Consider the following 72,089-nt stretch of genomic DNA (forward strand, 5'->3'; position numbering starts at 1 on the left):
TCTCAGTAAAAGAAGTGCTCTATGTCTGTGATCGTGAATGGTAAAAATACCTTGAAATCTCCTGACTTCAGATGACTATATACAAACTGGTGAGCTATTTTTATTGATCAACAAAAGACAAAATGCCCTTCCTGGCATTACAGATGACCACAGTTATAAAGCTGAGTTACACAAATAGCAACAAGAGAAATACATTTATATATTTCACTTTTTAACCTATTTCTTTATTAATGCAGTTCATCTATTCATGGCTGTTATACCTGAGTGACTGCAAATCGCCTACCTGAGAAGGTACATTTGCAAAATTATGTTTGTTATTACTATCTATTTTATTGTGTAAAGTGGCCTGCGAATTATTCCATCATGATTTTATATATTCTTCAAATAAATCTCCATATAAAATGCAAAGTGTTTAAAAAAATTTTCGCATTTTTTCTAGAATTATATTTTTAGAATTTTGATCCTTCCAGATTTTAGATTTTAGAGATTTTAGACTTAATTAATTTTGATCTTTCAGGATTTCAATATTTGGGATTATGTTGTTTGGTATTGTGTCTTTTAGTATTACGTCCAGAACCCTTGTACCGAGTAATTCTATCACCTTTGTCTTTTTCTCAGAACCCAGAATTCCTCCCCTCGGGGAGGCTGCAATAGGTTCCTCAGCGGATCTGCTCATTCATTTGAGGTTCTCTGGGAACTTTCCCTTCCCTTTGGAATCTAATAAAAAACAATGTCTATGGAATGACTTGTATTCTTTGTTTCATCAGAGAATGTACCTGTCCACCGGAGCATAGTCACAATTTGAGAGTCTTGTTTTTGGGCTTTTTATCTGTCTGACTATACTTAAGAAGTATTTTTCTGAGATGAGAGAACTGCTCAAAAGTTTCTTTATTTCACCTAGTGAGAATTATCTAGAAAGAATTATTCTATAAAGAATAAACTAGAAAATATGGTTCTTGAAAAGGAAAAATAGAGCAGAGTTGCTCTTTGGTGGGATATTAGTTATCTTTCTAGACACAGTCTGCGACAGCACCTGGTTGCTAAATTGAGGGAAGAATATTGCTTCCTCCAACTGAAGTGATTTTGCAACCTACCTATGGCCAAAGATATCTTCCTTCACAAGTATGGTTTCACATGAAATAAACTGTAACCCATCTCTTTGCTCTTTCCTTTAATGTACCTCTATTGAGACTGGTCTTGGGGAAAAAAAAATGTCCCATTGGTCAAACATACTGCCTCTATCCCCATCAATAGAGTATAAAGTAATAGTATAAGAATAAAGGTGAAAGTAGAACTTTTATTGTTTTCTAATGATACAATTGTTAATAAAATATAATCATGCACCTGAAAATTAAGTATAAAAGTAGTATTCAGCTGACATCCTTTTTCTGACAAGTATAATCAAAATTAAAAATTATAAAGTGAGGCATAACTCTTCTTTGGTTTCAGAGTAATTTTTTTCAAATTAATGTTGGATTTTGCTCTATCAGTCAAGTATGAGTGTGGAAATACTATGGATGTATGAATATTTCATGCCTATTTTTCAGGAAGACCTGGTTCTTCAATTTTGTCTGAAATAATTACTATACATTTAATTACAAAATGTCATAATCACATTCAAATCACTCATTTTTTAATTCAGTTCATGCAGTTTTTTTAGTTTGATGTATACTTATTATTTGAATGAGAATCATTTTATTTATTTTTTTTTCTATATAGCCTATACCCTGCCTTTGAAAAATATATAGAATTTGAGTAACTTTTAAATGACCATAAAATATGGCTAATGTAAGGAAATCCCATGAAAACACGCCGGACACGGGAAATCACATAAGGGAATTTATTAAGCAAACAGAGAGTCTCCCTGCAGGGTAAGAGAGAAAATGAGAGGAAAATAGAAAAGAAAAAAAAAAAAAGGGCACGCACTAGAGAGAGTAGAAAGCCAGGAGGATAGAGAAAAGTGAGTAGGACAGACAAAAGAATGGAAAAGATGGCGGGGAAGCTACAGTAAAACAGTTGAATTCCACCTGGCTAACAGGGGACCAATATCAGAGAAGGATACTTGCAAGCTGACTGATGAACCAATAGCTAGCTAGGATGTTCACAGATTGACAAGTGGTTGGGAGTCGGGGAAAAGGGTTGTACCTGATGGGCGGGAGAACAGTTTTATATATTACATTCCCCCATTTCTTTTTTTATAAGAAAATCTTTTGCTTTCCAGTTCTTTTTGAAGCCTTCTCTCTCCTTCCTGCCTAAGTGACTGGGGTTGGTTTTGCAGGTGAGATGTAAAAAGTCCATTCTCCTTCCAGACTTCCAAAGGCAGATGGTTTTCATGGACTTCATTTCCTCAATTTGACTGATCCCCTATTTCTACACTAACTGCCTGTGCCCAATTCTGACTTCATTTACCCCTGTAATTCTAGGAACTCCTTCACTGCTGTAGGGAAAGGGGGTGATGACCGATCTGGCTTCTTTGAGCTGGAAGGGGGCAGCGTGGGGCAAGCAGTTTGGAGTTCCCTTTTTAGAAATGGGTCAATTGAGGGGTTCATGGTAGAAGTCCAGTTGGGAAGAGCAGGTTGTAAAGGCATCTGGGGATGTGTGCTTCTATGAGAGAAGAACAAAAAGACATGAGTACTGAAATGAGATTGATACAATATAAATGTTGCAGATTCTGGAACATGCCAATGCATATCATAAAGATGACAGAAGTCAATAATTCCTCACCAGGGGGTGGAAGAACTGAGAAGTTGTTCCCATAACAAGGCCTAGCAAAGGCTAGAGAGGACAAGGCCTGTATTTGGGAACTTTAACATTGTCTAGGTTATCAGGAATGTAAACATAACATTTAGTAGAGATCTCTATACTTCTGTTAGTAGCAAACATAGATTAAGCCTATCTGTCTGTAGGCCTTAAACTGACTAAAACTTCTGACTCTGGCAGTTTCTCTTGATAGTTATCAGGCACATTTGCCTAGGAATCTCTCTTTTGTAGCTTTTAGTCTTTCTTCTAGTGGGCTAACACAAGTATACATCTTAAGTTACATTTAAGTATTATTTTTTTAAATGTCCAAGAATGGCTATATTTTGGTTTTAACTGTTTTGCTAGGTGTTTAAGATCAAGCTGGTCAAAGTGGCCTGTTCTGTCTGTTAAAGAGTCAGCTGAGTTCCCACAGGGGTCACTCATAGAGAATTTGAGAGCAGCTTCTTAGCTCCACCAGTGCCATTGGTTAGGCAGGGTCTCCTTCATGAGGTGGCTTTCCTTGAAAGCACCAGGGATGTCTCCCTTTTTCCATGACCTTCCTCTGCAGCAGATGCACTGAGTGATTTTTCATCCTCTAGTGGTCTCATCAATCTCCTTGGTCAGGAGGTTGTGTGACCCAGAGTTGCAAAGCTCCTTGGAGAAGTCCTCTTGTTCCCTGGGTTCAGGCTGACTTTGAGGGCAAGACCCAAATATGGACTTTTCTTGACCTCTGTATTTAATCTCAATCTCTAAGTTTGATCTTAACCATCAAGCAAGTCAGTGTCACCAGTCATAAAGTAAGAGTACTGGACTTTAGCTTCAATGTCTATAACTTTAGTTATTTACCCCCTTTTATCTAATTGGGGTTTACATTATCTGTCCTATAGCTGATGACTTACTATTCCAAGTTAATTTATGATGTTCGCTCTTGAAGCAATACTTATGCAAAATATTGATCAGGCAACAATTAGAGTTTACAAGGAAAATACAAAATGGAATCACCAACAGTAAAACATTCAGTTTGTGCAATACCTTGAGATTTGGCTGAGTTCCCATTTGAGATCACAGTAATCTTTACAATAAACATCAAACTTTTGAACACAACTTTAAATGAGTTAAAGTCAAGTTTACTTTGGAGCCATTGTAATGTGTAGCAGTGTTGTGAGGCAGAGCCTTATCTCAGGTAACGTGGGGCTTTTTAGTGAGGGGCAAAGGAGTATTAGAAAATAAAGGGTTATAAACACACATTTTGAAGATTAAGCTGAGATCAGATGGAGCTCTGTTCTCTGATGGAAACACGGATCTAAAGAGTTATGTCAGCAATCTTTATATATGTGCAATGTTAGGTTCCAAAGTTACTGTAAGGTGGGCAGGAACCAGAGAAGGGAGCTGATGAAACACTGGTTATCTAGCAAAAGAATTCCATACTGCCCAAGAGCTGTGTGCCTGAGATCAATGTACTGCCACAGCAGTTAGGCATCTTGTGCCCCTGCACAGGAGCACTCCCAGGCACCAGGCATGCCACAGCCATGAGGTTATCAGAGACCCCAATTTCAGTCACTGTTGTCCCGTTTTTGCTACTGCACATTACACTCTTTCTTAAATGTCATTTACATGTACCCTATTGATGACAGGTCCTATAACAGAACATTAAATGATAGGTTTACCATTACAGACAAGTTTAATTTGGAGAATAGCAGCTTGATAAATTTTCTGCTTTAAAGGCTTGTACACCTAGAAAATATGAACACATTTAATATATAAAGAATAATGTTTTTAAGTATGTTACTTCATGGAATAGCTTTGTAAATTAATTATCTAATTATCTAATTTGTCTCTAACAAACACATCTGAGTAGTCCCATACATGTCGACTTTAATTCACTCATCTTATTGTAGAAAAACCAAGATATCAGACAAGTGTACCAACAGTATTTGTCGTCTCTTTCCTGTTGAAGAAAAGTCCTAGAAAAATTGATGTTAGACATTTTATAAACATCAACATTTTATTAGTTTGACCACTTAGAGATTTGTGAGTTAATTTTAAGAACATTTTACTTCTATTAGTTTACCCCATTTAAATTGAACCTCTTTAAATCACATGAATTAAAAATATTTGGATCCATTTTTAAAATTTTAATTTTTATGCGCACTTATATTTAACACAAAAGCAAAGGTCTTGTAATATTTATCTCCCATTGCAATGTAAAGGATGTTCAAAATAACTCTAGAATTGGATAAAAAGAACTGATCAAAAATCATTAACCTAGGTATGTAGGATCAAAATTGTGAGCTCAAAAATATAGCATTTAAGAAAAACAAAAGTCCTAGAAGAAAAATGTTAATGGTCATTAATTAAAGCATGAGAAAATGAGAAGGAGAGAAAAGGTGAAAGGAAGAAAAGTATTCTGAGTTGTAGCCCAGGAAAAATTTAAAATGGACACTTTTTTCCCTTGGGCTTCAGACTGGTTTCCCACAGGCTTTCCTCCATTTACATTGCAATGTAAGCCTTGATTGAGATCTGAATCTGAAAGGGGCTAACGTGTTCTAGCAGAAGCTTGATGCTTAGGTCCTTTTAACTCTTTTACTGGTTAGTAATTAATTTAGGTTTGGACGCAGAAAATTATTAAACAATTATCTCCCACTACTTGGCCAATGGGGCTGCTTATATTACATGGGGGAGCAGGGGGAAGACGGAGAAGCAGGGTCTGGATGCACTTGAGCCTGCAGGAAGAGCCAAGAAGCGAGAAAGAAAAGACTTGAAAATAAGGAATCCCTTTCCATCTGCACGCTCGCTCACGGAAGCTGTGTGCCATTACACAAACGGATTTTGATGGCTTTAAGTAGTGGGGGTCGGGTGAAGGGTTCCCAGGGTGGAATCTGCCAGATTGGAGGACCCAGATTCCATGGTGGGGACTGATACAGCCCAGTCTGTGCCCCGGCTTTCCGAGGCCACGGAGTAGTCGACTGGAGACGAGAAGGTAGCACATACATGGTGTCGTCACACAAACATCCATGTGGGCTAGGCAAAAGCTGAGAAGAGTTGAGGACCTGATATCAGGGTTTTCGAGTGCGAATGGGAGTACAAGATGAGCCTCAACCCTAAGAGAGATCTCCACCATAAAATCAGGAATCTACCCGGCAGATAAGACCGACTATAGGGGCCAGCTGTAATTATAAATCAGCCTAGGGGAACCGGCCTACTCACCAACCTGAAGTCGGGTGATAAATGCAGAGCAGAGCAACCGGGCAGAATGGAAGGTGGAGCCGTGTCCGAGGGCACTGGGGCGTCAGATGGTGTTCCACTCGTGACAGTGGAAAGACCCATTCCAAGTCATGGCACCAGATGTAAGGAAATCCCACGAAACCATGCCGGACACGGGAAATCACATAAGGGAATTTATTAAGCAAACAGAGTGTCTCCCTGCAGGGTAAGAAAGAAAAATGAGAGGAAAATAGAAAGGAAAAGAAAGGGCCCATGCTAGAGAGAGTGTAAAGCCAGGAGAATAGAGAAAATTGAGGACAGACAAAAGAATGGAAAAGATGGCGGGGAAGCTACAGTAAAACAGTTGAATTCCGCCTGGCTAACAGGGGACCAATATCAGAGAAGGATACTTGCAAGCGGACTGATGAACCAATAGCTAGCTAGGATGTTCACAGATTGACAAGTGGTTGGGAGGCAGGGAAAATAGTTGTACCTGATGGGTGGGAGAGCAGCTTTATACATTACAGCTAAATTTATATTTCAAGAACCTTATACAGATTCTAATTATGGTATTACAGAATTACTATCTAACCTTATATGAATACTGCAAATAAACCCTGGCTTATTTATTTATTTTAGATTTCTTTTGCCTTTGGCATAGTTAGAAAATGATAGTATTATTTCAATAATTTTACACATTTTCCAGTTTATTCTCCAGATTTTGGCACTATTAAAGCAATAATATGTACATAATAATTGTGATTATATTTTATACAAATATAAATATATTTGTGGAGATTTTCACAACAGGATTTTGGAGAATAGCTTAAAGAGGGTAAAAATAAGGCATGAATTACCTGTATTAGATTATAATTTCAACAATTCAAAGGAAAAATGATAATAACCTCAGTTAAAGGAACAGCAATCAGAAAGGTAAAGAGGTCACTAATCTTTATTTTATTAAAAGCAATTTATATTTTAGACTCAGAAGTACATTTTATATGTTGTAAAGTCTTGGAGCATTTCTTTTAAAAGTACTTCTATTTAACCTAAATTTAAAATGAGTTGAACAATATTTTAATGTATAAAAAGAAAGTATGCCTTTAAGAGGTAACTGCTGTAGTTCTTCCATTTATGAAGTAAGAGGCAGAATTTCTGAAATGTAGTCTTCAAAGAATGGAAACCACTTTTGCAGATATGTGAAGTGCAGAATGGAAAGTAAAGGAGAAGGAGCCAATTGCTGATACATCCACTGGAGAACAAAATCTAGGAGGAGGATGAAGAAATCACCATCTTTATTTCTTCTGACCACAAGGACCACATAATGTTTTTCTAGCAAAAGAGTTGCCAAACCAGTTGGGAAGAAAAGTTTAAGCAGGAAATTCCCAAAGAGAAAATAGTGTGCTAACAAAGCACTTAATTTCTTTCAGATATTTACACAGAATATGAAAGTCTTCTCCTAATAGGGAAAGAGGGATAGAGCCAAGTATTTGTAAAGGTCTCTAATTGAAAAATCCTAAAATAATCTTGAACTAAATCTTAGGGTGTTAAATATTCCCGCCAGAGCTATAATTGTAGGGGAATATTTTCAAGTGAATTATTTATACTTGGCTTAGACCAGAGTTACATTTAGCAATGATTTATAACACATAGATTTGGTACTAGAAAGGGAACTTGGCATTTGTATTGTATCAAATCATCCTTTATCATGTATTGTTTCATAAAAATGTATGTAAAGTCAATGATTAGCAGTGATCAATGATCATTTCTACTAATAAAATATATTTCTTGGGGAATAAAGAAAAATGAGTCATGTTAAATATCTTCTGTCTTTTCCTTTTATACCAGCAGAAAAGCTGTTTGACCCAGAAAAAAAAAAATTCACTTTATTTCCCTTAATACTAGACATCCAAAATGACTTGAAGCAGATTAGAAATAAATAAGTTATGAATGAATCATCTACAGGAAAAACTTAAAATAATGGCAAATTCAAAAAGTGAAGATAATAATGGAAAAATATCCAATAGAAAATTAATATTCTAGGTTTTTAGTATTCTCAGGTCTGTGATAACCAAAGGTTGTCTCTTATGTTTTTAAATCTCAGAGATCTTGAGAAAACATCTAAATTTTAACTAAACTGAGATTCATTTTTCTCATCTTAAACACTGGGAGAAGAGTGAGAGCTATCTATTCCACTGTATTATGCATGAATAAGTTAGTATATACAAAGCGTTTAGAACAGGGTGCCACAAAGCAGATAACTGAAAGATGTGTGGAACATCAGAGGTGTTAACTGCTATATCTGATTCTTAATATATTTATTTCTGCACAAAAGTACATAGTGGAATATTTTTCAGTGAGATAAATATCCCTTTAGAACTAATAAATTAATAAAACTAACAATATCAACACTATCTTTAACAGAATTAATAATATAAAACAAACCCAATGACAGCACAGGAATCCAGAAACAAACAAACAAAAAACAAAATAACTACTTATGAAGAATCATGGGAGAGCAATTTTTTCCCGAGAGATAGTCTTTTAAATTTCCTTAATGCATAAAAGTAATGATTGCTCACATTAGAAGCAGGCAAAATAAAAGCTGTATCAGTCCTTGTGAGTTTTCTGATAAAATATATGATTTCAGTATTCAGATTATCACAATATAAGTGATAGTCACAATTTATCATATAAAGTAGTATTTGCTAATCTCAATTTCATTTTCAAAGACAATCCACATTAAATTTACATGTGCTCTGTTAAATGCAGGACTTGAGTGAGAGTAAGATATTCCTGTTAATTAAAATGTCATTTGTTTTGATGAACTAGCCTTTCTTTCTTTAAATTTAATTTATGTTCTTTGACTTTTAACACTGTGTTTGCCCATAAAAGGGGATTTTCTGGGGCTATTCATAATGATATTTCAGTAGCTCTTCTATAGATACAATTTCCTAAGTAATTTAACTTCTATTTTGATCCATGTTCTCTTCTCCTGAATCTTAATGTTCATTTTCCAAAACTTGGTTCTTGGGTAATCTCTTCCCTCCATTCCAGAATTACACATTCTCACTATGTAAGCAATTATCTTTACATTGATGCCTCCAGAGTCTAAATCTATACCTTTTGCTCCAAATGATTCAACTGCATTACTTGTTTTCTTCTGGTGATAAAAATCATCATTTAAAACTCAAAATGTTATAATCAGGAACTATTTCTCAAATGAACTTCTATTCCCTTTTCTACTTCTGTTGATTGCATGCTCATTCTTCACTCACCTCAGTTTGAAAGTACAAAGTTGTTTTCATTCTTTGTTTTCCTTGACAACATCTGAAATATATATCTTACATCCCTTTTTTCTTCATCTTCACCTCCTATTTTACTGTGGAATTTTATCTCCAATTTTGGAAAGGATTTCTTCCCCAGTGTATTTTTTCTATTCTCAGTTCTTTTATGTTTGGTATTTCCAGAATAATGTTCCTAAACTATTGATTTAGCTTTGCTAACTGCTTCTTCATAAAACTTTCCTTTCTATAAATCCTGAAACCTCACAGCATTTGGACAATGCCTGCTGTAGTCTCCCCACCACAGTCTTAGCTGCATCCACTCACTCCTGACTCTGTATCCACAGGGTATTGTTGAGTTGACCTGGAATTAGTGTTCATGGTCTTCTGTCCAGTTCTTCAATATCTTCCTTCTAATGCCTTCCTTTCAGCACTTAACAATTGCTGACTATATGGACGGGTTTGTCTCTAACCTGTACTTGTGAGTGTGAATTGTTCACTATTGCATAGTATATTGAAAAGAGTATTAAGTTGGGAAAACACATTGACAGAAATCAGTCTGGACATTTTACTTGACAGATATGAATCCTGAACTTTCCACATTTAACATTTGGAAGTTTCTTGAAAGAAGGATGAATACTTTGTCTCTTCTCCATATTCTGTCCCTATCCCTCACACACCCACAGTTTGGTACTGAGAATCAACCCTGACATCCAAGCCGATTATGTGACCTGCTATATACTACCTGAACAATTAAATCATAAGCTTCCTGATGGCAGAATTTTCCTGCTCTTATAATTGCTCTATACTCTTGAACATATCCATTTTAATATTAAGACTATATAAGGGTATATTTTTTTCTTATCTTCATTTAATTAATTCCTGTATTTGTAAAATACACATATATTTAATATCTTTCATATCTATGATGAACATAAATATTGTTACATGTATTGATGTGTAAACAGGTCATCTACAGGGTCAGTAGGAGATGAAGTCATATTTTAATATTAGTCAGATATTAGAGTTACCCAACTGATTTCCATGTTGTATCCCCCCTTATGTGTTTAGCAACAGTGGGATACTTCAGTTAAATTGATCATCTAGAAGTATTAAATTTGCTTGTCATTCCAAAATAATTTCCTTGGACAAATTCTATGATGGAATCCATTCCCACATGAATTTCAAGACATAAATCATTTATGGAGCAAATATGTTTAAGTGCCTTCCATGAGTCAGACACTGGGAAAGGATTCTCTGATGTTGGTTTTGCAGGCATGGTGGCATTTTCCCTCCTCTAACACAAGGTGCACAGAAGAGAGTTGACAGCTTGGTTCCTGAAGGCAGGTGCACTCACCAAGCAGATTCTGACACAAAAGTGTTGTAGGTGTATACAACTACATCAGCAGAATTTCAATGCCAATAGATAACTCCCTATGCTGTGAAAACATCAGGATGCTTCTCTACTAAAAAATAAAAGATCTTTAATTTTATATTTGATGATATAAATCTTAGAGACTCACATATTGTTTTTATGACTTAATTTAATGTATAAAACTTCTGGTATAATTTGCACATTAATTTATATCAGTCATAGCATCTGGTACCTGGTTCATTTCCACAGTTTTCATGAATGCCAGACTAGTATCCTCTTTGATGTATGTAGTTCACTTCACTAGATTGTACTGATTGAGAAATTAGAATATGTCACAGTTTCTACTGCTTTTCATTTTTGATGTTTTACTAAAATCCCATACCAAATGCCAACTGGATACATTGGTAATTTAAATAATAGCTGTCAGTTACATGGTGTTTACTCTGTGCCAGACATTGTTCTACAAAATCCATACCTAGGACTGTGGTTGTGGTTCAGTGGCAGAGTGTCTAGCATGTGTGAGGCACTGGGTTCGATTATCAGCACCACATAAGAAATAAATAAAATAAAGGTCCATTGCCAATTAAGAGAAAATATTTTTATAAAAATTCATACCTATAACCTCTTAAATGGCATTAAATCCTATGAAACATGCTAATATTACTTCTACTATATAGGTGGGATTAAGTAGTTGATTCAAGATCACAGAGTCATAAACTAGTAGTGCTAATATTTGAACATAATCATCATGTAATGCTCAATCTTAAGAGTATGTCAAAAGTGTGACTATGTATGTTTTGTCTATTCATGTTTTTTCTACAGTATGACTTTTGAAATTGATCCTAAATATACTGTGATTATTATGGTTCACTGAAGTTTGTATTTTTATGTTGGAAAAATAAATGATGTAAATTCTTTACAATGAACTTGTAGAAGGATCTCAGCAATTATAAATGAATGTCATACTAAAGATTTACCGTAAATATACATCTAAAAAAATAGGTTTCCTAACATTGCGTTATGAAGACAGAAAGAGAGAATGAGGGAAATCTGAGTATACATAAGACATATTTATCTTACACTTCTCCTTGTGGTCAGTTTGATTTCTCTGATCATATTCATTGCAAAATTTCTTATCTATTTCTATCCAGTTTCTCATGCAAAGATTCTATTTTCCCTCTGTTAAAAGTAGAAGATATATCACTGGCTTATTTTTTTACCATAAAAGACACAGGTGAGCTATAAACCAGAAATTAGAATTCAGATTATCAATGAGTAAATGTTTAATTTACAAATAAAAATTAATGGGATTTTCTAGATAAAGTACAGTGAAAAGAGTAGTAAGCATTTCTGGCTGGGAAACAATGTTTGAATATACACAGATGAGAAAATTTCTTGTATTTGGAGGGTAGTGTTTAAAGGAGCAGTAGAAATAGATGAGGCTCAAGACATAGGCAGGAACACTGGATCCTGAAAGTTTCTTTTTGAGGTTTGGTACTTAACCCTAAATACAATGAGAAGTTGTTGAAGAGACTCAAAAGGAGAGTGATCCAGGCATGCATACTATAATGATTACTCCAGGCTCATCATTGGAAATGTGAATTTAAAAGATTGAAATAGAGGTTTTGTAGAAATTTATGTTCAGTGATGATGAGATGGACAAGGCCATGCTTGGAATGAAGAGTGATGACAAATTTTAGATAATGCCAGAGGACAATAAAAGGATGTTATATCGTATCAGTAAGGGAGAGGAGGGAGTCATGGCATTTCTATGTGGTTACTAGGTATTAGGAGCACCATTCATGAAACAGGAAATACTGAATGGAAAGTAAGCTGAATTTTTTTTTTTTTTAAATTCAAGATGCTTGTGGAGATATCCAGCAGGTGACGTGGTGAACAGCGATGGAAGTGGTGGGTAGAGCTACAGGTTTTTGACAACTTCATGTATGGATTGCTAGGAAATACCATTACCAATCAAGAGTGTGAAAGATAAGGTGAAAACCCTGTAGAAGAGAGTTTCAAGACAAATGACAATAAATGGGGTATTTTCTAAAATGATCAAAAAGAAGCAGCTACCCGGACGGATTAAAACTAGATGTCCAGAAGAACAGCAACTAAGAAAAGTGTCATAGAAATCAAGTACATTTCCCTTAGAGAAAATAAAAACTAAGAAACTTGGTGGATTTAGTAAGGGTAACTAGATTTGTCTTTTCCAGTGCACATCGACTTACATAGGAGAAATTAAAATGAATTCTTGGTTATATTTTTTAAAAAAGAAGACGTGAGAGTGTGTTTTGGGTTTTCTTTCACTTGGCTCTTCTTTTGTATTTACTAACCACAAAGCTAAATCTAGCTTCCTTTTACAAAAGCAAATGTTTTTATAGGAGAATTTTGAAACATGCACCAAAATTCTGGTAAATTAAATGAGGAAATAGTTATGAAGAATATCTAAAGAAATGAATTTTCCCGTTTTCTTTGGATGCTTCAGTGTGTATCCTTTCTTGGGCTCAAAGATTGCACTTCATCAGCTGAGTGACATCACTTAAGGAAGCTTTCCTTGAACTCAGAGCTTGTCTAAATTTCCTTCCCACAGTAACCATTGCTACACTCCTTTAAAATTATCTCCATCTTTTTCTTTGAGCTTTTAAGTTAAAAATCAGGGAGCCTCGATAAATGTGGAATTCAATTTTCATTATAGGTATTTTAAAATTTAGACCAGCTATTTCTTTCCTCTGTTTTATAAGGAGTAATGTTTGTTTTTTTGCTGAATAGAATTTTGCTATGAACGTCAACAACAACAGCAACAAAATTGAATGAAAAAAATGAGAACTTTCTTCCCATGCGGGATTAGGGGGCAAAAAAGTCAGACCACATATGCACTGTCTGGTGATTGTCTGGTGTTCCTTGGGGTAGTGAGGAATTGGAGAATTGCTCCTCTTGGAGCTTATAAAATTATTCCCCTATCTGCAACTCATGAATTTTCTCCCTTTGATTCAAGAGTTCAGAATTATTCTTGCGAATTTCTCCTTAGAGAAAGAAGGATCTGACAGCTCTGAGTTATTTATCTCTTGCTCATCTGTATAAGAGATTTTCTTTGTAGTTGAAAGTTGTCAGAACTCAAGATAGAGACTACTACTGTTCTCTTTCTAAATTCTATTGTCTCCCCTTCTTCTAAAACACTCACATGTTCATTGATTTACTTTGTAACTGTTCTATGAATCCTCCATTTTTAATAAGGGCAAAAAGAAGTATTTTAAAGTTTCAGAGATTACAAATAATGTTTAATAAAATCTAATGAATATAATAATGTTTATTGCCAATCTTATAAATCATTTATCTGAGTTAAGTTCAAAGAGCATTTCTAGTTTGCTCCAGATATTCTTGTTATATTTTTAGCTTTTTGACCATGGTGGGGAAAATTACTTAATTAGAACTTCATTTGAAAAGTGTATAATTTTAACTGGGTCTAATGACCCATGCCTGTAGTCCAGTGGCTCAGGAAGTTGAGGCAAGAGTACTGCAATTTTAAAGCCAACTTTGGCAACTTAGCAAGGCCCTAAGCAACTTAGTGAGATCCTATCTCTAAATAAAAAATTAAAAAGAAGGGTTAGAAATGGGTTCTGTGGTTAAGCACCCCTGTTTTTAATCCCTGGTACAAAAAAGGAGAGTCTATAATTTTAGAATCATATCACACAATAGTATTTATGTTGATATTGAGGTTTGGATAATAAATATACACCATTTTAGAGTTATTATAGTAAAAGTTTTTTCAGTAAAACTTGTTATCAGGAACCCTATCCAGACGACTTGGAAAAATATCTGAAACTACTTTATATTTTTAATAAGAAGACTATGAGTCTTTTTTCTATTTTTTAAATTTGTTCTTTTTTGTTATACCCGTAGCAGTAGAATCTATTTTGATATATTTATACAACCGTGGAATGTATCTTATTCTAATTAGTTTTCCAATCTTTTTGAGGTAATTTTAGTTTCCGGTACAACCATAAGAAACAAAACAGAGATACCAAAACCCAGTCTTCCCATCTCCTAGCTGCCCACAACGATAACATCTTGTACAACTACAAAACAATATCATAATCAAGAAATCGATGCAATCCTATCAAAATTACTCAATTCCACCAGGTTTATGTTATTTCATTTGAGTGTTTACTTGTATATTGCACACATATAATTATGTGTAACTTCCTAGAAATTTTTCACATTTATAAATTGAGGGAATCAGTACCACAGTGAGGTACAGCATGATTCCATCCCAAGTGTTCCTTATGCCACCCTTTTATGGTCACAGTCACCTATCTTGTTCCTGACAGTCCCAGCCAGCTTTAAAATGGACTTGATTCCAAATTCCCCCGCTTCTGTCTTCTTTCTTTTCTTTTCTTTTCTCTCTCATTTTATTTTCCCTCCCTCCATTCCTCCTTCTCTTCCTTCAATCTAAAATTAAAAGGCTATACTCATATTAGTTATGAAGGAATAAAAGACTGTTGTTTCTCCTGTGTGTCCAATTTCACCTCTTTGTTTTTATCCACAATGGTCTTGATGAGTGCTGATATTTACAATTCATATTTCCTTGAACTAGGTTAAAATTATGACAGACTGAGGAATAATGGCATATTCTGTATGAATACTGGCTTGAGGAAATCTGCATTTCTTCTATCAAATTCCAAAATGAAGGCAGGAGAGAGTTGCTGATTGGGAAGTTAGGAACAATTCTAAGGTAGTCCAGGAACAGAATCATAGATGCCACAGTGAAACAAATACTCACACATTTCCTATGATAGCATATTAATTTAAACACTTTGGAAAACATTCTGGCCGTAAGTGTTCAAAGATTAAAATTTGATTCAGTATTTTCAACTTGAAAGGTATGAAAAAATTTGAAAAATGAAATACAATTTCATATTTTTTCTTGTCATTTCCAAATATATTTGACATGTGGAAACTAACTCCCGAGGGAATTAGTTGGAATATGTATTTGGAAACAATTATATTATAATAAAGTAGTGTTACTGTGGAATTTGTAATAATAAAACACTGTTTAGTTTTTAATGCTATGTGAAAAAACAAGTAGATTATATTATAGCTTTGTGTAATGTTTGTTATTCTTTTTGAAAAAGTTTAAAATAGTTTCCTCTTTAATTAGTGGTTATCAGGATGGTATGCACTTAAGAAGCACAGCAAATTGTGCTGAAAATATATGAGAAATAACAAAAAAATAAAAAAGCTCTCTCCTATATGTGGCTCTCCCCTTTTCATCAGTTTCCCACACCAAAGAAAAAATCAATTTTAACTGTTATATATTAATTCTAGGATTTTCTAGATGGTTTCTACTAAAAATGTTCACAAATCGTGCCTATTTGTCAACTTTAGATCAGCTTCCAATTATAGTATATGATAATCTTTACTCCTTTACATCACTCTCTTTTCTAGCCATTGGATTAATACTTGTTATAAATATAGTTTAAGTTAGGACTTAATTTTTGCCTAGACTTTCATGCCATCTTTATTTATTTATTTATTTTGATTCATTGTAAACAAATGGGGTAAAACTTATTTCTCTGGTTGTACATGAAGAAGAGTCATACCATTTTTGTAATCATACATGTACATATGGTAATGATGTTTGTCTCAATCTGTTATTTTTTCCTTCCCCTTACCCCTCCTACCCCTCTTTCCTCTATACAATCCATCCTTCCTTCATTCTTGCCTCCATCCCACCCCCCCATTATGTATCATCATCCACTTATCAGAGAGATCATTCATCCTTTGGCTTTTTGGGATTGGCTTATCTCACTTAGTATGACATTCTCCAACTTCATCCATTTGTCTGCAAATGACATAATTTTATTATTCTTTATGGCTGTGTAATATTCCATTGTGAATATATACCACAGTTTCTTAATCCATTCATCTATTGAAGGGCATCTAGTTTGGTTCCACAATCTAGCTATTGTGAATTGAGCAGCTATGAACATTGATGTGGCTGCATCACTGTAGTATGCTGATTTTAAGTCCTTTGAGTATAGGCCAAAGAGTGGGATAACTGGGTCAAATGGTGGTTCCATTCCAAGTTTTCTAAGGAATCTCCACACTGATTTCCAGAGTGGCTGCACTAATTTACAACCCCACCAGCAATGTATATAGTGTACCTTTTTCCCCACATCCTGGCCAACACCTATTATTGCTTGTATTCTTGATAATCACCATTCCAATTCGGGTGAGATGAAATCTTAGGGTAGTTTTGATTTGCATTTCTTTTATTACTAGAGATGTTGAACACTTTTTCATATATCTGTTGATTCCTTGTAGATCTTCTTCTGTGCAGTGTCTGCTCATTTCCTTAGCCTATTTGTTGATTGGGTTATTTGCATTCTTGGTATAAAAATTTTTGAGTTCTTTACAGATTCTGGAGATTAGTGCTCTATCTGAAGTATGAGTGGCAAAGATTTTCTCCCACTCTCTAGGCTCTCTCTTCACATTGCTGATAGTTTCCTTTGCTGAGAGAAAGCTTTTTAGTTTGAATCTATCCCAGTTATTGATTCCTGCTTTTATTTCTTGTGCTTTGAGAGTCATGTTGAGGAAGTCTGATCCTAAGCCATCATGATGAAGATTTGGACCTACTTTTTCAACTTTTTCTTGTCACAATTTGGAATATGCTCCATAAGGGTGTTTTTCTCTTGTTCTGATACTTCCCTCTGGAAATCTGATTAATTTTCCAATTGTATTTGATAAGGGTTTTTCTGATTTCTTTTCATTATAGCACTTAAATAATCTACTGTAAATATTGTGCATACATGTGCTTCATTCTCTTCTATATACCATTCTTTTTTTCTATCATTATTTTTATGAAATTGATTATACCCTGGAGTTTCCTTCTGCTCAGTGCATTTTCTCTCCTTCTAAGTGTGGGCTCTATGCCCTTCATGTGGAAAACTGTTCTCAAGTATCTTGTGATATTTCCTATAAATTATATTGGAATGAAGCCCTTAAGAGCTGATGGAAAATCTTCTTGGAAGCCTTTACTCAACCAACCCTCATCTGCCAGAGACACTGTAAACTTAATAGCTTGTTTATATTGCTGAGCCAAATCAGCATAACTGCTTCAAAATAAACGTGAGTTTTGAAAATATTGGCAGGTGAAGGAGTCTGAACAGGAATTAAGCTGTGTGATTGCCTCTCCTATCCACTTTTCTTTTTTGAAAAGGCCAACTACAGTAGATTCTGTAATAGTAATCTAAAATTGAACTTGTGCTCTTAATTTCTAAAGCAGTGTGAATGGGATTGTGAATAGTTAGGTTTTCTTTTAAGGTATTTCAATAATAGGGCATACAATCAAGAAGGACTGTGATTTCTCTCTGGGACAAATAATATCTCTAGGCCAAGTAAGCTTTTCTAGAGACTGATCTCACAATCATCTGCCTGGGGAATAGAGCACAGGATACCTGTAATTCTGGGGGACACATAGTATGGGATATTTTCACTTGTAATATAATCTCAGCCTTTCTCTGGGACAGGATTCTCAATTCTGCTGACCTCTAAGACTGGATAAAATGGTCATTTGATTCTAATTTCCATTTAAATAAATGCTCATCTAATTTTCCTATTTATTTATTTATTTATTTATTTATTTATTTTTTTGCCTTCCTCTCTGCCCAATTCTTCTTCCATGTCTTTCCAGGTTCTAAGACTCTGAAGAGCTACATGGGTTTTACCTCCAAGTTCACCTCCCATTTCTACAAAATCACACTCACACTCTCAATTACTTTGAGTCCTCGTAAGTAGTAATGTAAGCTTACAACTTTCCTATTTTCATCAAAGTTTCTACTTTTGGTTCTTGGTAGTTTGAGGTGACTTTTAAAAGAAGATGGAGTATTATGTCTTATCAAATCATAATATAGGAATTTATTTTAAAATCAATTGAAAATCTTTGGAGGAATTGTTAGACTGATAAGTGTAATACATAAATGAAGTTTAGACCATTGGAATAGTCAAAACTGCTTCTTCCAGGAGTGCAAAATGATAAGAATTTTGAAGGTTGAGAGGACTAGAGAGGAGAACTGAGGATTACATTAAAAAACAAAGATCAAAGAAAAATATAATAGTAGAGGGCAAATGGATCCAATATAAGAACTGTTTTTGCTTTTGATACTGAAATTTGTATTGGAAGTCATGAGCTGATAGAAATCTAAGGAACATTTCTCTGTTCACTCAGTTATGAAAGGAAAAGAATATATGCACACATAGAATTATAAAGTTTATATGTAAGATAATGTGACTATGATGGTTAATCTGTGATCAACTTGCCTTTATCATAGTGTAGAGCTTTAAGTCAAACTCCAGTCTATATATCGCTAGGTATGAATTGTTTAGATGAGATTAACATTTAAATCAGTAAGTTTAATTGACTGGCCTCAATAATGTGTGTGGTCCTCATCTAAGGACTTGAAGGCCTTAAGAGCAAATACTGGGGTGCTATGAGGAAGAAGAAATTCTGCCTTCAGGAGGCAGTATGAACTCTTACCAGGGTCTCCAGTTTTCTGGGCTGTCCAGGGTTTCCAGTACCCACAGTCATATGGGACAGATGGTAAAATAAACTAATTATTTTTTTTGTTTGTTTTGTATGGGTGTTGAGCCCAGAGGTACTCAACCACTGAGCCACATGCCCAACCCTTTGTCATATTTTATTTAGAGACAGGGTCTCGCTAAGTTACTTAGAGCCTTGCTAAATTGCTGGGGCTGACTTTGAACTCGAATTCCTCCTGCCTCAGCCTCCCGAGCTGTAGGATTACAGGTGTGCACCACCAAGCCCAGCTGAAAATTTCTGATTGTAATATGTACACATCAGTTTCTCTGGAGAAACTGAACTAGCACAGCAACTATTGCCTTATTTGTAAGAGGCTTTGAAGCATTTTTCACTAAACTTGGAAAAGCCAGAGTTAATGTGGAAATCAGTCAGCCTTCTACTCCAGGTCCTGTTGTGGCTCCAGTAGAAGTTAGTGGAGCTGAGAAACTGCCCTTGCTTTCTCTCGAGGTCCTGCAGCCTGTGGACAGGACAGAGTGGCAGAGGGGCACAAACTGCAGTGTCTGTTTCTGGGCTGACAGTGTCCAGCTGGCTCTGGGGTTGAAGTTCAAAGGACTAAATGTCAACTCTAGTCAGTGGGAATGGGCTTGGGAAGGGGAAGAAGTGTATGTGTGAGATCAGAACCAAGACAGAGGATAAATTCTTCTCTACTACCACCCCTTTCTCCATATGTATTCTCAGCCACAGTCTTTATTGGGGTCACTTTGAAGATGTCTTTTGAAACAGTCCTTTGCACTTGTTTTTCCTCCTTCCTCAATTCATTTCTCTTTCATCCCTGATTTCAGCTTCCTTGGAATTATACTACTTCAAAAATTGTTAGGATATACATTTTTGTCTTGGTAAAACTCACAATTCCACTGTATACTAAGAAATAGGATATATCTGTGCTACATCAGGATAAGTGCTAAACATTAAAATGTATAAACTTCAACTACAGCAGGAAGGCATGCTCAGATAAATATGAATTCAATGATAAAAATTGTGCCTATTATGAAAATGTAAACAAAGAACTTATATGAACTATGACTTTATTAAACTGAAAATATCAGTGTGTACATTTTGGTTTTATCCTTACAGGTAATAAATTATAAAGTTATTGAAAATTGAACCCATTTCAACAGTTTTGTTTGACATGTTTTCCTGTATTTTGGTATTCTACTTAAGAGTTGAATATAAAAGTGCAGTTCAAACCCCATTCTGACAAGTGTAGAAATTTTGACTATGTGTATTTTTTCCATAGGTGTTAATAATTTAAAAATTTTTTAATTTGCTGACATTCACAATACTAGAAGTTCACTAATTTGATGCTTTTTTTTAAAGATACAGAATAATAGACTTTGATGTGTGGAATAATTCTAATTTTCAGATCCATGCTCATGAAATATGAATAAGTGTTGCTTAGATGAGCATAAGATTATATAGAGAAATTATTTCATTTTATTGATTAGTCAGTTGGAAACAAATCTGATTACATTTTGTATGGGTATTCCCATATCCAACCCATTATCAGGTTACCCCTTTAGATTCCTGAAGTCATGGTATCCACTCATCTATAATGCTTGTCCAAATCATCTTGAATCTGTTATGGTTTTATAAATGAAATTCTTTTACTATGACCTCTTTTTTTCTACCTTTAATTCAAATTGAAGTTTCCTCCTTTAGTTGCTATGTTCAAATCTTCTCCGTATATTAGCTAAATTTATTTTTAAATGCACTTGCTGAGCACACAGGAGAAATCAAGAGAGGTGGGCTAAAAATAAAACTGGGATCTTATTTTGGAATTTGAAGACCTGAAGGACGTCTTAGGACTGTGAGATATTTTACTGTAACATAATTATGTATCATGTGCCAAAACAAAATGATTCTATAGAATCCATGTTTGTTATGAAAAGATAGTTTTATGTTAAATATACTTAGCATCCACTCTTCCAGCTCCTCACTGTATCTTATAGAAGTCTTCATCTTTTTATTGTTGCTCTGAACCACATGCCCCCTTAATATGATCCTTTTTGTTCAACAAAAAATATTTCTTAAAGACTTTCCTGAAAATATAATTATGCAGAATGTCTTTTGAGTTTATGGAAAAGCATTATGTTACCAAGTACAGAAAGAGAAAAGACACAGGTAGAGTTTCATTCCAGACAATGTTGACTAGCAGGTAGAAACATTTGATTTTTTTTCTCCCTGTAAATAGAAGAATTAGGAGCACTTTAGGATTTTTGAGAATAATGTAATATAATTAGATATGAACTTGAGAATACTAACCTAATATCTATTCAGTGAATGATAGTCCATGGCATGGTGATGCCCTGACCCACTAAGAAGCTAAAGAAAAAAATCCAGCATGTAGGGTTAGAAGTGGAAGTAAGCGATAGGAGGTCCTATAAGACATGACCACCCACTTCCTTGCGTGGAAACCAATTCAGTGTTTGGAGAACCAGTCCATCCCCATAGCTGTGTTTATTAAGCAAAATTGTAAAATCAATGCTGTTTGCTTTTGGGGTTTTCTGTAAGATTGCCATGGTTCCTTGGCACTTTGGTGATCTCTTATTTATCTCCAATACTTACCTTTTGAATCATGTGATACACTGAATTCACAAACAATGAAGAGAAAATGATAATTGCTGAGTCATTTTTGTCACATCTGTGCAACTTATTAAGTGCTAATCATGAATTATTCATGAACTGTGGGGCTCTTAGGCACCTTCTTACAGGTAAAGTGATTTTAGAGAATATAGTGAGCCCCCAACATTTTCCCTTAAAATCAAATCACATTGGTGACTACCTCTCATAACTATGTCTAAGTATATCACAATACCCTGAGTACAAAAGAGTAATAAAATGGAAAATAAGAAATCTCGGGTTTCAAGACCTTAAAAATTGAAATTGAATTTTGAGAAGTTTGATTTACTTCCTTAGGATTGAATAGTCCTGATCAGCAAAAATATGTTTCCTTACTCCCTTACTATTTTGAAATTCTACATTTAGATCCCTTCCACTTTTAAGGGTTTACATTTGGGAAAATGGGTGCAGTGGTGCACACCAGCAGTCCCAACTACTCAAGATTTGAGGCCAGCCTGGGTAGCACAGCAAGACCCTATCTGTAAATAAATAAGAAAAGTAAAAAGAAGGAAGGATAGAAGAAAGAAACTAATTCTAAGAGTTGGGACTGTATTCCAAACATTAGAAATTTAGACTGCAAAGTAAAAAAGGGTATTGATACCAAGAACACAAACACAATGAATTTTATGTATTAAAAATGTATTTTATGTTTTAAAAGTGAGAAACTTGATATTTTACAAAATAAGAGCAGCCACTTTAGTCAACCTGATTCCAGAGCAGGATTAGAACTTTACATATAATTTGATCAATGTTTGAACAAAAAATTTAAAATACAGACTTGAATTTTCATATCCTAGAGGTCATTTTTAATCATGTTACTTTGTACCTTGCAATAAGATACTTACTTGGGAATCAGTGATTGCTACTTTAAAGTATTTTGCACATTACCTATTTGATTACTTGTAACCTGCTCCTTCTGCTGCACTGTGAGTTCCACAAAAGGAGAGGAGTACTCCCTGGTTTCCTTCACATCCACTGTGCCCACAACAATCTGGAACTTGGGCAGCACTTGATATTTGCTGGTGAATATCACAGAAACGGACACATGGTAATACACATTCAAATGATTTAATTATTTAAAGCTCATAACTTTTGGGAAATCATTATTGCGGATACATTAGCTATTTGCAAATTTAAAGTAGAATGCTTATTTTAATTCGACTTTTAAAATATAAAACCTACAATCATAACATATTCATTGTAAGGTCCAACTACTAAAGGAAAATGAGAGGATACCTAAGGGGTATACAGAGTACTAAGCTATATTCATATGTGAAGCCAGAATGATTTTTAAGGGATTCTGCTGATGTAAAGTAAGCATAGTTACATCCTGGAGGGTAGGAAGATTGTACCCCTACAAAATGGTGGCTACTAGTGTGTACAAAACTATAATGTAAGGCTCTCTTATGTTCAGTTATTTTAAGAATTGGATTTAAAATCCTATTTTGCCTAACTCCTAGAGATTGGAATACTTCAGTATTCCAATATGACATGATGGAAAGGTAGAAAAGGGAATACAATATATAGTTGAAACTTTGCATGTTAAAATGAGCTGAAAGAATTTTATTCAAATATCAAGCAAAAATATTTGTAAATGTTAAATCTAATGGAGATAATATCTTGTTGATGGGGGAAAACTGAAAACTCTTGCCTTCAGTGGTAACATCACAGTATTATTTTGCAACTGTACATTTGGACAAATTTCCCCCTGACTTCACTCTGGAAATTAGAAAGCATTATATTTCATTCATGTTTATCAACCAAGACAGAGTAGATTTATTTAATAAAGAGGGAGCCTATTAAGCAATGTCATTCCTACTAAAATTCTTCCAGACTTTTTCTACTTATTGACAGATAAACCAGGCAGTACATATCATTGGAATGCTTTGGTGAGGTGACTAAAGTATTAACTTTTAGATTTGCTAGTTTTTCAGTAGTGAGATATTTTAATACATAATTGAAATAGAAATTTTTTTAATATTTGTGATGTGGTTAAAACAAGGTCTTATCATCTTCTAAATCTAGAATTCTATGAATCTTTAAAGATGTAACTAACTTTCCTAACATTCGATACAATTAAAACATGTAAACTCTTGGTACTCATTAATAGCATCTCTTTGATTACTTTAACTTTTGGCTTTTTGTGTTTGTTTACGGCTTTTAACTAAGATTTGTTCAGTTGAGAGACTATAAATTAGAAGGATAATTCATTGCTAATTAAGCATCAGACATAGACTATCTGGTATAAATATAATTTTTGACTAATATGGATATACATGTAATAATAATAATGAAAACATTTCATGTTAAAATTACTTTAACCTTTTCATAATTTTAATCTATTTTATCTTCACATATGCTGAAGGAAAACGAAACAAGATAAAATAACCATCTACATTAGATAGACATCTTGATTCATGATAGTTTGCCATTGAATAATTAAAACTTTGCGATTATATATCATATAGCTATATATGACATCTAAATGTCATATGATATAATTATCTTATAAAATACAATATGATGATATATCATATGTAATTATTTGTAATATATATGAGATTATGTAAAATCTCCCTACTCTGAAGTCAGGCTATCTGCATTTATTACAACAAATCAGCCAATTAATAACTATGGAACTTCTCTGAATTTCAACTCCAGGGACACAAAGGCCCCAGTGAACTGTCCTCCAATCTCAGAGAGGAACTTGGACGACTCAAAATAGAGGGTTTGAACATTTTATTACATAAGTGCTCCCCTGCTATGGCAGCCTGGGACAAAATGGAGGGCCATACAGCACCTATATGCAGGGGAAACTCTATACAGATAGGGTCCATGCCAACTGTGCATATGGGCTTCTTCAGATGCTTTATGAGTACGTGACTTTATTTCACATCCAAGCTTTCTGATTTGATCCTGCCTAAAGAGAAAAGATAAGGAAAGTGACCAGTTTCCTTCCTCCTTGCTCCCCCCAACACATTCTTGAGGATCCTTCTTCCTTCACCTTCAGAAGCATCAAGCTTTCTAGGCACTGACTTGTGCTTACACTAACAGTTTCTTAATGTGCCAAAATAGGAAAAGGAAAAGATGAAGAATAATGAAGAGGAAGAAGAAGAAAACAAGGAGAAGAAGAAAATGAGAGGATGTTCCACAAAGCTGTTGCTCTCTACTAGGAGTGATATAATTTCCCTGAGAACAGAACATTTGGCAAAGATTGGAGACAACTTGCTTTCAATTGTTTACTGAGGCCTGGGGGAAGGCTACTGGTAAATAGTAGGTAGAGTCCAAGATGTTGCTGTCAATCATTCCACAGTCCAAAGGCTAGCCCCTGCCACAACAAAAAATTATCCAGTTCAATATGTTTATACTATTCCATGCAAGTGCTATCCAGGTTCACTTTACAGATCAGAAGAGATTGGGGCACATAAAAGAATGAGAACAAAATGATGCTATGTGAGGTGATAGATATATAAATTAGCTTTCTGACAGGATCTTTCATAGTGTTTATATGTATGCCAAATCAAACTAAACACCTTAAAATATGTCATTCTTATCAGTTACATTTCAATAAAGCCTTAAAAAAAATAAAAAAAGGAATAGTGTCAAGGCTAAGAAACCATAACTCCCTGATTTAAAGAGATATGTTTGAGGATAAAAGGAAATTAACACACACACACACACACACACACACACAAACAAACACACACAACTTCTAGAAGTGGTGGAGCCACCTCATATCAGCTTGTGAGAATATATTGTTTATAGCTCTGCTCAACTTTCATTAAGTAAAATCACATTGAGTGTGGATTCAGTAATCCACACTGGGAGGATTAACACCACAAAATTGACCAACTGCAAATCAGACATCTCCCCACACACACCATGGGTCCCTGGAGAACTAGTTAAAGCATTTCCCATCCACAATTGCTTAGCACATTTCCAGTCATATAGCAACTACTGTAAAAATGTGAGCTATTATTAGTTTGAAGTCTTCTCTATAAGTATGGGAAAATTGTTGGGACTAATGACACGTTAACTAACTCAGGCTGACTCCTTACTCTCTGGTGAGTGAGCAAGATCAACACCTCAAAGGTGGTTTCAAAAGTTAATGATGATAAATCGAACCACCCTCATGGATTGGTTAACAACAGTTCCGTGAGCATGATCAGCTCCTGCTTGCCATATAGTCCTATGGGACTCTCGGCTGCGTGACACGCCCCCCCCTTCCCCGTGCCTTGCTGACCTTTAAGCTGATTGGTTCCCGCCTAGCCTCCACCCTACATAAAAGCTGTGTGACTTCCTCAATAAAGGAGTTCCTGCTGTGACTGGTCTCCCTGATGCTCTGATTGTCCTCCGCCCCGAGGGCTGGGTGCGGGCAGTTAGTCAACCCTACCTTTCCTGTTCTGGCCTTGTTGGGGAGTGCTCCCGTCCCTTGTCACTGGTCAAGAAGAGCAAGGGGGCTTAAGACCCCGACAGAAAATCAATCTAGATTTTAATCCTCCATTTCCTCTTTGTTCGGTATCCAATTATCCTTTAGATCTTCAGATCTTATAATAGATTTCTAACTGTTCCTAGTCTATCACATCTCTACACTGGCATCTCCTCTATTGATCACATTACATTATTCTCTTTGTCCTACTAGTTTGTGTTATTATTCAGAGGTTAAAAAAAAAACAACCTTTTTAATCAAATGATCTAATTTATTTACAAATGCTTACACTTTTGTGTTTGAAATTAAAAAACTTGCTGTTTGGCTCTTTCTGTTTTGAGGAGTCATACTTCATATAATAATTTAGTATGAAGTGATCCCCAAAAGCTCTTGTGTTAATGCAGAAATATCCAGAGGAAAAATGATTAGTTTATGAGAGCTGCAACCCAATTAGTTCCTCCTGGTTTGAATGGACTTATGGGCGGTAACTGCAGGCAGTTGGGACTTGGCAGGAGGAGGTAGGTCCCTGAAGGAGTGCACCCAAAGAGTGTGTGTTCACAATGGTTCTTTCCCCCTTCTAATTCTTAGTCACCATGGGCAGAGAAGTGCTCCTACATCATGTTCTTTGACTGTGATATCTTGCCTCACTTTAGGCCCAGAGCAGTAGAGATGGCCAACCATGAACAACCTCTGAAATGGTGAACCAAAATAAACTTTTCTCCTCCAAGTGGTTCTTTTTTGTTTTTTTTTTTTTGAGAAATCTTTATTTCTTCATATGGCTATGAGTTACTGGTTAGTGGATTTTGGTAGTTTTTTTTTTTTTTTTTTTTTTAGTGACAATTACATTTTTTTTCCTTAAGTGATTTATAATACAGTCATGAGTCACAAAACTTTTTTTTTTTTTTTTTTTTTTTTTTTTTTTTTTTTTTTTTTTTACAAATGGGATACATGTCGTTTCTTTTTGTACATAGAGTAACTGGCATACCATTTGCGTAATCATACATTTACATAGGGTAATGGTAGTTGATTCATTGTTATTTTTCCTTCCCCTCCACCCCTCCCACCTCTCTTTTCCCTCTATACAGTCACTTCTTCCTCCATTCTTGCCCCCCTCCCACCCCTCATTATGTATCATCATCTGCTTATCAGGGAGATCATTCATTCTTTGGTTTCTTGAGACTGGCTTATCTCGCTTAACGTGATATTCTCCAATTTCATCCATTTGCCTACAAATGCCATAATTTTATTATTCTTTATAGCTGAGTAATATTCCATTGTGTGTATATATACATATATATATATGTATATATACGACAGTTCCTTTATCCATTCATCAATTGAAGGGCATCTACGTTGGTTCAACTATCTGCCTATTGTGAATTGAGCAGCTATGAACATTGATGTGGCTGTATCTCTGTAGTATGCTGATTTTAAGTCCTTTGAGTATAGGCCGAAGAGTGGGATAACTGGGTCAAATGATGGTTCCATTCCAAGTTTTCTAAGGAATCTCCATACTGCTTTCCAGAGTGGCTGCACTAATTTGCAGCCCCACCAGCAATGTATGAGTGTACCTTTCTCCCCACATCCTCGCCAACACCTATTGTTGCTTGTATTCTTGATAACCACCATTCTAATTGTGATGAGATGGAATCTTAGTGTAGTTTTGATTTGCATTTCTCTTATTACTAAAGAAGGTGAACATTTTTTCATATGTTTGTTGATTGCTTGTACATCTTCTTCTGTGAAGAGTCTGTTCATATCTTTAGCGGATTTGTTGATTGGGTTATTTGTATTCTTCGTGTAGAATTTTTTGAGTTCTTTATATATTCTGGAGATTAGTGCTCTATCTGAAGTATGAGTGGCAAAGATATCCTCCCACTCTGTAGGCTTTCTCTTTGCATTGCTGATACTTTCCTTTGCTGAGAGAAGGCTATTTAGTTTGAATCTGTCCCAGTTATTGATTCTTGCTTTTATTTCTTGTGCTATGGGAGTCCTGTTAAGGAAGTCTGATCCTAAGCCAACAAGTTGAAGATTTGGACCTACTTTTTCTTCTATAAGATGCAGGGTCTCTGGTCTGATTTCAAGGTCCTTGATCCATTGTGAGTTGATTATTGTGCAGGGTGAGAGATAGGGGTTTAGTTTCATTCTGTTGCATATGGATTTCCAGTTTTCCCAACACCATTTGTTGAAGAGACTATCTTTTCTTTATTGCACATTTTTGGCACCTTTGTCTACTATGAGAAAATTGTATTTATTTGGGTTTGTGTACGTGTCCTCGATTCTGAACCATTGATCTTCCTGTCTATTTTGGTGCCAATACCATGCTGTTTTTGTTACTATTGCTTTTGTAGTATAGTTGAAGTTCTGGTATTGTGATACCCCCTGTTTCATTCTTCCTGCTAAGGATTGCTTTAGTTATTCTGGGTTTCTTATTCTTCCAGATGAATTTCATAATTGCTTGCTCTATTTCTATAAGGTACATCATTGGGATTTTAATTGGAATTGCATTGAATCGGTATAGCACTTTTGGTAGTATGGCCATTTTGACAATATTAATTCTGCCTATCCAAGAACATGGGAGAACTTTCCATCTTATAAGGTCTTCCTCAATTTCTTTCTTCAATGGTTTTAAGTTTTCATTGTAGAGATCTTTTACCTCTTTGGTTAGATTGATTCCCAAGCATTTTATTCATTTTTTTGAGGCTATTGCAAATGGAGTTGTTTTCCTCATTTCCCTTTCAGCTGTTTCGTCGCTTGCATATAAAAATGCTTTAGATTTATGGGTATTGATTTTATAGCCTGCTATTTTGCTGAATTCATTGATGAGGTCTAGAAGTTTTCTGGAAGAGTTTTTTGGATCCTCTAAATATAGAATCATGTCCTCAGCAAATAGAGACAGCTTAAGTTCCTCTTTTCCTATTGGTATCCCTTTAATTTTTTAGTCTGTCTAATTGCTCTGGCTAGAGTTTCGAGGACAATGTTGAATAGAAGTGGTGAAAGAGGACATCCCTGTCTTGTTCCCATTTTTAAAGGGAATGGTTTCAGTTTTTCTCCATTAAGAATGATGTTGGTCATGGTCTTAGCATAAATAGTCTTTACAATGTTCAGGTATGTTCCTACTATCCCTATTTTTTCTAGTTTTTTGAGCATGAAGGGGTGTTGTATTTTGTGGAACCCGTTTTCTGTGTCAATTGAAATAACCATATGATTCTTATCCTTAAGTCTATTGACATGATGGATTATGTTTATTGATTTACAGATTTAAAACATCCTTGCATTCCAGGGATGAACTCCACTTCATCGTGGTGCACGATTTTTTTAATGTTTTTGGATACAATTTGCCAATATTTTGTTAAGGATCTTTGCATCTATATTCATCAAGGATATTGGTCTAAAATTTTCTTTCCTTGATGTGTCTTTTGCCTGGTTTGGGTATGAGGGTGATATTAGTTTCATAGAATGAATTTGGTAGGGTACCCTCTTTTCTATTTCCTGAAATACTTTGAGAAGAATCAGAATGTGTTCTTCTTTGAAGATCTTGTAGAACTCGGCTGAGAATCCATCTTGTACTGGGTTTTTCTTGGATGGTAGGTTTTTAATGGTCTCTTCTATTTCATTGCTTGATATTGATCTGTTTAAATTGTGTATGTCCTCCTGGTTCAGTTTGGGAGGAGCATATGTCCCTAGAAATTTGTCAATGTCTTCTGAAGTTTCTTTTTTGTTGGAATACAGATTTTCAAAGTAGCTTCTCATTATGTTATGTATCTCAGTGGTGTCTGTCATGATAGTTCCTTTTTCATCACGAATTTTAGTAATTTGAGTTTTCTCTCTCCTTCTCTTTGCTAGTGTGGCTAAGGGTTTGTCTATTTGTTTACTTTCTCAAAGAGTCAACATTATGTTTTGTCAATTTTTTGAATTGTTTCTTTTGTTTCAATATCATTGTTTTCAGTCCTGATTTTAATTATTTCCTGTCTTCTACTACTTTCGCTATTATTCTGTTCTTTTTCTAGGGCTTTGAGCTGTAATGTAAGGTCATTTAGTTGTTGACTTTTCCTCCTTTTCTGGAATGCACTCCATGCAATGAATTCTCCTCTTAGTACTACTTTCATAGTGTCCCAGAGATTTTGATATGTTGCATTGTCGTTCTCATTGACCTCTAAGAATTTTTTATCTCTTCCCTGATGTTTTCTGTTATCCATGTTTCATTCAATAGCATATTATTTAGTCTCCAGGTGTTGGAGTAATTTCTGTTTTTTATTTTGTCATTGATTTCTACTCTCAGTCCATTATGATCTGATAGAACACGAGGCAGTATCTCTATTTTTTTGCATTTCCTAAGGGTTGCTTTGTGGCATAACATATGGTCTATATGGTCTATTTTCAAGAAGGTTCCATGTGCTGCTGAGAAGAAAGTGAATCCGCTCGTTGATGGATGGAATATTCTATATATGTCTATTAAGTCTAGGTTATTGATTGTGTTATTGAGTTCTATGGTTTCTTTGGTTGGTTTTTGTTTGGAAGATCTATCTAGTGGTGACAGTGGTGTGTTAAAGTCACCCAGAATTATTGTGTTGTGGTCTATGTGATTCCAGATATTGAGAAGGATTTGTTTGATGTACAGGGATGCACCATTGTTTGGTGCATAAATATTTACTATCCCACTATGTCTTCCTGATTTATGGTTCCCTTAAGCAGTATGAAATGTCCTTCTTTATCCCTTCTGACTAACTTTGGCTTGAAATCCACTTTATCTGATATAAGGATGGAAATTCCTGCTTTTTTACTGAGTCCATGTGCATGGTAGGTTTTTTCCCATCCTTTCTCCTTTAGTCTGTGGATGTCTTTTTCTATGAGATGAGTCTCTTTTTTTTTATTATTATTATTGTATACAAATGGGATACATGTTGTTTCTCTATTTGTACAAGGAGTCAAGGCATACCATTTGTGTAATCATACATTTACATAGGGCAATGATGTTTGATTCATTTTTTTTCCCTTCCCCCCCCACTCCTCCCAACCCTCTTTTCCCTCTATACAGTCCTTCTCTCCTTCATTCTTACCACACTCCTTATCCCTAACCCTAAACCTAACCCTCAACCTAATGCTAACCCTTCCCACCCCCCAATATATGTCCTCATCCGCTTATCAGCGAGATCATTCGTCCTTTAGTTTTTTGAGATTCACTTATCTCACATAGCATGATATTCTCCAATTTCATCCATTTGCCTGCAAATGCCATAATTTTATCATTCTTCATTGCAGAATAATATTCCATTGTATATATATGCCACATTTTCTTTATCCATTCATCAACTGATGGGCATCTAGGTTGGTTCCACAATCTGGCTATGGTGAATTGAGCAGCAATGAACATTGATGTGGTTGTATCTCTGTAGTATGCTGATTTTAAGTCCTTTGGGTATAGGCCAAGGAGTGGGATAGCTGGATCAAATGGCGTTTCCATTCTGAGCTTTCTGAGGAATCTCCATACTGCTTTCCAGAGTGGATGCACTAATTTGCAACCCCACCAGCAATGTATGAGTGTTCCTTTTTCACCACATCCTCGCCAACACCTATTGTTGCTTGTGTTCTTGATAATCGCCATTCTAATTGGGGTGAGATGAGGGTGGTTTTGATTTGCATATCCCTTATTACTAGAGATGTTGAACATTTTTTCATATATCTGTTGATTACTTGTACATCTTCTTCTGTGAAGTGTCTGTTCATTTTCTTAGCCCATTTGTTGATTGGATTATTTGTACCCTTCGTGTAGAATTTTTTGAGTTCTTTATAGATTCTGGAAATTAGCGCTCTATCTGAAGTATGGTTAGCAAAGATACTCTCACACTCTGTAGGCACTCTCTTGACATTGCTGATAGTTTCCTTTGCTGAGAGAAAGCTTTTCAGTTTGAATCTATCCCAGTTGTTGATTCTTGCTTTTATTTCTTGTGCTATGGGAGTCCTGTTAAGGAAGTCTGATCCTAAGCCAACAAGTTGAAGATTTGGACCTACTTTTTCTTCTATAAGATGCAGGGTCTCTGGTCTGATTCCGAGGTCCTTGATCCATTTTGAGTTGAGTTTTGTGTAGGGTGAGAGATAGGGGTTTAATTTCATTCCATTGCATATGGTTTTCCAGTTATTCCAGCACCATTTGTTGAAGAGGCTATCTTTTCTCCATTGCATATTCTTGGAACCTTTGTCTAGTATGAGAAAATTGTATTTATTTGGGTTTGTGTCCATGTCCTCTATTCTGTACCATTGATCAACCTGTCTACTTTGGTACCAATACCATGCAGTTTTTGTTACTATTGCTTTGTAGTAGAGTTGAAGATCTGGTATTGCAATACCCCCTGCTTCATTCTTGCTACTGAGGATTACTTTAGCTATTCTAGGTTTTTTATTCTTCCAGATGAATTTCATAATTGCTTACTCTATTTCTGCAAGGTACATCATTGGGATTTTAATTGGAATTCATTGAATCTGTATAGCACTTTAGGTAGTATGGCCATTTTGACAATATTAATTCTGCCTATCCAGGAACATGGGAGACCTTTCCATCTTCTAAGGTGTTCTTTAATTTCTTTCTTTAGTGTTCTGTAGTTCCCATTGTAGAGGTCTTTCACCTCTTTTGTGAGATTGATTCCCAAGTATTTTATTTTTTTTCGATGCTATTGTGAATGGAGTAGTTTTCCTAAATTCTCTTTCTGAGGATTCATCACTTATGTACAAAAATGCATTGGATTTATGAGCATTGATCTTGTAACCTGCTACTTTACTGAATTCACTTAGAGTTCTAAAAGTTTTCTGGTGGAATTTCCAGGTTCCTCTAAATATATAATCATGTCGTCAGCGAACAGGGATAGTTTGAGTTCTTCTTTTCCAATTCGTATCCCTTTAATTTCTTTGGTTGTCTAATTGCTCTGGCTAGAGTCTCAAGGATGATGTTGAAAAGAAGTGGTGAAAGAGGGCATCCCTGCCTTGTTCCAGTTTTTAGGGGGAACGCTTTCAGTTTTTCACCATTTAGAATGATATTGGCCATGGGCTTAGCGTAGATTGCCTTTATAATGTTAAGGAATGTTTCCACTATCCCTATTTTTTCTAGTGTTTTGACCATGAAGGGGTGCTGTATTTTATCAAATACTTTTTCTGGATCTATTGAAATAATCATGTGATTCTTGAATTTAAGTCTGTTGATATGGTGAATGACATTTATTGATTTCCAAATGTTGAACCAACCTTGCATCCCTGGGATAAAACCCTCTTGATCGTGGTGCACTATCTTTTTAATATATATTTGTATGCGATTTGCTAAAATTTTGTTGAGAATTTTTGCGTCGATGTTCATTAAGGATATTGGTCTGAAATTTTCTTTCCTCAATGTGTCTCTGTCTGGTTTAGGTATCAGGGTGACATTGGTTTCATAGAATGAGTTTGGGAGGGTTCCCTCCTCTTCTATTTCATGGAATACCATGAGGAATATTTCAATGAGCTCTTCTTTAAAGGTTTTGTAGAACTCGGGTGAGAACCCATCTGGTCCCGGACTTTTCTTTGTTGGTAGGCTTTTGATGACCTCTTCTATTTTATTGCTTGAAATTGGTTTATTTAAGTTGTGTATGTCCTCCTCGTTCAGTTTAGGTAATTCATATGTCTCTAGAAATTTGTTGATGTCTTCGAGGTTTTCTGTTTTGTTGGAGTATAGATTTTTGAAATAGCTTCTAATTATGTTTTGTATTTCACTCGTGTCTGTTGTGATGTTTCCTTGTTCATTCCGAATTTTAGTAATTTGAGTTTTCTCCCTCTTTCTCTTTGTTAGTGTGGCTAAGGGTTTATCAATTTCGTTTACTTTTTCAAAGAACCAACTGTTTATTTTGTTAATTTTTCCAATTGTTTCTTTTGTTTCAATTTCGTTGATTTTGGCTCTGATTTTAACTATTTCCTGTCTTCTACTACTTTTGGTATTGGTCTGCTCTTCTTTTTCTAGTGCTTTGAGCTGTAGTGTTAACTCGTTTATTTGTTGATTTCTACTTCTTTTTTTGAATGCACCCCATGAAATAAATCTTCCTCTAAGTACTGCTTTCATAGTGTCCCAGAGATTTTGATATGATGTGTCTTTGTTCTCGTTTACTTCTAAGAATTTTTTTATTTCCCTCCTGATGTCTTCTGTTATCCATTCATCATATAATAGTGTATTATTTAGTCTCCAGGTATTGGAGAAGTTTCTGTTTTTTATTCTGTCATTTATTTCTAATTTCAATCCATTATGATCTGATAGAGTACAAGGTAGTATCTCTATCTTCTTGTATTTGCTAACAGTAGCTTTGTGGCATAAAATATGGTCTATTTTAGAGAAGGATCCATGTGCTGCTGAGAAGAAAGTGTATTCGTTCTTTGTTGGATGGTATATTCTATATATGTCTGTTAAGTCTAAATTGTTGATTGTGTTATTGAGATCTATGGTTTCTTTATTCAATTTTTGTTTGGACGATCTATCCAGTGGTGAGAGAGGTGTGTCATATTCGCCTAGTATTATTATGTTGTGGTCTATTTGATTTCTGGAATTAAGAAGGATTTGTTTGATGTTCGTGGATGAGCCAATGTTTGGGGCATAGATATTTATGATTGTTATGTCTTGGTGATTTATGCTTCCCTTAAGCAGCATGTAATGTCCTTCTTTATTCCTTCTGACTAGTTTTGACTTGAAGTCCACATTATCTGAAATGAGAATGGATACTCCAGCTTTTTTGCTGTGTCCATGTGCATGGTATGTTTTTCCCCATCGTTTTACCTTTAGTGTATGGGTATCTCTTTCTATAAGATGAGTCTCTTGCAGGCAGCATATTGTTGGATTTTTCTTTTTAATCCAATCTGCCAGTCTGTGTCTTTTGATTGACGAGTTCAGGCCATTAACATTCAGGGTTATTATTGTGATATGATTTGTATTCCCAGTTATTTGACTCATATTTTTTTTTTTTTGACATGATTTGGTTTCTCCTTTATTTGGCTATTCCTTTAGGCTAGCGCCTCCTGTTGCTGATTTGCATCGTTGTTTTTCATCTCTTCCTCATGGAATATTTTGCTGAGAATGTTCTGTAATGCTGGCTTTCTTTTTGCAAATTCCTTTAGCTTTTGTTTATCATGAAAGGATCTTATTTCATCATCAAATTTGAAGGTAAGTTTTGCTGGGTATAAGATTCTTGGTTGGCATCCATTTTCTTTCAGGGCTTGGTAAATGTTGTTCCAGGTCCTTCTAGCTTTTAGGGTCTGGATTGAAAAATCTGCTGATATTCTTATTGGTTTCCCTCTGAATGTAATTTGATTCTTTTCTCTCGCGACCTTTAAAATTCTGTCTTTATTTTGTATGTTAGGTATCTTCATAATAATGTGCCTTGGTGTGGGTCTGTTGTAATTTTGTATATTTGGAGTCCTATAAGCCTCTTGGACTTGGTTTTTCATTTCATTCTTCAGATTTGGGAAATTTTCTGATATTATTTCATTGAATAGATTGTTCATTCCTTTGGTTTGTTTCTCTAAGCCTTCCTCAATCCCAATAATTCTCAAATTTGGCCTTTTCATGATATCCCATAATTCTTGTAGATTCTGTTCATGATTTCTTACCATCTTCTCTGTTTGGCCAACTTTGTTTTCAAGATTAAATATTTTGTCTTCAATGTCTGAGGTTCTGTCTTCCAGGTGTTCTACCCTATTGGTTATGCTTTCTATGGAGTTTTTAATTTGGTTTATTGTTTCCTTCATTTCAAGGATTTCAGTTTGTTTTTTTTTTTTTTCAGTATCTCTAACTCTTTATTGAAATGATCTCTTGCTTCCCGTATTCGGTCTTTTAACTGTTTTAACGCCTGCATTTGCTCTTTCATCTCCTCCTTCAATGCCTGCATTTGCTCTTTCATCTCCTCATTTGCTTCTCTGATTGTTTTAATTATGTACATTCTGAACTCCCATTCTGACATTTCTTCTGCTGTGCTGTCATTGAGTTTTATTGATGTAGTATCTAGGTTTGTTTGGGACATTTTCTTCCCTTGTTTTCTCATATTGGTCAGATGTCAGTAGGAATCTGAGATATTGCAGATTTCCTCTATTGGCTTATAGTGTCCCAGTAGATTTCCAGTGTATCACCTCCCAGCCTTCAGTAGCCTGAAGTCTTGGAGGAACTTGATAATGCAGTGCTTCCAAAGAAACCTGCCCCTAGCCCCTACTGGTTCCAGGGCTTGGAGCTGGCTCTGTGCGGAAAGGCTCTCAGTGGGGGCCTGCACCGTGCAGCTGGCCGTGTGGGGGGAGCCCACCACCGGAGTGTAGAAGGCTACATGGGGAAGAGTCTAGCTGCCCTACCCTGCTATGATAACCCCACCCCTATCTGTGCCTGGCGCCCAGGCCAATTTTTGCCCAGTGGGGGAGACTCACCCCATGACTCTATTTTTGTCCAAGTCTCTCGATGACTCCCCTTCTTGAGTCCTGGGGTCTGGAGCGACTGGAGATGCAGTCACCCTCTAGGTCGCCATCTTGGATCCCCCCGTGGAAAGAGCCTGCGACCGGAGTGGGCAGACCCGCCTGAAGAAGTCTCTGGCTGCCCTGCCCTGATCCCAGATGCTGCTTGGGGATCAAAGCTCTCCGTTGGTTCGGGGACTTGTGGCTGTCTCTTTGTAGAAAAGCTCTCACTGGGCGGACTGTTCCAAGAAGCTAGCCTTGAAAGGCACCTCCCACCGCAGGGGTCCAGGCTGCTTGGGGAGGTTGCTGGCTGCCCTGTCCTGGTCCCTGAAGCCGTTTGCGGGCCAGAGTATGCCGCGCTGGCTCCGGGACTTGGAGCTTGTTCTGATCAGAAAGGCTCTCAGTAGGGGGCCTGCTCTGAGAACCTGGAGAAGTTGGCTGTGTGGGAGGGACCCAGCACCGGAGTGCGCAGGGCTGCCTGTGGAAGACTCTAGCTGCCCTGCCCTGCTCCGATAAGCCACCTCTATCTGGGCCTGCCACCCGGGCCAAACTTTACCCAGTGGGCAGACTCACCCGTGGCTCTATTTTGGTCTGAGTCTCTCAATGCCTCCCCTTCTTAACTCCTGGGTTCTGGAGCGACTGGGGATGCAGTCCCCCTCTAGTCTGCCATCTTGGATCACGCCCGAGATGAGTCTCTTAAAGACAGCATATTGTTGGGTCTTTCTTTTTAATCCATTCTGCCAGTCTATTTCTTTTGATTGATGAGTTCAGGCCATTAACGTTCAGGGTTATTATTGAGATATGATTTGTATTCCCAGTCATTTGGCTTATTTTTGGTTTTTAAGTTGGCTTGGTTTCTCCTTTGAGTGGTTTTTCTCTAAAGTAGTTCCTCCCTTTGCTGGCCTACATTGTTGTTTTTCATTTCCTCCTCATGGAATATTTTGTTGAGAACATTCTGTAGTGCAGGCTTTCTATTTGTAAATTCTTTTAACTTTTGTTTGTCATGGAAGGATTTTATTTCAACTTCAAATCTGAAGGTTAGTTTTGCTGGGTATAGGATTCTTGGTTGGCAACCATGTTCTTTCAGAGCTTGAAATATGTTGGTCCAGGCCCTTCTAGATTTAGAGTCTTGGTTGAGAAGTTGGCTGCTCTCCGTATTGGTCTCCGCCTATATATAATCTGATGCTGTTCTCTTGCGGCCTTAAAATCCTGTATTTATTTTGAATGTTAGGCATTTTCATTATAATGTGCCTTGGTGTGGACCTGTTGTGATTTTGTGCATGTGGTGTTCTGTAAGCCTCTTGTATTTGATTTTCCATTTCATTCTTCAGGTTTGGGAAATTTTCTGATATTATTTTATTGAATAGGTTTTTCATTCCTTTGGTTTGTATCTCTGTGCCTTCCTCGATTCCAATAATTCTTAAATTTGGTCTTTTCATGATGTCCCATATTTCTTGGAGAGTCTGTTCATGATTTCTTATCATCTTCTCTGTTTGGCCAACTTTATTTTCAAGATTAAATATTTTGTCTTCATTGTCTGAGGTTCTGTCTTCCAAGTGGTCTAGTCTTTTGGTGATGCATTCCATTGAGTTCTTTATTTGGTTTATTGTTTCCTTCATTTCAAGGATTTCCATTTTGTTTTTTTTTTTTTTTTGTTTTGTTTTTTTTTTTTTTTTTTGAGAATCTCTATCTCTTTGTTGAAATGATCTTTTGCTTCCTGCAGCTGCTCTGTCAGCTTATTGGTATTATCATTCATTGCCTACATTTGCTCTCTTATCTCATACTTTTCTTTGTGGATCATCTTACTCATGTATAATCTGAAGTCCTTTTCTGACCTTTCTTCTAACATACTGTCATTGGATTCTATTAATAGAGAATCTAGATTTTTTGGATCATTTTCTTCCCTTGTTTTTTCATGTTGTTCATGTATCTTCCCCTCTAGCAGGGAAGATCTGGGATATTGCAGATTTCCCCCTATAGGCTTATAGTGGTCCTATAGGCTTCCAAAACCATTTCTTTAAGGAGAGATCAATATTAGCAGTACCCAATTCAGACACTATGCAATCCTAGACCAAATATCCCCTATGAGGACAATAACAAAATTGTCATAATAAACAGAATGAGTTCAAATATTATCTTCAGTAAAAAAACAGATTTGCAATAAGGTCTGCAGTTTCAAATGGAGGACAAAGAGGATGCAAAAAATGTGGAATGTGGCTGTTAATGGGATAAGAAAAGAATGTACAGAAGTTCTAGATAATAGAAAGGGTGAGAATGTAATCAAAAGAAATTGGAGGTTAGCATGCAAAAAAGGGAGAAAGAGACTCTGAAGGAACAGGTAAACAAAAGGAAAAAATAGCAAGAAAAGTAAAGAAATAAAAACTTAATTTTTTTCAATAAGGAGAAAAAAGAAAATCTATAGTATAATAGTCATATAGTAATGAAACCTTCCAGTCTTCAGTAGCCTGATGCATGAGAGGTACCTGACAATGAGCTTCAAGCCTCCAGCAGGCGTCTCAGAATGGGATTTGCCCCACCTAAAGATTTGTTCCGGCTTCCAGGATTATCCAAGATGGGTGCTCTGGCTTTGAAATGTGTTGGCAAATGGGGAGCTGCAGCTCAGGGTGTGGCCGTGGTCAGCAGGAGGTCCTGGAGGCGGAATGTGGTTGGTCAGGCAGGGGTCCTGGAGTTCGGGTGTGTTTGGTGTGATTGCAGGATCCTGGAGGCTGGGTACAGTTGGTCTGGGGTCCTGGTGATAGGGCGCAGTCAGTTGGTCTGGGGGTCCTGGCAGCAGGGAGCAGTCAGTCAATGTGAGGGTCCCAGCGGCAGGGAGTGATGGGTTGGGCTGAGGGCTCCCAGAGACAGGGCTCAGTCAGTCCAGCCAGGGGTCCTACGGGGCCTGGCTGTTGTCTCAAAATGGCGGCAGCTATGTGTAATCAAACCTGCAGGTACTGTAACAGTGAACTTCCAGGCAACAGCAGGCAGCTGGTGCTCCACTGGTGGTTGGCAATCAGTTTGCTGACTGTTGTCGGACAATCGGGAGGTGAACCTCGTGTGTTGGGTGATGGATAGGTGTAAGGCAGGCGATGGACAGGCGAGAGGCAGGCAAATGGCGGATGATAGGTGCCTGACAGTAAGCAATCTGCACTCAAAAAAGGCCTCAATATGCTGGCAGACTGCAGGTCATCACAGCAGAAATGAGGTAAACAGCAGGGGATTGATAAGCAACAAAAACTGCCTCACCAAGAAACAGATATCCTCTGCTTGAAAGCGGAGTTATGGAGCGACAAGGAATGCAGCGTCCCTCTAGTCCGCCATCTTGGATCTTCCTTCCACGTGGTTCTTGTCAGGTATTTTGGTCACAGTGACAAAAAGGCTGAATGACACACTTTACCTGAGAGAAGTGGGCATAGAATGTTCCAAATATTTCAAAAATGAAAAAGGTCACAACAGCTGATATATCAAAATTTTGTTGCTTCTTAACAATTTGAATATCTTTAAATTCTACATTCTACTATGTATTTCTACTATGCATTATATATAATTTGTATTATTTGAACTTTATAATACTTTCTGGAAATCCAATAAATGTTAAGTAATAATTGACATATTAAAAAAATACTGAACAACTTCTTCATATAAAGCTCATAATTATTTGAAACAAATTTCATTAAAATTATTATTATAGAATCTAAGTACATGAGTGAACTAACATTCAATTTATTTTGAGTGACATTTTTAAAAAGTACAAAGGAAAAAATATCCATGTGCACTTTTAAAAATGAGTGCTTTATGGATTTATAGCTATATACATGAAAGCATAAGAATAAATGTAAACTCATAGAAAGAGTATCTTCCAAAGCAGTATTCCTCTGCTTAGACATACTGTCAGTGAATCAAGTGGAGAAGCCATGAAAAAGTGGAAGTGATTAACAAAGCAAAGATATAGTGTCTGAAATAAAGACTCAGGATTGAAGGCTTCAATACTGAAAATTTTTGACTAATTTGACTCAGTACATCAGAGATGGATGTGCAAAATTTCAAGTGAATATACAATGATTCTTTTCTGTAGAATATCTTTTGATTTAGTTTTTTAAGCTACACATAGTAGAATCTGAGGCTTATTATAGTTTGTACCCAGATTTATAAAATAATTGAAGAATTTAGTGTAGTGGTTATTACAGGTGATATGCCTTTACTAGCACATGTAAGATGCTGATAATTTTAAATTAAACATTTATTAAGCATCTCCAAATTCCAGGGTAGAAAGTTGAATAATGCATGGCCCCTGCCCTTGAGGATATCATAGTCTCCGGAAAATATAGTCTTATAAACTAATCACAGCAACAGTGTATAAGGGTTATTAAAATAAAATATGTGGCAACTTAGAGGATGGAAATTTTTCTTAAATACCAGGTCTAAAAGTATAAGGAAAACTATTGATAACATACTGATAAATTTTATCAAATTATCTTTAAACACATGTGTGTTATTAAATGATAATATTTAAATGGAAAATTATAGTCAATGGCTTGGAGAAAATGCATAGAAAAAATAAATATTTTAGTAAAAAAAGATTTTTAATATTCTATAAATATTAAAGAAAAGGGAAATAACCCAGTTTTTAAAAAAGGAAGAAAAATAATGAATGGGAAAATTACAGAAGAAAAAATACAAAATAGCCAAGAACAAAGAAAATATGCTTAATCACATTAAAAATAAGAGAAAGATAAATTAAGAGCACAATGGAATACCATGTGACATTCATTAGATTAGGGGGACAAAAACTAAGCATTTAGCAGGGTGCAGTGGCACACTCCTGTAATCCTTGAGGCTCTGGAGGCTAAGGCAGGAGGATCACGAATTCAGGGCCAACTGCAATAAAAGCAAAGTGCTAAGTAACTCAGTGAGACTCTGTCTCTAAATAAAATACAAAATGGAACTGGGACATATGTGGCTCAGTGGTCACGTGTCCATGAGTTCAATCCCTGGTACCCTTCCTCCCTCCCAAAAAAAAAAACATTTAGCAACACTAAATAATGATAAAAGTTCATTGACACGAGAATTTTTATGCAGTAATCATTGGGTATATTTGGTACACTACCTTGCAAAATAATTTGACAATATTTAATAATTAGGGTAAAGACATACATATCCTAGATTTTAGCAATTCCACTTCTTGGTGTATAAAATAAGTGATGGAACATATCACAACTAGAATATTAGATGTATCATCACTTTTGTAACTGTAAAAAAATAGAAATAACCAAAATATCTATAATCAGGATAACAAACTGCATATTCTGTGTAAGGATACCAAAAGTTTCCTCATGAATATACACCACAGATATGTTGAACCACCTTCCCAAACCATTTTTCCCTGTTGTAGAAAAAAATGACACACACACACACACACACACACACACACACACACATAGTACATATATTTATATATATGTAATTCATGTATACATATATGTGTGTATGTGTGCATGTACATATACATTACAGAAATAATATTGTTGAACTTTAAAACATGCACATGATACATATTGTTCCATTATTTATAAATTATTAGGGATTCACAAATGCAGCTAGGGTATAAAGGTTAAGAGTTTTAAAAATAAATACCAAGATTAATGTAATGGCCATCTTCCATGGGTAGCTCATCATTTAGACACTTTGATATTAGAAGTAGTGCACTTTACATGGGAGTACAGAGAAATATATAATAAATTCGCTTGAAAACTCAAGAGAGGACATCACACACTTTGTGATTTGGGCACATATTTTAAAGGATAAGCAACAATTATTATTTTATATAGTAGAAGGAAAGGGTTAGAAAGAGAACCTTGAAAAACAAGGAGAGAGAAGAGTACTAAGACCAAGAAACACTAAAGAATGTAAAAAGGTTATAAAGTAATAAATAAAAACTTCATTGTGTCACTTACCTAAAGGAACTGGATAGGTAATAATTGCTAATGGGACCTGAAGAGGAATGTTGAAACACATTGACAAGGGTACTAGGTTTAAGGCTTAACCCCTGGTAGATTAAAACCTTCATGGTTTCATGGAATAGTCTCAGGATTATATTTGCTATTTGATCTCTCGGCGGAATATCATCTAGTGGAGACCTGATAGGAAAGATAATTCAGCATGAAAAGAATGAACAAATATTCTTTTATGGGATAATGTGGGAAAATGAAAGCTAATATTTTAAGATTAGTTTCAGGATGCTTAGAAACTCTATCTAAAGGAAGCTATAAATTTGATGGCACAATTGGCTGCAATTGTTGTCATCCACTTAATGTACAGGGACATTATAATTTAGCAATTAAGATAATAGCTCTGAAATCAGAATTCCTGAGATTAGATTCCATCTGCACAGATTACTATGGAAAGATCATAAGCAAGTTACTTAATCTCTGTGTCCTGGTTTTTTTTATCTATATAACTGGGTAATAGCATCATCTACAATATGGGATTTTATGAGAATTAAATGAGTCAATGCATGTAAAGTGTCTAATTAGCTATAATCTAGGTGTCTGTCTTTATTTGAATATCTGTAGGAGACATAGTTTCATGGATATTCTTCTCAGACCTCAGAAAGATTATTCCATTTTTGTTTCTTGCTAGGAAGATGAACAGCAGAAACATTTGACTATAGAGTCTACAGAGTAGACCCTCAAGTAGAAGCCTTTTACATCTGTGCCATTTTAAAAATGAGTCCAATTTGTGAATGGAAAGAAGACTTAGGAAAGATAGGGTAGCAGGGAGAATGGCTATGACAAATGCAGGACCCATGACTATATGAAAAGTGACAGTCAAACCCAATGATTTGTGCAATAGGTTTGTTAATAATAATTAAAAAGTGACCTGCATGAATGAGAATTTGTCTTTTACATTTGCTATGCATTATTATTAAGCTATTATTTAGAGTTTATTTATACAATTTGATTTATCATTCCACACGTATATATTAAAACTTTTTTTTTTTTTTTTTTTTTTTTTTTTTTTGCAGTGCTGGGGATTGAACCAGGAACTTGTGCATTCTAGGGAAATGCTCTACCACCGAGCCGCACCCCAGACCTTCCCATGTACATTTTAAGAAACTTTCTATTTTACAACAATTTGTATAAGAATTAAAATTGTCTACCCAATTGTATATTTACAAAATGTGTGGAGAATTCCTATAGACTCTATACAGTTTATTTGAAATTTAATGGCCTATATTACCATAATACCTTTGTCAAAACTGAACTGTTAACTCAAGACTTTATTCGAATTTCAGTAGTTTTTTTCATTTATAACTTCTTTTTGCTCTAGCTTTCCATTCAGCTCATTACATTACATTGAATTTTCACATGACTCCTCTTTGGCAATTGAACTATCCTTCCTTGCTGTGACCTTAATCTATGACCTTGATTGTTTTGAGGACCTTTGTAATATTTTTATTTTTGTATCTGACTTCATTTAGCACAGTGTTTGAGATTCATCCACATTGTATGTATATTGAAGCTCAATTTCTTTTTATGCAGAATAATATTTCATTTTGTAAGTATAACACCATGTACAACTGTGTTGTATGTACAGTGTTATCTATGAGTATCTTAATCAGACCAATTTCTCATCTGAAATATTTCATTTTCACTTATAATTTCTTTGAACATTGATTTGTAAAATAATGATGGTATTCATACAACATATTTTAGTTTGTAGCATTTATAATGCAGTTACACAAGAATTCAATTTGTAACAGATCAACAGTTACTCAAAACAAAGTGTATTGTTTGTTTTTGTCCAATTGCTAATATTATGAGTTAATTTTAATGTATTTTTGTATGTATTTTTCCAATATTTGTGCTCCTGTGAAATTGTGAAATTTAGAAGAAACGCAGTATGGTCAATTTTTTTTTCTGCTGTGTATTAACTAAACTGAATGAAATGAGAATTGTATACAGGAATGACAACTAAATCAGAAAACGAGTAAATGCGACTTTATATGAGTGATTTAATTTCCAAGAGTTTATATTTCTTTGTTTGACTAAAGATTAGTTTAAATCAGAATTCCTCTCAATTTTGATAAAAACAATTATCAAAATATTGTTAAGGTCTGGGGATATAACACAGTGACAGAATATTTGCACAAGGCCCTGGGTTCAATTAATAGCACTGAAAAATATAGAAAACATTAAAAAAGAAAAACTTTATTGATACAAAAATACTAATATCAACTAAAATAAGATCATAGAAATAAGGCAATTATTATTATAGTAGTAGATGATATTTTAATGCATTAATCAATGTATTCTTTCCTTACAGTAATTCCTTTCTGCCTTATAGCCCTCCCCCATCCAATTTATCATTGCCATAAGGATAAAATATCACTCCAGGAAAGCCAAAAAGAAGATTATGAGTTTAAAATTCCTGGGTTGATTTCATGTAGCATGTCCTTCTATTCTGAGTTCCAGTCTATGATAAAATAAAGTTAGAGCATAAAGTATATTGAATACTGTGGATTTGTAAGAGTGCATAACAAGGTAAGAGCAGGTATTTTATTTGACATGATACAGGATATTCTCCATTTACCTATAAAGGAGGTTTTCAACTTCTTATCCTGCTTTATGTTCTAGAAGTCTAAAAAGTATTGACTGTATCAATGACTTCCTCTTTCCCATGAAAAAAATGTCAAATTTGGGAGGAGAGTAGTTCAAGGCATATATCCTCCATTTCCCTATTTACCTCTAGCTATGGGTCACCATTGATTGACTGTATCTTATGAAGTCTATAACTCTTGGACTGTCTATATATACCCTTTTCATACAGTTAGTCCTTCCTTTCTTCAAAAACTATGACCTCTTCAGATAGGAAGCTGTAAATATTTCATATTTGTTTCCAGTTCTGGGAAATAACAACATCCTATGCAGTTTGAAACAGCCATCAGTGGAAAGTAGTCCCTTAATCAAATTCCTCTTAATTATTGCATTTCAGTGAGTCATCATTTCCTGTCAGAACACTGGCATTATTCCAAATGATTTAAATATTTATAGATCATTATTGAATGCTAAGTGATAAATAAGCTACATGTAAATATATATTAAAGGTATTTACCCAAATCAATACAAATTTTTATCTTTGGGCTGAGAAGATTATTCCAGCATCCCAGAATTGCCTTGCAAGATTTACTAATTTACCTGCAAAATATAATATCATGGTCAAAACATGAAACCAAGTAATAGTCTTGCTTGGTTGACAGGTTTAGCAGATTGGAGATGGTCTGCATTAGTTTGCATTTGTTTTAATAACAGTGAGAGTAAAGATTTGCACCCAGTCTCCTTTTAGCCTGATCACTAAACTACATTCAACTGGTTGGTAACCATCAGAAGTCCCAACTGAATCCCCATTTTGTACTTTCTGGTTTGAGGTGCTTTATGTACATGCAATGGTCTTAACTGGTGAGGAAAAGTGTGTGTAGTACAGACCCAGAAAAGGAGGACAATTGGAACTCATACCTTGCTTATTTGAACATCTGGCTGTAAGGCAGCCTTTGCCCATGATTCTTAATATGGTTGATAAATTTTATTATTTTTCTGCAGTAGAATACAGGTTTACAAGCATTATCATTCCAAGTCTTGCTTAGTAATCAAACTCTTCTCTCTGTCACTGGTAACTTTGCTTTATTTTTCATACATAGTCTGAGTACCTAGCAAGTCTCATTTTATTACTGGCATGTGGCATAGTTTGGATTATTAGGATAGTGTGTTGTTCAATTTTGCGTCACTGTGACCAATATACCCAAGAAAAACAATTTAAAGGAAAAGAAATGTGTTTTGTGTCATGGTTTCAGTGGTTCAGTTCATGGTCAGTCACCTCCATAATTCTGAACCTGAGATAAGGCAGAACAAGGCAGAAGGGTGTGGCAGAGAAAAGCAGTTCAATTCATGACAGCCAGGAAGCAGAGAGGGAGAGAGAGCAGGGTGCAACTGATACACATTCCCAGTTACCAACTTCCTCCAGCCACACCTTACCTCCTTAACAGTTACTGGATTAGGTTATAACTCTCATAATTGAATTATTACACTTTGAACATTCTTGCACTATCCTCCACAAAAACTTTTGGGGAACGCCTCATATCCACACCATAACATTTTGTCTCTTGCCTCCAAAAGCTCAAGTCCATTTCATGATGAAAAATGCATTCAGTCCATCTCCAAAGTTTTAACAGGTCCAGAATTTCCCAAAGTACAAATCAAACTCTCCTCTGAAACTCAAGGCAAACTCTTGACTCTGAATCCCTATAAACATCTAAAGTTACATATATCCAATATATCATGGCACAGAGGAAACATTTCTATTCCAAAAGGTAGAAATAAAGGCATATAATAAAGGGTTAAAAACCAAAGCAACACCAAACTCCAGCTGGTCAAACACGTCCTATATCTCCATGTCCAGCATCTAGTGCACACTGCATTGTAATGTTCTCTCCAAAGGGCTCATATAGCTCCATCCCTACGACCTTGCTGGTTGCAGCCCACATGACCTTTCTCTTGGCTTGTTTCTGCTTGATTTCTTCAGTGGGTATTCCACATGACTGGCATCTCTTACTCTCAGGTGTCTCCACTGCAACTTCAACTTCCTTCTCACATCTTCATGCATCATCTCTTGGGGGCTGCCTGAATGACATCTAACCCTGCTAAACTTTGCTTGGCCTCACAGGCTTTACTGTGAAATCTCAGTTGATGCTACCATGACAGCTTAAATCCAGCTGGCTACATTCCTGAAAAGTAGCACCATGTGGATGATGCTAAGATCTGCTGCCATCTTGAACAGGATCTGAACCTCCTGAGACCATGGTAGTAGTGGCCTCTGAGTGTTTGGATCACAAATATGGTGAAACTAGGTCCCCTTGTGCAAACAGGGTTCCCCCATGGTCTCTTCTCAAAAGGAATTTTTGCTTTTACAACCTGGACCCTGCGATGGGTATAGTCTTGTCAATTCCTTAGAAGCCCTCAAATCATTCTTCCTTTTTTCTTTTTCTAAAATACTTAACATCTCTTTAGTAGCTATGATCTCTTCACAAATCACAATTTCCTTGGCCCCAGTTTTACATGCACATTTCTTGACAAATTGCAAGATTTTCAAATTTTTCCACTCTGTTGTCTGTTCCTGGCTATCACAGTAAACTTGACTACAAGTTGCCAGTAAGCAATATCCATTCTACCACCTGAATTCTGTGCTGCCTTGAAATCTCCTGTCAGATTAATTATTCATCACCTTTAAATTCAACCTTACAGAAAGTCTCAGGACATGGGCAAACTGTATACAACTTCTTTGGCCGAATGTAACAAGAACGCTCTCTAGTTTAATTTCCCTTAGTGTGCTACTATTCCTCCTGAACCTCACAAGCTTAGACTTTACTGTCTGCAGTCCTATAGGCATTCTGGTTTTCTGAGCTCCCACAAGAATAGGCCTCTAAAGCTCTGCTTACAGTGGTGAAGCTTTTTACAGTCTACATCTCTAGACTTTTCCAAATTCCTACTTTGAATCACTTCCAAACCACCTGGTTCCTTTAATCTCTTCTGAGTACCAATTTCTGTGTTAGCAGATACCAATACAGAACAATTTAGAGTAGGAAAAGTTTATTTTAGCTCATGGTTTCAGAGTCTATGGGCAGATGACTCGATAACTCTGGGTTCAATGTGAGGCAAAACATCCTGGTGAAATGGAGTGACAGAAGAAAGCTGCTCAGTTCATGATAGCCAGGAAGCAGAGAATGAAATGAGATACCAGGGAGAAAACAAACTTCAAAGGCATAACCCAGTGACCTACTCCATTCAAACACATTCTATCAGCCCTCAGTCACCTCCCAATCTATTCAAGTGGATTAATCAACGGATTAGGTTGCAGCTCTCCTATTCATTTCCCCTGTGAATACTCTTGTGTTCCCACAACTCACACCCAAACCATAAGAGATAGAGAGAGTAAGAAGAGCTCTTTAGTCAGAGAAGTCAGGAGGATGCTTTCATTAGGTTCTAAGATATCAGTATTTGAATACCCTTCTATTTCTGGTGGGTCAAAGAAAAGTTCTGATAGAGTTGACAGTCAGGCCTAAAGAAACCTTGTTGTTAGAGAAAGAAGCCCCACTAACATTCAGCATGTCCTGAGTCTGAGATTTGATGGAAATGAAGATAACCTTAAGATGCCAGTATAGAGATGACTGAAATCAAAGTGCTGGTGATCCTTCCCAGCAAATCCCCTGTAGATTACTGCCTGTGATCTCATTCCCAGACCACAGAAATTACTCTGGAGTGACTGTCACCTCTTTTGTTTGGGGAATCATGTAATTGGGTTACTGTCTATGAGTATTGATTGGGTAACATTTTTCCACCATATAATAAAATGAAACTCAAATTTTTAGTCACTGAAAATTAAATTTACATTTGTAAAATCTGAGGTTCTAGACTGAGATTTGTATCAAGTCAAAATACTGATGTTTTCCCCAAGCTACATGGAATACCTATAAATTAAAAATCTCCAGAGAATCTCATTCAGTAATCAATGTTTAATCAATATTTTCTGAATACGTAATAGGAAATGCTTTGAAAAAAATTTTATGCATGTTGTTGAAAATAGTATGATTATTAAATATTTACTAATAAATGTATAATCTGTTAGCTAATCAATCTTCTGAATTGTGAATCTAAAGCACATAGTTTCATGTATCTATTTAAATTATGAACAGACCTAGTATTGGAAACTTAGGCCAGTTTGAAAAAGTGAAAGATTGAAAGGAGATAAGTAGGCAAGTTTGTGGTAAGAGAGTAGGGAGAACTGAGTAGGAAAAAAGTATTTTAACTTAAAATAAGTGTGTTGTCAAAACTCTTAAGAGACATTCTCCTGCTGCCTCATCACTAACTGAAAATTTAGTGTGTGTGTGTGTGTGTGTGTGTGTGTGTGTGTGTTACAATGGCAAATGTAATAATAGATTTCTTTAGATTGAAAGAAGCTTTAGAAAAAATACTTTGCCTTTAGTAAAATTGATCATATGATCAATTTCTTTTTGGCCAAAGAAACTATTTTAAATCATACCAGAAAATGACAAACTTGAGAACTCATGTAAGTAGTGGGCAATTAGTGCCATTTACACTAGACACTATTGACTATCTCATGCTAGGAACCATACCAAGAATTGTGTGCTAGTATTAACCGCAGTAAAAAGTATAACCACAAAAGAAGACAGTATTATTGTCCTTTCCTTACCAATGAGGAAGCTGAACTTGATAAAGTTACCACTTTAACATTCATTCAGTTTTAAAGTATATTGGCATTCTATAGTAAGACATATGCTATCTGTACATATGTCTGTATTTATTGTGCTGAAAAGTTCTGAGATAGGAATATTTATTGACTTTTACTAAATAGGGTAAGAAGTGAATCTATGCAACATCAGTGTTATTTCTATCTAATGTGCACTCACTTTTCCTCCTTCTAAGAGAAACCTGACTCATTTGTATATATTTATTTCCCTGTTGATCTCGACTCACGGGTGATTTCTATACAGTGTGATCCTGGCAAACCCATTGCTTCTTTCCAGTAACCGATTTACAGGCCTGAGTAAAGATAATCAATTAAATCTAAAGACACATTGATAAAGCTTTCCTGGAAAGAAGCTTTCTCACTATGAAAATACAGTCTGAGGAAGACAGGCTGTCTTATCCACATCTGTGAATGAGAAAGCATGGTCCAAGTTGTTGTTGTAGCAATGAGGGAGTGCAGGCTCAGCATGCAGCAAACATGGTGTGCAGGAGGAAAAGCCAGGGAAATCTCAGGTCTATCTGAGAGAAGATTCTGTCTTTGGATTAGTCAACCATATGCTTTTTGTTTAGGTCTCTGGTTCCCTATATCATTGTTTGTGTCTGTCTGCATGTGTTTTAAGATAATTTGAATTTTAATTTGTTTTATTTGTTTACTCAATTTAGCAATAGTAGACTCATGTTTAATCAACTTAGTAAAAGTAGATTCACTCTCAAATGATAAGGAAGTAATGCTTTGAGTTTTCTCCATGCAGATGAAAAGGAAGGAAGATTTTTGGAGGACAGAAAGAGAAAATAAATATGTTCAGTGGTTTGAGGTCAAAGAACATTAGTATGATTGAAGCAGAAAATAAAGGTAAGGTAAACAATTTAAAAAATCAGGAAAAATAAAATGTTTTTCTCCAATGAATTGCTAAATTAGCAAACCCCAAAGTTATTCTATTTATAATTATATGTAAATATGTATTTAATAACTATACACATAGATTTTCTTATATGAAGTTTAGTGATAGATGTGAGAAAGTGAAATTTCAATAGTTGTAGTTGATGAAAATTAAAAGTTAAAAATGCATAAACATATACAAACAGAAATAGTATCAAAATCTTTAAGAATCCATATGTTTTCAAGGATAGATTTTAAGTACATTAGATTACATGCACTTAATGAGAAAGCAAAATAGGACTCATGAGCAGGGGATGTGGAAAAAATAAGATGAGGTTTCATGAATTAGTATTCAAACAATAGTGCATATATATCTGCATTGATTTTCTACAATGAAAATATTTTTGAATAATTTTTAGATAGTCATAAATTGCAAAAATTCATTGCTATCAACACTCAGTAGGTCATAAAACTAGCTTTGAAATACATTGGGTTACTATGTATGACTATTTGTTACTATTTGTTCATTTTCTGGTGTTAGAGTGAAACACCTTGATACTCTGTAGTTATAAAGAAAAAAGGTTTATTTAGCTCACAGTTTTGTGGGCTGAAAGTTCATACAACATAATGCCAACTCTAGCAAGGACTTCTCTGGCTACACACATTGTGGCAGATGGCATCAAGCTGGCTAGTTCATGAGTGTGAAGGAGAGACGATGTCAAAAGACAGAAAGCCAAGGTCAGGGAAGAGATTTTTTGGTAACTTATTTTTGTGAGGACTAATTTAGTATCTTACAAGAACTACCTTAATCACTTTAAAGTTGGGGCCCCAATGACCTCCCATTAAACCCCCCTCTTAAAGACCACACCATTTCAACACCAACACACTAAAAACCAAGCCTCCAACATGTGAGCACATGGGCAACATATAGAAGCCATATCCAAATCATAGCAGTATTTATTATGAATATAATCAAAAGTATGTATATAAGCAGATTATGTCTTATAAAACATGTGTTTTTATTTAATTCTAATATATACTCATCAACTCTAGAACATTCAGAGAAAGAAAGGAATAAGTGTGGGGTCAGTGCATGATTTTGGTGTTACTGTTAAATCTTATAACAAACACAAACCTTAAGCATATGTTGTTATTTATGGAAAGCATAGCTATGCTCCATCTGTTTGCAGATTTTAGGGTAATGTTTCTCAACTCGATGTCATGGCTAAAAATTTTTATTCTTTGCTCTCATGGGCCTGTATGCATGTGATGAAGCTTCACTAATTTTTAAGAATTAACTCTTTTATGAGATTCACCAGATTATACAAGTCAAAATGAATTGCTTTCCATAACATCTGTAAAGTCCTGCATATGTAGCAGTATTATTCATTATAATCTGTAATGTGGTTATTTGTTCAAGGATCTGCTCATATGTATCTTTTTAGTGCTCATTGGTCTAGGTGAGTCACAATGCTTACAATATATGAGTGGGGCTAGTTTCAAGAATTTATTTAGCCATGGCAGGACATAATGATAAGCAATTATAATCACATTTCAGATGGAATCCAAAAATATTTAAAAATAAAAATTGAGTTGTCAGGATTAGGTAGCATATCAATTTTTAAAATAGCATGACTTTGGAGAAATAAGCACTTGCATTATGATTCTGACTCACTAAATAGTAGTTCCGTGATTTGGATCAGTCTTGCCCTTGAACTGCAGTATCCTCTTTAGTTTTATAAAGGGATGATATTACATAACTTTCACAATTGGTCAGAATTATAAGTCATAAATGTGGACACCTAAAATACCATCTCTTACCACTAAAATACTCAAAAATTGGTGATTTTTATCAGAAGTGGCAATAGCAATATTACCAATCATTTAAGAAATTGCTAGAATCAATCACCCATAAATTCATCATATTGAATTTAAGAAAATGATTGATTTTCATGTAACATATGTATGGCATTTGCAAATGTTTTACTTATGAAACTAAATTAATTAATTTCCTCAAAGACCCTATGAGAATATTTGTCAGATGTTAGAATCTCCCAGCCCAGAAAAATACACTCAAACACACATTCTTTCTGGTTGTCCACGCTGACAGAAAAATATATGCTATTAATCAACAATATAATTTCATTTCTATTAATCAAACTAAAATACTTAATTGTTTTGGAAACATGCTAATGTTGCTTTGTATAACTTGACATGAAATTGTATAGATAACCCAAACCACAGAGACATGAATATGTGTGTATCTATTTTTGTTCTAACTTATTTGACAAAAATATATATCTGTGTGGGTTGTGTGTGTGTGTGTGTGTGTGTGTGAGAGAGAGAGAGAGAGAGAGAGAGAGAGAATAAAAATGTGTACCAGGTAGACATAAATTTAAAAGAGTGATGAAATAAAACACAGAAGAAATATCAGAGAATACATTAAAAGTATATTACCAAAAAACCAGTATATAATCTCAATTCAAAATTTCTCTCGTTTTGCTCTCAGATTCATATTTTAGTGGCAATGTTATAAAAATTTCCCATGGTTGTAGCAATAAAAATGTAAAGTATACGTACATTAAAAAAGGAAAAGAGTTACTATAATTTTTAGAACTCATTTCTAAAACAATTATTTTCTAAGAACTCCTTTCGTGCTGTCAGAATGGAGTTAGAATTCATCCTCTTACATTCAATTCCTCAGAAACATAAATCCTTTCAAATGCAAGTGGATCCTAAAAATAGTCACTGGCCAGTAAGGATTAATCAGACTCTGCTCATGTTATCAGTTATTTATATACCATTTTCCCAACTGAGCATCCCTACTGCCATAATGACCTGAATGCCTGCAGTGCTCAGCTGCCGAGGCAAAGCTTACAAGCCGATTTTATTGCTTTAGACACATTGAGCAACAGAAGAGCCCATCAGCACAGGAACATTAGGATGCCAGAAGTGTATTCCAATCATTTGCAATACGAAATCACTGTACAGTTTGAATATCTATCAAATCCTGTGTCTTTCTTTCCTTTGAGAAGTCTATAACACCCAATAAACTACACGAGCAGTGATGAATTCATCCTCCTAATGGAATTTCAAATGATATCTGATTTGATGTTTAAATTAAATGGTTACCACTCCCCACTGATGGTTTTGTAGTTAACATCTTTGCCTCTTTGGCACTACCTAAATTTGGGGAATACTGAATTATATTTTGTTGACCAAGAATTACTACATTCATATCCATGATACAGAATAATACTTTAATATTTTGGACTGAGTCCCAGACCTTGCATGGAGTATTTTTATTCTTATACCATAGAAATTGAATTTGTGTTCCCCATGAGTTATTGATTTAGACAGTCATAAATATACACACATTCATACATATATATGTAGATAGATATGATGGTCTAATATCTATCTATCTATCTATATATGTAGGTATTATGTGTCCTTGAAAAATGAAAGGATATATATCCTTTACTTTTCAGAAGTTAAAGTAAAGATGGAATAATTGTCTCCATTTCATAGATTCTAGTCTAAAATTTTCTCCCCTTAGAAATCTCATAGATACCAATTTATTCTCACTGTAGATGATTTCATATTGTGATATCCTAATCTTATGCAAAATATAACATATACCTAATACTACACAATACTAGCCAGTTGATAGAATTAGAAACTGTCATTAAAATTGTATCATTACAAGCACTTATTGTCATGTCACACTTTATTTTCTTGCAACCTAAAATCTCAGATTGATAAAAACCTCAAACTTCTTATTCATTGTCACAATCTCTTTGTGGAGGATACTATAATAAAATTTTAAAGATGTTTTAGATCAAATAAAACACCTATTGTGTTCAATTTCACATCTATGACTTCAGCAAGAATAAAAAGCTTTCAAGTATATGACAAAGTAATTGCAAAGCAAATAAATCAAAAAGTAAAATTTGAAAGGTCACCGTTCTTCCATTGCTTTATTCTGCAGTAACAGAAATCACATCTATATATTTAATTCATGAAACTCACTGTTCATAAATATTTTTTAAGATAATATCAAAATTGTCAATGTGACTCTATCACCATAACCCAATTAATTTACCAATACAAATGTAAACTGAATATTGCTCCTATCTTAAGTGTTCAACATTTCATTGCAAGAAATTACTGATAAACCATTGAAGGGTAGAATTTACGGTTCATGTGAATATTTATTTTTCCCAAAATGAGTTCAACCCAAATAAATGTATTATACTTAAATATGAGAGGCTATGTATGATACAAACTTCAAAATCTTTTATGATATGAATTAAACTGGCAGGTCATCTTAACAGAGGTCATATGTTACAGGATTTGCTTAATAATATGTTTGTGATGAATTAATATTTAATTATAAAGGAATGTTGGGAAATAGAAAATACTATGATACATACATTTATGCTTCCTATGAGCCTATTGAATCAGTTAGAATCAAAGTCTACTGTTCAATTCTACTAGATATCTTGCAAATGAACTTGTTTGGTCTTTAAGCACTTTCTGTCACTTCAGAATAGACCCTGAATTAGCTTCTGCATCTGACTTTAATCATTTTCTAATGTGAAAAACAAAAGTTTGCATAAATTTGAATGGCTAAATATTGCTTTTCATATTCCTTTCCTCCAAGAAAGCTAAATGATTTTGTTGATTTGGTTAGGTGTGTTTTGGAATGTGTTTCACTTTCTACCTGTTATTGTTGGTGTTCATGTTTTTTTCTACTATTGAACAGGAAGAACTATGGGAGAATATTTTTTTGTTTGTTTGACTTTATAGCACTTGCCAATGCCTGCCATACAAGTCTATAGAGAAAATCCAAAGAATATTAACTTGTATACAATATTTCACTCAATAGGAACATGAGATTTGAGAAAAATAGGCTCATATTTAAGCTTGCCCCAAATAAATACTTAAATTCATAATACATAAATTAAAATTTATAACCATACAATGAAATATTACTCAGCCATAAAGAAGAATAAACTTACAGCATTTGCAGTAAATGGATGGAGTTGGAGAATATCATGCTAAGTGAGAAAACCAATCCCCCAAAACCAAAGGCCAAATGATTTCTCTGATAAGTGGATGATGATACATAATGTTGGGTAGGTGGCAGGGAGGCAAGAATGGAAGGATGGATTGTATAGAGGAAAAAGAGGAGTGGGCAGGGGGTGGGGGAAGGAAAAGTAACAGAATGAGACAAACATCATTACCCTATGTACATGTATGATTACACAATGGTGCAACTCTACTTCGTGTATAACCATAGAAACAACAGTTGTACCACATTTGTGTACAATGAATCAAAATAAATTAAATAAAAGAAATAGGAAAATACCCATTTTACTTTAAAAAAGTATAACCTTAAACAAAATGTTAAAATGGTAATGTTGTAAAACTAATTTAAAGCTCCTGATTCACCTTATACAATGTTAAAATTCAGTAACTATAATTTGTTGCTTTTATTTAGTATATGATTTGTGAAATATTTTGTAACAGATACTACAGAATATTGTATTCCAAAACTAAGAACTGCAAGATGAAAGCCAGTTCTTCTTACAAACACTTCATGAGGTCACTTAAGTTATGTGCTATAGACCACTAATGCAGGTTCATTTTGTATTTATATTCTCCATACTGAAAAAGGCACTTTTGAAAAGAATACTCACAGAAAAGGATACATTGGTACACAATGTAGCAGGGGTATTTTACAAAAATGTTATACAACAAGGAATACCTGTGAAGATGATCTATCCAAGATGACAGCTCACTTCTTTTCCCTAAATATAAATTAATTTTGATTTGTATTTAATATAAAACTGGTTGTATAAGCAGAGATAAAGAAGCAAATATCAATAAAAATCCATAGTTATTTTGGATTACTAAGGTAAATCTAGCATCACTTATGTGGGTTTTTGTTTTGTTCATTTGTTTTTTGAAGCTAACCTTTGGGGTTATTTGTCCATTAGAAAAGTTTGTGTTATTAGTGTATAAATTACATTTACTTGTTTATGTACCATAGTTTCACTTTTTTGTAAATGGTTTTAGTAAAAGTAGTATCTTAAATATGCAGGTTTGATCAATTGCTCTAGTTTGTGTCTGTTGGTTGGTTTTTCATTTTATTCAATTAAATCTAGTAATCTAAAATTTCAACAAAAGTAATTTTTCAAAATTTGATTTTTTTTATTCTGTGCTTTGCATCTCTGGAGAGAGAAAGCAACTTCAGAACTCATTTCTAAGACTGCTGGGGGAGATTTAAGTAGAGAAAGGGAGTGAGAACTTCTCTTAGGAATCAAGAAATGTGTGCATAATTTTTTCTTGAATTATTCTTATTTTTTTTTAGCTTATTTGCTGTGTAATTTAGCACTGTCTTGGGGAAAGATACTGTTTTTAAATAATGTATAATTTGAAAAATAATTTGTTACAGTCTGAATGTATGTTTGCTTGGTAATTTTCCAATTATATTTGATGATGACGTTTATAATTAAATCATCTTACCTTAATATTCTAACACTTTCTATGGAATATTTACCTTATAGGAGAGGTGACAATTAGGTAAATTATTGTATCTGCTATTACATCAAAGAGCATTCTTTTTTTTAATAATAAAAAAATCATTTGAGAATGTAACTGTAAAAAGAATGCAACTTCAGATCCACGGACTTTGGAACCGGCTGGTCTACAGTTTGAATTTCCACCAGCCCCAGAGTTAGCTAGATAAATAGGTTAAGCTACTTAACTTTTATAGCTTTTGTTCTCATCCTGTATAAAATGGAGATGAGGCCTATTTCACTGAGTTTTTATAAAGAATAAATGTGGCCATGGATTTAACATGTGTTGTCTAGCATCATACTAGCAGTACTAGTGTGCTTGTTTTCCTGACTGCTGTTGGGCTCAGTTATCCTTTGGTGGAAGATAGCAGGTGTTGGATTTCTAGGTTGAACTCCAGTAAAGAAAAGCAATGAGGCCCAGAAGAGGGTATATTCTCAAGTCATTTCTCCTAGCTAATGTGAAAGACGAGCAGCTGGTTATGTTGGGCTGGAGAGGGTGAAGTGCATCACCTGGCGATCATTCTTTCCTCTTGCCCATCAGGCACCTCCTGGTGACCCAGGACTGGCAGCAGAGCAAATGGTCCTGTGAACTCTCTGTTCTCTAGGGATGACTAAAGTTGTAACTCCCAGGAGATCTGAAGAGAACGTATTCCTACCTAGGTGCAAGTGCACATCCTTATGTGAGTATCAATTCCCTGGTTGCTTGAATGTATCATGATGTTCCACAATGTTACTGCTTTATAGGGAAATGGCCAAGAGACTTTTCTCCTTTGCTTCTTGGTTACTTTCAATCAAATTAAGTATACATGTATAGACACACATATATGTTGATACTATATGTTTACAAACACAATTTAAAAACCATAAAACACAGCGGTACCTAAAAATAATTTAGTAAGCCTAAAATCTCTACAAATACCATTTAAGTACTTTAGTCCATTGTTTTAAAAATATCACTATTGGTAAATAGATTTTTTTTTAAGTTTGTAAAACTTCTGCATACAAAAAACAAGAGGATTCATTATAAGACATTCCTTTCATAATCCTGTCCAGAAAACTGAAAAAATTATATAGTAAAAAATAGTCTCTTCCTATATAATATATAAATATATAACATTTGAATTCTTGATATTAAATAAATATTTAAATATTAAGGCATGTCTCACTTTTCTTTGAAACTTTAATAAGATTGAACTAATTTTAAAATAATTAGAATTAAATTAAATACTATTTGGATTTATCATTTTAGCAGATGAAATCACTCCCTGTGGAGAGATGGAAGTGAAAGTATGATTTAGGGATGGATAGGTTTGGCAGAGAAAATGAATTATGGGTGAAGGATTCAGAAATTAGTAACATTGAAAGTTCAAAGAATAAAATTCACAATAAATTCCAATGTGATATTTAATTAAATGTTCAGTTCATAAGATGATGTGACCACTGTGGTTGATAGTAAAATACATGCTCTCATTATCAATTTTTGCCAGGTTGGTCAGAAAATTTTCCATGTTTCTCTTTTAGAGTTCTTCATTAATCATGAAGAATAGACTTTGAATTTTCTATCACTGTAGAAAATGTCAGCTGTTTGTTGAATCAGTAGCAGTGTAGCTATTATTACAAGGGTATGATATATTTTTTTTCTACAAAAATCGAGTGGTGCAAAACCTTTAATGTTAAAAGTTGTTGAAACAACTATGTAATTTGTATGAAAAATAAAAATTGGGATTTTCCCTGTGGAGGCACTAATATATGATATTTTGCTATCAGTATTGGTTAGTCACAGGTAATGTAGATAGAATAGAATCATATAAAATATTCAAGCCAGAGAAGGCACAAAAAGTGAATAAAAACAGAAAAAATTGAAACCCTATTAAAATAGATCTAAATTAAAATCTGTAAATAACATATATAATATTAAATATAAATTAAACATCCCAATTAATATAGCAAAAATGAAAATTAGATTAAAAAAGCAATGCATTCTCTGTGCTGCATTCTAAAAACACATTTAAAAGATAAACACAAATAGACTTTATGTAAAAAAGGCAAATGGATACCCTGCTCATAGAAATTGGAAAAAATGCTGAGTGGCTATTAATACTGAACAAAGCAAATTTCAGAGAAAGCATTAATTAAATAAACAAGATTGTTTCAAAATAAAATTAATAAAGATCTTACAATTATTTGTGTGTCTAATAATAGAGCAAACAAACTCATCTTTAGTTTTGAAAGCTAGTTTATGGAATAAAAAGACAGAAAATTGGTAAATACATGGAAAGCTTGAACACCATATTGACCTAATGGAAATTTATAGAAAATTCTACCCAAGAGCACCAGAGTAAACACTTTTAAAGAAAATGAGTTTTTCTCAATATAGACTATATTATAGATCATAGCAGAAGACTTTCAACATTTAAAATAATCAAGTTATAAAAGGTATATTCTCTGACCATGAGAAATTTTATTTAGTATTCTATCAGTAGAAAGACATGTTGAAAATGCCCATGTATTTTAAAACTAAAAAACACGCTTATAAGTAAACCTATATGTCAAAGAAAAAACAAAAGATAAATTAGAAGATATGTCTCAAATCAATTCTTCAGTTAGTTTTCCACTTCAGAAAATGGAAAAAATGAGGAAATAACAAAAGGAAAAAAAAAATTAAAAAAAAAAAGAGAAACTACTGAAGGATGAGACAGAAAAAAAGAAAGATATCAAGGAAACCAAAAATAAGTGTGAAGATCAACAGAATTGATAAAACTTAATCAGACTGACCAGATAAAGGCACAAATGATCAAAGTTGTTTCCAAAATAAAGAAAGTAAATAACTCCATATCAAAGAATTTTTTTTTTTATTTATTTATTTTTTTTACGTTTACATAGGGTAATGATGTTTATTATATTTTTCCCCTCCCCCCACCCCTCCCACCCCTCTTTTCCCTCTACACAGTCCTTCTTTCCTTCATTCTTACTGCTCTCCTTAGCCTAACTCTAAACCTAACCCTAAACCTAATGCTAGCCCCTCCCACCCCCCATTATATGTCCTCATCCGCTTATCAGCGAGATCATTTGTCCTTTAGTTTTTTGAGATTGGCTTATCTCACTTAGCATGATATTCTCCAATTTCGACCATTTGCCTACAAATGCCATAATTTTATCATTCTTCATTGCGGAGTAATATTCCATTGTATAAATATGCCACAGTTTCTTTATCCATTCATCAACTGAAGGGCATCTAGGTTGGTTCCACAATCTGGCTATGGTGAATTGAGCAGCAATGAACATTGATGTGGCTGTATCTCTGTAGTATGCTGATTTTAAGTCCTTTGGGTATAGGCCAAGGAGTGGGATAGCTGGGTCAAATGGTGTTTCCATTCCAAGCTTTCTGAGGAATCTCCACACTGCTTTCCAGAGTGGTTGCACTAATTTGCAACCCCACCAGCAATGTATGAGTGTTCCTTTTTCACCACATCCTCGCCAACACCTATTGTTCCTTGTATTCTTGATAATCGCCATTCTAATTGGGGTGAGATGAAATCTTAGGGTGGTTTTGATTTGCATTTCCCTTATTACTAGGGATGTTGAACATTTTTTCATATATCTGGTGATTACTTGTACATCTTCTTCTGTGAAGTGTCTGTTCATTTCCTTAGCCCATTTGTTGATTGGATTATTTGTATTCTTCGTGTAGAGTTTTTTGAGTTCTTTATAGATTCTGGAAATTAGCGCTCTATCTGAGGTATGGTTGGCAAAGATATTCTCCCACTCTGTAGGCTCTCTCTTCACATTTCTGATAGTTTCCTTTGCTGAGAGAAAGCTTTTTAGTTTGAATCTATCCCAGTTGTTTATTCTTGCTTTTATTTCTTGTGCTATGGGAGTCCTGTTAAGGAAATCTGATCCTGAGCCAACAAGTTGAAGATTTGGACCTACTTTTTCTTCTATAAGATGCAGGGTCTCTGGTCTGATTCCGAGGTCCTTGATCCATTTTGTGTTGAGTTTTGTGTAGGGTGAGAGATAGGGGTTTAGTTTCATTCTATTGCATATAGTTTTCCAGTTTTCCCAGCACCATTTGTTGAAGAGGCTATCTTTTCTCCATTGCATATTGTTGGAACCTTTGTCTAGTATGAGAAAATTGTATTTATTTGGGTTTGTGTCCATGTCCTCTATTCTGTACCATTGATCTACCTGTCTATTTTGGTACCAATACCATGCCGTTTTTGTTACTATTGCTTTGTAGTAGAGTTGAAGATCTGGTATTGCAATACCCCCTGCTTCGCTCTTGCTACTGAGGATTGCTTTAGCTATTCTAGGTTTTTTATTCTTCCAGATGAATTTCATAATTGCTTGCTCTATTTCTGCGAGGTACATCATTGGGATTTTAATTGGAATTGCATTGAATCTGTATAGAACTTTAGGTAGTATAGCCATTTTGACGATATTAATTCTGCCTATCCAGGAACATGGGAGATCTTTCCATCTTCTAAGGTTTTCTTGAATTTCTTTCTTTAGTGTTCTGTAGTTCTCATTGTAGAGGTCTTTCACCTCTTTTGTGAGATTGATTCCCAAGTATTTTATTTTTTTCGATGCTATTGTGAATGGAGTAGTTTTCCTAATTTCTCTTTCTGAAGATTCATCAATTATGTATAAAAATGCATTGGATTTATGAGCATTGATCTTGTAACCTGCTACTTTACTGAATTCACTTATGAGTTCTAAAAGTTTTCTGGTGGAATTTCCAGGTTCCTCTAAATATATAATCATGTCATCAGCGAACAGGGATAGTTTGAGTTCTTCTTTTCCTATTCGTATCCCTTTAATTTCTTTGGTTTGTCTGATTGCTCTGGCTAGAGTCTCAAGGACGATGTTGAATAGAAGCGGTGAAAGAGGGCATCCCTGCCTTGTTCCAGTTTTTAGGGGGAACGCTTTCAGTTTTTCACCATTTAGAATGATATTAGCCATGGGCTTAGCGTAGATGGCCTTTATAATGTTTAGGAATGTTCCCATTACCCCAATTTTTTCTAGTGTTTTGAGCATGAAGGGATGCTGTATTTTATCAAATGCTTTTTCTGCATCTATTGAAATAATCATGTGATTCTTAACTTTAAGTCTGTTGATATGGTGAATGACATTTATTGATTTCCGAATGTTGAACCAACCTTGCATCCCTGGGATAAAACCCACTTGATCGTGGTGCACTATCTTTTTAATGTATATTTGTATGCGATTTGCTAAAATTTTGTTGAGAATTTTTGCATCGATGTTCATTAAGGATATTGGTCTGAAATTTTCTTTCCTTGATGTGTCTCTGTCTGGTTTAGGTATCAGGGTGATATTGGCTTCATAGAACGAGTTTGGGAGGGTTCCCTCCTCTTCTATTTCATGGAATAGTTTGAGGAGTATTGGAATGAGCTCTTCTTTAAAGGTTTTATAGAACTCGGCTGAGAACCCATCTGGTCCTGGACTTTTCTTTGTTGGTAGGCTTTTGATGACCTCTTCTATTTCATTGCTTGAAATTGGTTTATTTAAGTTGTGTATGTCCTCCTCGTTCAGTTTAGGTAGTTCATATGTCTCTAGAAATTTGTTGATGTCTTCAAGGTTTTCTGTTTTGTTGGAGTATAGATTTTCGAAATAGCTTCTAATTATGTTTTGTATTTCACTCGTGTCTGTTGTGATGTTTCCTTGTTCATTCCGAATTTTAGTAATTTGAGTTTTCTCCCTCTTTCTCTTTGTTAGTGTGGCTAAGGGTTTATCAATTTTATTTATTTTTTCAAAGAACCAACTATTTATTTTGTTAATTTTTCCAATTGTTTCTTTTGTTTCAATTTCGTTGATTTCGGCTCTGATTTTAACTATTTCCTGTCTTCTACTACTTTTGGTATTGGTCTGCTCTTCTTTTTCTAGTGCTTTGAGCTGTAGTGTTAACTCGTTTATTTGTTGATTTCTACTTCTTTTTTTGAATGCACCCCATGAAATAAATCTTCCTCTAAGTACTGCTTTCATAGTGTCCCAGAGATTTTGATATGATGTGTCTTTGTTCTCGTTTACTTCTAAGAATTTTTTTATTTCCCTCCTGATGTCTTCTGTTATCCATTCATCATATAATAGTGTATTATTTAGTCTCCAGGTATTGGAGAAGTTTCTGTTTTTTATTCTGTCATTTATTTCTAATTTCAATCCATTATGATCTGATAGAGTACAAGGTAGTATCTCTATCTTCTTGTATTTACTAACAGTAGCTTTGTGGCATAAAATATGGTCTATTTTAGAGAAGGATCCATGTGCTGCTGAGAAGAAAGTGTATTCATTCTTTGTTGGATGGTATATTCTATATATGTCCGTTAAGTCTAAATTGCTGATTGTGTTGTTGAGATCTATAGTTTCTTTATTCAATTTTTGTTTGGACGATCTATCCAGTGGTGAGAGAGGTGTGTTAAAATCGCCTAGTATTATTGTGTTGTGGTCTATTTGATTTCTGGAATTGAGAAGGATTTGTTTGACGTACGTGGATGAGCCAATGTTCGGGGCATAGATATTTATGATTGTTATGTCTTGCTGATTTATGCTTCCCTTAAGCAGCATGTAATGTCCTTCTTTATCCCTTCTGACTAGTTTTGGTTTAAAGTCCACATTATCTGAGATGAGGATGGATACTCCAGCTTTTTTGCTGTGTCCGTGTGCGTGGTATGTTTTTCCCCATCCTTTCACCTTTAGTCTATGGGTGTCTCTTTCTATGAGATGTGTCTCTTGCAGGCAGCATATTGTTGGATTTTTCTTTTTAATCCAATCTGCCAGTCTGTGTCTTTTGATTGACGAGTTCAGGCCATTAACATTCAGGGTTATTATTGTGATATGATTTGTATTCCCAGTTATTTGACTCATATTTTTTTTTTTTTGACATGATTTGGTTTCTCCTTTATTTGGCTATTCCTTTAGGCTAGCGCCTCCTGTTGCTGATTTGCATCGTTGTTTTTCATCTCTTCCTCATGGAATATTTTGCTGAGAATGTTCTGTAATGCTGGCTTTCTTTTTGCAAATTCCTTTAGCTTTTGTTTATCATGAAAGGATCTTATTTCATCATCAAATTTGAAGGTAAGTTTTGCTGGGTATAAGATTCTTGGTTGGCATCCATTTTCTTTCAGGGCTTGGTATATGTTGTTCTAGGCCCTTCTAGCTTTTAGGGTCTGGATTGAAAAATCTGCTGATATTCTTATTGGTTTCCCTCTGAATGTAATTTGATTCTTTTCTCTCGCGGCCTTTAAAATTCTGTCTTTATTTTGTATGTTAGGTATTTTCATAATAATGTGCCTTGGTGTAGGTCTGTTGTAATTTTGTATGTTTGGAGTTCTATAAGCCTCTTGTACTTGGTTTTCCATTTCGTTCTTCAGATTTGGGAAATTTTCTGTTATTATTTCATTGAATAGATTGTTCATTCCTTTGGTTTGTTTCTCTAAGCCTTCCTCAATCCCAATAATTCTCAAATTTGGCCTTTTCATGATATCCCATAGTTCTTGGAGATTCTGTTCATGATTTCTTACCATCTTCTCTGTTTGTTCCACTTTGTTTTCAAGGTTAAATATTTTGTCTTCAATGTCTGAGGTTCTGTCTTCCAGGTGTTCTATCCTATTGGTTATGCTTTCTATGGAGTTTTTAACTTGGTTTATTGTTTCCTTCATTTCAAGGATTTCAGTTTGGTTTTTTTTCAGTATCTCTAACTCTTTATTGAAATGATCTCTTGCTTCCCGTATTTGGTCTTTTAACTGTTGATTGGTGCGATCATTTAATGCCTGCATTTGCTCTTTCATCTCCTCCTTCAATGCCTGCATTTGCTCTTTCATCTCCTCATTAGCTTCCCTGATCGTTTTAATTACGTACATTCTGAACTCCCTTTCTGACATTTCTTCTGCTCTGCTGTCATTGGGTTTTATTGATGTAGTATCTAGGTTTGTTTGGGACATTTTCTTCCCTTGTTTTCTCATAATGGTCAGTTGTCAGTGGGACCCTGAGATATTGCAGTTTTCCACTATTGGCTTATAGTGTCCCAGTAGATTTCCAGTGTATCACCTCCCAGCCTTCAGTAGCCTGATGTCTTGGAGGAATCTGATAAAGCAGCTCATTCGAAGAATACTGCCCCTAGCCCCCTACTGGTTCCACGTTTTGGAACTGGCTCTGTGCGGAAATGCTCTCACTGTGGGCCTGCACCGTGCAGCTGGCCGTGTGGGAAGAGCCCACTGCCGGAGTGTGGAAGACTACCTTGGGAAGACTCAAGCTGCCCTGCCCGGCTCTGCTAAGCCACCTCTATCTGGGCCTGCCACCCGGGTTGAGCTTTACCCAGTGGGCAGACTCACCCGTGGCTCCACTTCAGTCCGAGTCTCTCAATGCCTCCCCTTCTTAACTCCTGGGTTCTGGAGCGACCGGGGGTGCAGTCTCCCTCTAGGCCGCCATCTTGGATCGCCCCGTGAAGAGAGCCCGCAGCCGGAGTGGGCAGAGCCGCCTGAAGAGGTCTCCGGCTGCCCTGTCCTTATCCCTGAGGCTGACTGCAGATCGAGCCTCTCCGCTGGTTCTTTGCAGGAGTACACTGCAGTGCAGGGGCTCCGGGACTCGGAGCGTGCTCTGTTCAGACAGGCTCTCACTAGCGGGCCAGTTCCGTTCCGAGAACCTGGAGAAGCTGGCTGTGTGGGCGGGGCCCACCGCCGGAGTGCGCAGGACTGCCTGTGGATGACTCTAGCTGCCCTGCCCGGCTCCGATAAGCCACCTCTATCTGGGCCTGCCACCCGGGCCGAGCTTTACCCAGTGGGCAGACTCACCCGTGGCTCCACTTCAGTCCGAGTCTCTCAGTGCCTCCCCTTCTTAACTCCTGGGTTGTGGAGCGACCGGAGGTGCAGTCTCCCTCTAGGCCGCCATCTTGGATCGCCCCGTGAAGAGAGCCCGCAGCCGGAGTGGGCAGAGCCGCCTGAAGAGGTCTCCGGCTGCCCTGCCCTTATCCCTGAGGCTGACTGCAGATCGAGGCTCTCCGCTGGTTCTTTGCAGGAGTACACTGCACTGCAGGGGCTCCGGGACTCAGAGCGTGCTCTGTTCAGACAGGCTCTCACTAGCGGGCCAGTTCCGTTCCGAGAACCTGGAGAAGCTGGCTCCATATCAAAGAATTTTAATGCTTATTTAAGTATCTTTTCATGAAGATCTTCAGATCGAGTTGACATTAGTGGTGAATCCTACCAAGCAGTTAATGATAAATAAAATCTTGTCACACATACTTCTAGAAAAGGATATAAAAGGAGGATATATACCCCTCCTATCCTATGAGACATAACTAATAACAAAACTAGGTAATGATACTACTAGAAAAGATAGTTATAAGCCAACATCCTTCCAGAAAACAATGTAGTTATTTAAAAGATCTAACAATTGAATACTACAGGGGTGACAGAATTCTGAGTGGTGCTTGTTCGGTCTCTGGAATTGCAGAATGCCATGTCCAACTCTTCCATGGAGGATCTGGACTTTTTTGGTACAGTGACCTACAGAATTTAGCCAAGAGACAGGACCTCCAGGCAGAGAAGGCAGACAAGTAGCTAAAAACCTTTAAAGTCCATCTTAAATGCAAAGCAAGAAAATAAAATAAGAATCAAAATGAAAGTCAAATTTTACCTTCTCTTGTGATAAGACTCAGTTACAGATTAACAGAAACAAGCAGTGAGGGAGTCAGTTGTCACGTGACCACAACAAGTAGGCAGTGCAAGAGGGCCCATGGAAATCATAACCTCCGTAGGATCATTCTGCAATGAAAACAACCAAACCAAACCAAACAAACAATAATTAAAAACAAAAACACTAAATTTCAGAATCAAGAAAAGTGAGAAAATCAGAATTTCAGAACTAATGAAGCCAGAATTAAGAACAGGTAGTTAGTGTAGAAATAGGGGATCGGGTAAAATCAAGGAAATGGAGGCCATTAAGCCATCTGCCTCTGGAAGTTGGAAACTGCCCCTGGAAGAATGGAATGTCACCAAATTTACCTGCCTTTATCAAGGACTGCAAACAAGGAGCTGCTAATTGGTGCCCCTTGGGCCCTTATCTGCCTGAATCACCCTGGTCCTCCCCCTGCCCATGGTTTCTCACTTAATGCAAAACCAGACCTAGTCATGTAGGCAGGAAGGAGAGATAAGGGAGGAGAAAACCTAGAGAACAAAAGAGACTTTAACCTATAAAAGATGTAGGGTGCACTCACTTCTTGGGACTTTTAGAACATCAGCCATGGCCCCCTTCTTCCTGCCAGGAGAAGTCTGTATTATTACCTTTAAATAAAACCTGCTTAATATGCTTGCCTTGGTGTGCTACTCCAGTGTTCAATCTTCAACATTAGAAGGAGCAGAACTTGTCACCGGTAAATGGCGGTATCACTACTGCCAAAGTTTCTTCTCTGCTGGACCAGACTCAAAGGGCTAAGAATGTGATTTCCTCAGGGAAAAGTTAAATAAATGTCTTCCAGAAGCTTCATGAGATTCACTTTAAGTAAATGGAGTTCATTGACAAGTATATTCAGAGAAAAAAAGAAACATTGTGAAGAACACAATTCATTAATGAACTGAAGAAGTAACCCAGCAATAGGGAGGGGTAATGACTCCAGTTCCTCCAAAATGAGGGCTCTGGTTCAAGTTCCCATTGCCTGCAGTGCTCACAAGGCCAGTCCCATGGCCCTTCAAGCCAGAGCACTTGTTTCAGAAGGGATCGGTCACGTGCTTTGATTTCTCAGCAGCCAAAATGAATGTCAGATTTTCTGTTCCTATGAATGTCAGATTTTCTGTCCCTAAGAAAGATAATGACCATAAGTGCTTAGTGACCAAGCCATCAGCTAAAAGGTTTCTACATGTGCTCCCATCTAGGAGTAACCTGAAAGGTCAGACTGTGCTCAGGACACACAAGTTAAAGAGAACCAGGGGGAATCCTGCTGCTATTACCTCATTCCCTTTGGCAACCCCAGCAACATAGACTCAGGTCCCCAAGAAGAAACCAGTATGTGATCTCAAAGCAAGTTTGTCTCATCCCCTCAGCCATAGGCCAGATAAAGGAAGCCTGAAACCAAGGGCACGAGCTAAAGAAAATCATTCCTGAATGAACATATAAACAGTCAACTTCCACAAGAAAACTTACAAGCAACCTCAACACCAGACCAGAGGAAAGACATTGGAGGAAATATGAGCAAGAATCAAAGGAGGAGAAAACAAAGCATTTAGGAGCTTGAAGGGGCCTCTTTAAGTTTAAAGATGGATAATTTTTTAATATCCTATAAATATTTCTTTATTTCTGAACTTGTTCTCTTTTTGTAAATATTTTATATTGTCTTCCCCCAAAAAAAGACCTTTTTCTATTGTTAGCTTTTGCACATTATCTATGTAAATCATCTGTGGATTCTTCATGTGCTAAGTTCTGAAAAGATATCGCCTTAAAGCTCATAAATTCTTTGAGGTGTTTTTTATTGTTGTTGTTTTTATTGTTAAATCCTTGCACATGCAATTTTAAAATGAGACCTTTGCTAGAGGTTCCTAACCTGGATTTTTTTTTTTTTAATGTTAATGTTCTTCTGCTGGTTCTAATAATAATAGTCCTGAAATAGTCCTCTGTACAATAACATTTACCTGATGGCAGGTACTTATACCACAAAAACTTGAACTACAAAAGTTAATATGAGGGAAAACTGGTAGAAAAATCATCTCTTCATGCTCTAGTCTAGAAAATCTAACAGTCTTAATGAACCTGGTCAAAAAATTGGTTATGGCAACAATATTTTGCCTAAGTAGAGAATATTTTGCTTAAACTTACAAACACCTTTGTTCAGATTACTTCATATAATTGTGATTTGACATTCATCATAGTCTTAAAAAAATTATAGCTGGGTGATGTGCACCTATAATCCAAGTGACTCTAGAGGCTGAGACAGGAGAATCACAAATTTCAGCCCAGCCTCAACAACTTAGCCAAATTATTTCTCAAAATAAAAAAAAAAAGGGGCTGGCAATATAACTCAGTGGTTCAATTCCCAGTGCTACAAAAATGAAATAAAATTCTACAACTCACTCTAGCCTTGCTTATTTAAAAATAAAAGCTATAGGGCCTTATCAAAATTTGATAGGGCTAGTGATATAACTCAGAGGTATGGCACTTGCCTAACATGTGGGAAGTCCTGGGATCCATCCCAAACACCAGCACCCACCCCCATTGTAAGGAGCAAAATTAAATGTGTGACATTTTGTGTGCTGTGTAACTTGCAAAAAGTAACTTAAGTGATGTGTGCTGTGATGATATAATGATGTAGGGTTACCTCAAGATAAGACTGACATTGCCCCAAGCTGGAGACATATGCAACTGACCCTGAGTAAGATAACTGACTTCCCCTGACCAAGATGGGCTGGCAGGGTCTGATAAAAAGGATTTAAAAGGATCATGTTGAGCCTAGCCCCAGTCTCTGTTTTGCACCAATGATGCCAGTGCTACCCCAAGTCTAGAGGAGACTCACTGACTTACTCATTACTTGCTGGAACACCCATTGTCCTGACTGAGACATTCTTGTGGAGGTGACCTTGGAGCTGCCTCTTCTTCCAAGACAGCGGAGCTGCCCCGTGTACATCCCACCTAAGATGTCTCTGCCTGGTCTGCAGGCTGTGAGTCTTGCTTATTCAGGGCTTATAGTAATTTAGTGATTAAGTAATGTGTGATATTGGTGTGACTAGAGTTAAGATAAGTATAATACTTGTGTGATTAGCATCAAATAAAAGTCAATTGATTTTGGACCAAATTTATTCTCATTGACTCCTCCTTGCTGCTTATGACATCCATAGACACACACAAAATAATTACTGCTTTAAGAATGACTATGCCCTGTCAAAATGACATTTTACCAGTTTTATATAAAACACTAGAGTTGCTTAGCATCATATCCTTGTTCCTTGTGCTACCTATATAGAGATTCTGAATTTTATGCTGCTCAAATTTTCATGAAAAGATTTTTTCTTTGTGGAAAAAAAATCAAATCTTACAATATATCTTTTAAATATTAAGAATTCCAATTTCTGGTACAATCTATGTAGAAGGAGCTTAGAAGTAGTCCTCCCATCCAACAACATAGGAAAAAAAAAAATCAAAGAAACAAAATCCACAGCTTACATCCAGCAAAGAAATAAGTTCATCAGGAAAACCCCTGCCCAGAAAACTGAAAAGCATGCAGGACTGAGAATTTCACATTACCAGTGGAAGGAATCCCACAAAAACCACGCGGGGCACAGGAAATCACATACAGAAGTTTATTAAGCAAACAGAGTGTCTCCCTGCAGGGTAAGAAAGAAAATGAGAGGAAAAGAAAGAGAAAGAGAAAGGGCGCGCGCTAGAGAGAGTGGAAAAGCGAGGAGGAGAAAGAAAGCAAGTGAGTAGGAGAGAAAAAGATGGCAGGGTAGCTACCTTGAAGCAGTTGAATTCTGCCGGGCTAACAGGGGACCAATAACAGAGAAGGATACTTGCAAGCTGACTGATGAACCAATAGCTAGCTAGGATGTTTACAGATTGACAGTAGTTGGGAGGTGGGGAAATGGCTGCAACAGAAAGGGCGGGGAGAGCAGCTTTGTACATTACAACCAGAAGCAGAAATCCTCTTCTGGAGCCAGTACTGGTAGGGACACTTCAACTTGAATTGGCATTTTCTGGAGGTTTAGTGTAGAACAATTCTGAGGGTTCAAAAGCACACAGACCAGTGCTTAGGGGCACTGGGGTGGGGGAAGGGGAGAGGCATATTTTTGTGAGCTTACCTCACCCAGATTCTAGGTGTGAAAAGCAAAGAAAACTACTCTTTTGTGTTTGGCAGCATGAGAGGAAACAACCATTTAATATGCACCCAGGAAATTCTATTCTGTCTTAAAAAGAAGTGTCCTTTAAGAAAATAACCTAATGTGTTTATCACATTTAAGAGCCTAACCGATCTGCATAAGGAAAATAACCAATTCTAGTCCTGCCCAACTTTTGAAGTGGGGGAAGGAATAGCTAACTTCAGCTCTATCTAGCCTGTGGTGTGGACGAAGGCATATGCACAACCACAGCTCTAGAGTCTCTTCTGTGTTGCCTCTGTCACCTAAGGAGTAAAAACTCAAAAGCTGAGAAGCATGTCTGTAGGTCTAGTCAGGGACACAGGCTCACTGAAAGTTTAAGACTTAATTACCCATTAGAGAATGTATCTCTTCCTATCAAAACTTACTGGCACATCCAATCAGGCACCTACCTTACAATGATGGACTATAGCTAAAATAACTACAAGACTAATATCTTATTTAAGAAACAGTCTCTAAAGGAAACCTAAAGAAAACAGGAGAGACCAAGATGAGGAAACTGCAAACAGTACAGATATCCTAATTCCCAGTTAGGTAGATACAAAACTTCTTACCAAAAGGCCTATTCATCTCAATTATTTTATCTAATATATCATGTTTGACTTACAAGAGAAAGATTATGGGTCATGTTGTCTTAGTCCTTTTGAGATGCTGTAACAAAATATAGATTGGACAGATTAAAAACAACAGATTTATTTTTTCAGGTGCAGAGGCCAGAACATCCAATATCAAAGTACTGGCAGATT

The sequence above is a fragment of the Sciurus carolinensis genome, chromosome 9 (genome assembly GCF_902686445.1).
Source record: "Sciurus carolinensis chromosome 9, mSciCar1.2, whole genome shotgun sequence".
Lineage (NCBI taxonomy): Eukaryota > Metazoa > Chordata > Mammalia > Rodentia > Sciuridae > Sciurus > Sciurus carolinensis.